We start from the raw sequence: 72,089 nt of genomic DNA, 5'->3' as shown, positions 1-72,089 counted from the left end.
TCAGAAGGAGGGAACTACAGTGGGACGGTTGGTCGAGCCGACCCACCGATAGTTAGACGAAACAATCAGGATGGAGGAAATGACGGACGTAGATGCAAGTACAAGGATTTCATGGCATCAAAACCCCCGAGTCTTTCTGGAAGCCCAACACCGGTGGAAGTTATGGACTGGATCTCCGAGATGGAGACAATGTTTGAGAGTTGCGAGTGTAGCAACAAACAGAAGACCGCTCTCGCGATCCCTCTGTTAAAGTCTGGAGTACTGAGCTGGTGGAAGCTACTAGCTAACACGATGCCCAAGGGAGAAGAAAGCAAGATGTCTTGGGAAGATTTCGTGGTGCAACTGAAAATGCAGTACTGCTCCGAGCAGGATCTCCTAGAGATCAACAATGAGTTTCAAAATCTGAAGAAGGGAAGGATGAGTGTCACTGAGTATGCTGCAAGTTTTACGGAGAAGATGAAGCTTGTTCCTTACCTAGTTCCAACTGAGCTCTCCAAGGTCAACAAGTTTGCCCATGGATTACCAGCGGACTTTGGTCCAATGGTCAAGCAAGCAACCACTTTGAAAGCCGCCATCTGGGCAGCCAGGAATGTTGAGACTCAGATTAGGGAAAAGGGTCTGGAGAAAGCTGAAGTTGGCGAGAAGAGGAAGTTTGAAGGATCTTCAAGGTCCAACAAGGAGACCAAATTCCTGAAGTCTGGAGGAGGAAGAGGAAGTGAAGCAAGATGGTGTGAGAAGTGCAAAAAGAAACACTCTGGAACATGCGGTGAAAATGTGACTTGTTTCAAGTGTGGAAAGCATGGGCATTACGCCAACGAGTGTACATTCAACAAAAGGGTATGTTACGCATGTAACGAGGAAGGTCACTTCAAGCAAGACTGCCCAAAGAGAGAAGGGGCTACAAAGCCAAATGTGCCGCCAAAGCCAAAGGCGAGAGCATTTCAAATGATCCTTGACGAAGCAGATAACAATGCAAGGATTCAGGAGTGAAGGCTTAATATCCAAAGATCGAGTTATGAAGTAACCAAGGGATAGTATCGTATAATGTAACCTGTTAGAGGCATAGTATAGGGTGAACTCGAACACCTATGTAATAGTTTCAAGAAATAATAAAGCCTTTGTTTTGTTATCTGGTTTGTTAAACTGTTATGTGATTTTCTTGTATGGTGACTTGGGGACTGCGAGACAATACTTGGGACGAGTATGAGTAGGTGTGAAAGGTAGTAGATGCATATACTACCGGAAGCATAGGACTCACGCTTGGATCAGGGAAAGTCACAAGGTTACCGAGAAGCTAGTAGTTGATTCCGTTTTGTTCAGGTATGTCATTACCATTGTTTCGGTAATGACTAAGAAGATGATTGTTATTCCGACCCTAGTGTTCATATCAAATCGAGTCTGACTATGATGAGTATGTTACGAGGTTCAGAGAACCAAGTTCGATGTAGCATCTGACTTAAGCCGGAAGATTGAAATGAAAGATAATCAAAGCGATCAGTACAGGTATCACGACAGTTGCTTGTAGCTAGAAATGCTACCTTTTAAGATGTGATAAGAACATGAAGGAAGGTATAGTCTGTTCCGGAATTTGACTCTAAAAGACCTGAGTCTAAGCATTGCAACATACGATGAGAGGTCATTAGAACATGACCTATCGGTCTATTATGATAATCGAAGGAAGAAACTTATCTCAAGTTTGTTAAATAAGGAGTCTCCAATAAAGATTAAGATCGTGACATGAAGATCATGATTGGAAGTCTAACATAAGATAGAGAGCGGCTGCAAGATCGAGCACCGCCTGTAGTCAAGGAGTCTAAGAGTTAGATACTCGTTCGAAGAAACATCAAAGTTATGACTTAGGATGAAGAGATAACGTATGGAGTCATCATGTGAGCCCTGTTTCGTTGATGATTCCGGGACGTAATCATCCTAAGGGGGAGATAATTGTAACGCCCGTAGATCCGGGCTAGTCAATTTAGAGATAATAGGGGTCGAAAACGACTTTTCGACAAAATATTATTTATAATAAATAATCTTAACCAAGTTGTAGAATAAGTCTCAAGGTTTCCGTACATATAAAGAACGCCGAAATCCGAGTTATAACGAAGAAGTTATGACCCGTCGAAGTTTTACGGCAGAACCGGCATGGCACCGGGAGACGTAAATAGTGAATATACGATAGAGCGACTTTTAGCCTTAGCGATCTAAATGAAAGTCGTAGAAAACGTTAAACCGAGAACATACAAAAAAAGTACGCCCAAATCTGACTTCGTATGAGGAAGTTATGAATTGTCTAAGATTTGGCATAGCAGTACACGACCCGAAACTCGAATTTTAGATCGAGCGGTTTTTGGCCTATGCGACCTAAAGGAGAATTGAAGATCTCATTAATAGGAACTCAACGGTAAAAAGACAGACGAAAACGGAGTCCGTATGTAGAAGTTATGAATTTTACGCGGACATTTAACAGTATAATCTCCTCGTACTGTTAAATTTAAGATCGGTCAAGAATTAGCCGACGGAGTCAAAATGAAAGTTGTAGATCTTATTTTTACCTACGCGTGGATATAAATAACACCAAAAACGGAGGTCGTATGTGAAAGTTACGAATTTTAGAAGTCGGAAGTGTGTTGTGCGAAAATGGGTGATGTGGCACAATCTTGGCCATTGCTTTCTCCCCAAGTCTTGCCACTAGATGGTGACATGTGGTACCAAGTTCAGCCATTTTTCACCCTATAAATAGAACCTCTCACACCCTCATTTTCTTCACACCTTTCCCATTCTTTCTTCTCTTTACTCTCTCTCTCTAGAACCTCTCTAGCCCCGAAACCCCCCGAAAAGCCTAGGGAACCTCCCTAGCACGAGGAGGAAGCCCCGGAGTGCTCGACGGCTCTGATAAGAAGAGCTTTTCGGCTCGGGAACGCTGCTCCAAGCAAAGCCCGGTTTTCTATAAAACCCGCTGTAAGTGAGCTACGCCTACGCTATTTTTAATATATCGTTTATTTAATTATAGTAGCGTTATTAGGAACTTATAATAAGTACTTGGGCTATTATTATGGGTTATATAAGTATTGTTTAACGCTTATAAAATAGTAATAATAGCTAGACTATTAATTAGTCTCGGCGAATAATAGACTAAACTCTAGTGGTAATAATACTAGGTTTCGTCGAAGGAAGTTATTTTTAAGAAACGAAGCGCTGTCTGAGTTCGGATTCACCACCTTTTCAAGTGAGTGCATAGTTACTTTCATCTTACACATAGATATGAACTATTTTAAATAAATTATGTGCTATGTGTGCATATTATCTGTATACATGCTATCTATGCTGGATGAACGATTTTATACATGTTTTAAATGATTTAAACTGTATATATATATATCTACGAGAATATGTTGAGTAAAACATAGGTAGATGTAATAGATGGAATATGAGTTGGATGATGAGTTGAGAGGTGTTATAGACCACGAGGTAAGTGTGAGAGGTGGACGATGTGAGAAGCCTTTCCCAAATGATGGCCCCGTCATCTAGCAGAGTATGGATGACAACTACGGACTATTCTAGACAGTCCAGTGGAACACTGGCAGACTCGCAACCTGTAGGTGTGTTGTGAACGATGTGTTCACCGGTGTACTCTAAAAACCCATTGACATGTATTGCGAGTGGACTCTCGAAAACGATACTGTCAATAAACGAGATAACCCTAGCAGTTGTGCTCGAAGGACAATATTGGTAGCTGCGCCTCACATAGAATGTCACAATTCTGGCAGCTGCGCCTAAGTGATAAAACTAGCAGCTGTGCTTGACAGCTGTGTCATTGACAACGATGGACTTCGTGCCGATTCCTTAGGATGATCCTTAGGAATAAATGAACGAGGAATAATTGATTCTTAGGGTAGATCCTTAAGAGTAAAGAAGATAATGGGGATGGGTTATTAGGTTGATTGTTTGATGTTTAAACATAATAATTATATTACTGTGGGTTGAAAACCCTATGTACTCAACCGGTTTCCCAACCTGACCCACTCAGTTTATTTGTATCATAGGTGTCGATATGAAGTTACATTATACTGAGAGATTTAAAAGAGATGTAGATCACTAGTGTAAATGAATGTAAGTTCTGTTTAGGCTTATGTTTCTGTATTAACGATGACATCCCAAATGTTTTAAAATGAATAAAAATACATTTCTTCGGAAATTCTTTGATAACGTATTTATCATGTTTTTCTGGGAACAAATTCCGCAATATGTTTATTAAAAGAAGTACTCTGATTTTTATAAAGCATAAACAAAATCGGTCTTTTCTGACCGTGAAAATGGGGATGTCACATATATATATATATATATATATATATATATATATATATATATATATATATATATATATATATATATATATATATATAGCTAAGATCGAATAGATAGTAGATTGCGTGAATCTGCTCTAAGCCCACAACCAAACAAGGAACATGAAATGAAGCGGAAAGCACACATCTTACTGCCTGTCGGATCCGATTAATATATATCCCTAATGTATCCATCAAGGAATCATAAAGTTAGCATTCTAGGCCCCCTTCTAACTGAATGTTCATGTTACTAGTAAGTTATGTGGCGTTGTTCTATTGGTTAGGAAGACTACTAGAAGTAATGAAATCCTATACTCTAAATGCCTCAGTCGATACTGTTGTGAGTTTTATATATTGCTATGTTTTATTTACTATTGTCCGGTACTTTGAAGATGTATCCTTTTTAAATAAAATCCGGTACTTTGTAGATGTACCCCATATATAACCCGGTACTTTGTAGATGTACCCCATATATAACCTGGTACTTTGTAGATGTACCCCATATATATATATATATATATATATATATATATATATATATATATATATATATATATATATCATGTTTATTATCATATTTTGTTTTAAACAATGAATTAATGATACATTCCCTTCCTAGGTTACTGGGAGTGTAAAGTATATGTACGTGAATCGTGTATTGTTCCTCTGTTATAGAATATAGTATGTACTGAACCCTAGACTATACCTATTATAGTTTACTAGTATGTTTGCTTGAACTGTTACTGATGTGCATGAAAGACTCAATTAGCTACTGAATTAAACATGTACTTTAAAAATGGAGTTTTATAAACAACAATCTAACATCTTTTAAAAGAGTTTTTGAATTGATTTAATCACTTACAAAAGCATAAGAAATTCTTTAATGTGATGGTTATCACAGGTAAATATTAACACAATATTATTGTGTTCAAGTTGTATTCCCCCCCCCCCCGCCTTAAAAGCATTTATAACATTTAAAAGATAGATTATAGGGGTATGAACTCACTTTATGTGGGCGATTCAATTTAAGATTCGAGTAAGGATGATAAGTTCCACGAATGAAGTCCCGAGGCACAAACGAGTCCAAAGAAGTGTTAGAAGCAAGTTAGGAGGCTGAAGGAGTGATCACGGCCCAACAAGGAGGGTTCACAACCTAATTTGATGAATGGTTCACGGCCCAAGTTCAATGGTTCACGGCCCAACTTGATGGTTCACGGCCCAACTTGATGTTCACGGCCCAATTGATGAGTGGTTCACGAACCACTTGATGTTCACGGCCCAAAGATGAAGAACACTTGAATATCTTTGTGTTTTGGCTAGTGTTTGAAGATCCTAGTAAGCTTCTATGGAGTATCAAAGGAAAGGGGTGTTTAATAGTGAAAGATTGAAGTTCTTGTGGATGATACTTGAGAGAATTTGAGAGGTTTACGGCCAAGGATGGAAGAAATTAGGAATAAATGAAAGAAAGGTACATATATGGAGAGGGGTTCATGGCCACACTTGGGCTCACGACCGTGAACGCCCTTTGATGGATTTTCTGGTTCGATTGCATTCCTCTAATCTTAAGCTAACACTTATCAACATCCAATCCTTAAGTGTACTAGGCTTAGAAACTCTTAAACAGACCCTTAACACAGCATAAAGGTAATAGAAACAAGTCTGACTTTTGATTGATTGGATTGACTTTCAAGGTAGAAATTTTCGGGTTGTCACAATAACAACTATGAACATAAATATAAGTTACACTTGAAATAAAATAAGTGTAGCTTAACTTACAGAAATTTTAGCGAAAATCAGGAAATTGCACGGGCGGAATCTTGACCCAAAAGCTTCTATTTCCCTAGCCCTCTAATGCACTAGAGCCCCGCTACTGATCAATAAAACCCCTAAAGTTGGATCTAGAGAAATTGGGAGGCTTCAAGAGTGTTTTGGAAGGTGTTGGTGTGAGAAATGGGCTAATGGCACGAGGTATATATAGGTTGCAGGGGGCGGACCGCGCCCAGACAGGAGGCGCGCCCGCGCCTCAGGAGTGTACTAGCCCATCAGATTCTCGCCACATGTCAAGTTCTGGTTAGTCCACATCATTTCTTCTAAAAGCCGCCACGTGGCCTGTACTCGTGGCGTTATGTGTCACATCCATATCATGCCACATCATTGTGTCTCTTGGAGGAGTCGGCTATCCGACCATGCCACGTGGCACCTCCTGGTGGTGCCACGTCATCGCGACAGGTAAATTATCGCAGATCTTTGGATGGCCATAACTTTCGCATATATGCCAAAGGAACTCAGATCTAACATTTCTAACCTCTGGAGTTGCTCAAACTCACAAGAGAGGATCCATGGACCAAAAATGGACTTATTACAAAACCCTAACTCAAACTAGCAAAAGGATTAGCAAGATATGAGCTTTTTACCTCCAAAATCTCATCAAGATGTTCTAGATGCAGGATCTAGAAGCTCTCTCACATCCAAGACTTGCTCACCTCCTCCTTCTTCTTGCAAACGCACCAAAAAGGGTTACTTTTGGCACCTTCAAGCTCAAGGATCACTCTCAAAGGTAACTAGGGTTTTAGGGACGTTTAAAGGTGGTGGAGGTTGGTAAGGAAGAGGGTCCAAGGTCATAAATGAGCTTAAATAGGGATCAAGTCCGAGAATTAGGGTTTTAGCCTTTGGCCTCGTACGCCCCGCATACGAGCCTCGGCTACCCGATGCACACACTTGTGTATGCTAAGCGTACATACATGTATGCCCATCGTACGGAGGGTCCTCTTTTTCCAACTTTAAATACATCAAGGGATTAAAATTGAAATACCTTGTTTTGGATGTTACATCTTTTGTATAGACATAACATTAGAATGTGTTGATTGATAAATTTATTGACTATTCCTATAGTTAGATTGTTAATAAGAATAGGAAAATCAATGTTAGTAGAATGGCATGGAAATAAAATCCTATTCTTTCCATTCATTTATAATTTTTTGTTATCTTTGTATTAACTTCTCAATAAAATCATTCAGTTGTTTGAAAAAAAGGTGGACCAAGTAGGCCGAAGCCCATAACAAAAAGAAGACACAATGTTTCCACCATGCTTCTTTAGCGATGGAAATCCATCGAGAAAAAGCAGATATAAAGACCAAGGATGTTTGGCTTTTTTCTTGGCCCACAGCAAGGCTCGACGCAAGTCGACGCCTTTCTCTTACTCTTTCGATGACTAACAAAGACAACATATGGACCCCACGACCATCAGCCCCACAAGACAAGTTATGCAGTGGCAAGCGAAATAAAAAATATGTATGACATTGACGGTGTTGACGTTGTTAATGATCATTATGTATGGAAACAAGTTTCTAAAATGGGCACTTAACTTAATTTAAGTTTTAAAATGTCATGTAACCTCATACTTTTGTCCGAAAATATCATTAGAGCATCTCCAATGGTTAACCTCACAATGATTTATTACTTTTATTTAATAAAAAGTTTCTAGTAAATACATTTTCCAATGGTTAACCTTTTTTCTCAATTTAACTAATTTATCTTTATATATATATATATATATATATATATATATATATATATATATATATATATATATATTAAATGTTTTATTAAGTCTCATCATATAATTTATAATTTATCATTGTTGGATATTTTTTCCGAAACTATAAAAACGATAAAATATTATGTAACCAAAATGATTTTTAATATTTCATATTTTTTAATTTTGACAATTTTAACTATTACTTATAAATTATATAATTTTTTTATAAAGTATATTCATTTTTATTTATTTTTATTAAATTAATTGATTAACTAAAAAAACAAATATAATAATTATTATAAAATATAATATTAATTAATGTAGAGATCAAATATGACAAACAAATGAAAGAAAAGAAAAAACATCATAAATGGTCCCTGTGGTTTCTCCAAATCTGAAGTTTAGTCCTCATGGTTTAAAAACATCATAGATGGTCCCTGTGCTTTCAAAACTTTTGACGATTGGTCCTTATTGCTAACTCCGTTAAGTTTTGTCCGTTAACTGAAGGGCATTTTCGTCATTTCGCTACCACAGGGACCATTTATGATGTTTTCTTATATTTTTTTTAAAAAAGAAAAAATTAAATATAATTATTTCACATATAAAAGCTCTCTCTCTCTCTCTCTCTCTCCACCGTGTCTTCTTCTCCACTAGTACACCCCTCTTCTTCTTTAGCCATCATATGCCTTCTAAATCAGTTTTCTTTGCTGAAAATTAAAGCACATCACACGTACATACATAAAAATGAATTCATCTGGTACGTACAGTCTTTTTGTCTTCTGCTCCACTAGTACACCCCCACGCACTTCTTATTCCCCAATTTGGATCTGATGAACACGCACATACACTTCCAGATCGTATGAACACATAGAGTTCTCAGATTTGATTTTCTTGTTAGCTAATTATCGAGGTTCAAAATCAGGCGAGCATCCGCCAACCCCCCGTTCACATCCTCTCATCTATAAAAAACATCGCCACATCTCATCTATATATCCGAAGACCCCAAAAAATCCTTCATTCAATCGCCGAAAACCACCCTAATTCTGATACATAGTGAAGCTTCTAGTTGAGCTTGTGGGCATTTAGTTGGGCGCTCGCATTTGGGGTTCTGATGGTGTCGTGGTGGAGAAGAAGGCTGGTTGATCTCCTCCATCGATTTCATCAGGAACAACTTACGATTTCTAGGGCCAACTGAATTCGTCAGGTTTGGATTTGCCTTCAATTTCTGATTTTGACATGAATCGTAACCACTAATGACCTCTACTTTGATAAATTTTCTTGGATGAACGCATCTTCAAAAGATAAATAATGGTGTCGGGAGGTAAGAGGTGAAATAGATGAAGAGTTTATTGGTTGAACTCTAGCACTTATAACTCCACCTTCTCTCATCTCATTTTTTCAATCACCGCAACCAAGTCGAGTGGGGGCATGGGACCTCGTCTTCATCAGATTGAAGGAGAAGAAAATAAGAGCAACGGCATGGGGTGTTTGGGGTTTGAGCTTCGACGGGAAGGGATCTGTTGGAGGTTGGGATGGAGGCAACATCCTCCTCTCTCTTATCTTCGTGTTTTCCGGCGATCGGAGGACCACCCACCTCCGGTGGATGAGTCTTGGCAGTCTAATGAAGAAGAAATGGGGACAGCAATAGCAATTATCGGGGGTGTTTGTGCGGTGCTGAACGAAGAAGAAAACAGGAGAGAGAGAGAGAGAGAGAGAGAGAGAGAGAAAAGAGAGGACCCTTTGTAAATTATTTTATTTTTTATAAAATAAGATAAAACATCATAAATGGTCCCTGTGGTAGTGAAATGACGAAAATGCCCTTCAATTTATGGACAAAACTTAACGGAGTTAGCGATAATGACCAATCGTCAAAAGTTTTGAAAGCATAGGGACCATCTATGATGTTTTTAAACCACGGGGACTAAACTTCAGATTTTGGGAAACCACAGGGACCATTTATGATGTTTTTTCGAAAGAAAATTAAAAATTAATAAATAATAAGTGTTTGGAATGATATTTACGAAAAATATTATTTTCTAATAATAAAAGACACTTAAAAATCTTTTCTTTTTTTGGAAATGACAAATAATATAATATAAAGAGCACCACGAATTAGCAAGTAACTAAAACGTCGGCAAAACAGAGTACATTACATAGAAAATGGAGATATGATCCAATCGGACCAGTTAGAGACTCATATGCTACCCATATTCTTACACCATGGGAACGATAAAGAGATGATGCTACTGCTACCATTGTGGGGGAAAGAGAGTTTTTTTTAACACCTTGTTGTTGCGTGCAACCCAAGTACTCCATATGAGACAGTAGACAATTGAGATCAGTTTCAGCATTCGTTTGGGACAATTCCCCCATCTTGTTGAGAAATCAAGAAGATACACTACATTGGAGAATTGATAAGCATCTATGTCAAACCATTTGAAAACCCAGTAGTGAGCAGTATTGGAGAATTGACAACTGATCAGAAGATGATCAATGGTTTTTGTAGAGCTGTTACACAAAGGGAAAATATTAGATTGAGTTATAATACGTCTCTGTTGCAGGTTTGCCGCCACAGGGATACCACCTTGTTTAGTTTGCCAGATGAAACACAAAACCTTAAGGGGTACCGTTCTCCCCCAGTTGATCGAAGCTTGTCGGGATCGTTTGAAAGTGTGAAAGAAGCAAGCACCGAGGTCTATTCAAAGAGTTCTAAAATGGAGTCGAGACTGTTGGGGGTGGACCGCCAAGACCAGGTAACTCCTAATGGGCTAAATCTGTCAGCTATCAAGCATGATTTTTTAGACTCCAACGAATATAATACATGAAAACGATCTTGAAGTCTCAATGATCCTAGCCAGAGATATTTCCAAAATAAGGTGGTGTTGCCTTGCCCAACCTTGATAGAAAAAGACATCATGAAATTTAATATCCATAGAGCCCATATTTGATGCTACCTTGGAAATGTTATTCCAAACTCCACTGAGAGATTTCATTGACATAGTGTCGATAGGTTTGTTGGTGAGATTGTGGGTGCTATTTATTGCTTCACTCCTTATGCCCAATTCTCTAGATTTTAATCTTCACCGCCACTTAGATAGTAAATCAATGTTTTGAGTTTTTAAGGAATCAACACCTAGACCGCCATTGCTTTTGGAGGCAGGAACTTTAGACCAAGCAATCCAATGAACTTTACCCTTGTCATCGCTTCCACTTCGTAGGAATTTCCTCTTAATATTCTCAAGTAAATTTATGATGCAACTAGGAGATTTGAATAGAGAGAAGTAGTATATGGGGAGGTTCTTGAGAACGGATTTGACCGAAATGAGACGACCCCCGAATGAGAGAGTTTGAGCCTTCCAAAGTGAGAGTTTGGATTGAAAATTTTCGACTATCGGACGTCAATGTTTTTTAAGTCCCATGTTGGCACCCACCGGGACCCCTAAATAAATGAATGGAAACGTTCCATCAATACATCCAAGGGTGCGAGCACATCTCTTGACTTCGAGGGGAGAGGTACAAATTCCAAAGACTCTTTATTTGTTGAAATTCACTTTAAGTATCGATGAGACTTAGAAGCAATTTAGAATTCTATCCAAGTTTTTTAGGTTGTCGTTGTTCCATTCACCTACAAATATGGCATCGTCCGTGTAAAAGAGATGGGAGATGTTGGGGTCGTTCTTAGGAAGTTTGATGCCATTAAAAAGTGATTTGCAAAATGCACTTTTCATGGCTGCGTTGAGTCCCTCCATGACAATTATGAAGAGGAAGGGATAAAGTGGATCGCCTTGACGAACACCTCTAGAGATAAGGATTTCAAGGGTGGGAGACTCGTTGACTAGAACCGAAGCACGCGGGGAGGCTAGACACCCATGGATTCGAGGCCTCATTTTTTTTTTACTAAAACCCATTTAATCCATAGTTAATTCGAGATAACTCTAATTTATGGAGTTAAATGCCTTTACGAAATCTACCTTGAATAAAAACATCTTTTTTTAAACTTTGTTTGCCCAGGAATGTAACTCAATGACAAGCAACGAACCCTTTGCCTTCAACATAGGCCAATTGGACCGGGTCGACAAGACTATAAATTTCAAGCTTTAGTCATGAAGCAAGAGCTTTAGTAACAATTTTGTTCAAACATCCGATGAGGCTGATGGGTCGATAATTGTTGAGGGTTAAAGGATCTTTGGTTTTTAGAACAAGCGTGATAAATGATGAGTTCCAACCCGAGGCAAAGGATATGAAGGTCTCGAAGTGGCAGATGAATGCCTTGATATCCTGTTCCATGATCTCCCAGTCAGTTTTAAGCAGTTTAAATGTGAACCCGTCAAGTCTGGGTGCTTTGTCACTACTGCAACTTAAGATTGGAGTTTTGATTTCGTGAGATTCAAAGGGAGCATCGAGGGAGGCACTTTGGCAAGAGGAAATCCTTTTAAAAAACGGACTCATGAACTTGGGTCGTATAGGACATTTTTCATAAAAATTTTCTCCAAAAAAATTCATGATTTCAGCCTTTATCATGTATGGATCCAAGGACTAAGATCCATTAATCGTAAGACCGTGTATTTGGTTATTGCACAATCTGTTGTTGATGGTGTCGTGAAAGAAACATATGTTCTCGTCCTCGTCAGTGAGCCATTTGAGTCTCGATTTTTGTTTTAGGTCAGATTTCTTTATTTGATCAAGATGGAGAATTTGGTTTTTTTTTTCTTTCTCTAAGTTCGTTGACTTCAGCCTCTAATAACCTCCTAACCTCAACAATTCCGTGTAGATCCTCCAATTTTTTTGAGATGAGTTTAGAAGCATTGATTCGGTGTTGTTGATCTCTATCCGCCACTTCTTGAGGATATTTTTTAGCTGCTTGAGTTTTGCAGAAATGATCATGTCTGGTAACCCATAACCCATAAATGAGGACCAAGCCTTGATAAGAGTATAAAGGAAATCTTCTCTGAGCAACCATAAGTTGAAGAAGCGAAAATGAGAAGGGCCGAAATTAGCAACAAAGGTTCTAAGAATGACGGGGGATTGATCTGATAGCTCTCTAGGTAAAGAAGTGATAGAAGCAAAGGGGTGTGAAGAGATGAAGTTGGAGCAGAGTAAAAATGGGTCCAATTTACTAAGCTTTATCCCATCATCGCGCATATATGTAAAACGCATGCCACCCATTCTAGGTTCTTGTAGATCTGTCAATGTAATGAATCGATTGAAATCAGTTGGTGACTTGTTGTAGTTTTGCAAACGGGAATTAATTCTCTCATCAGGGCGTCTCACTGCATTTAAATCTCCGCAGAATATCCAGGTACTATAGTTAGAGTTTTTAAGATCGACCAATTCACGCCATAGAGTTTTCTTGTCTTGAGGGGACCGTGGTGCGTACTTGTTAACTACAATAAAAGGTCCAGGGAGACATTTCCAAACGCCAATTGTTGCAAGGAAGTAGCGAGACTTAATGGATCTGGATACAGAAAAAAGATTGGCATCACATATGCTTAGAATTCTACGTGACCTACCTGTTGGATCAACTTAATCAAACGAGAAATTAACGGTACCCCAGTACCCATGGATGTCGATGGAGGAGGAGTCTAGGACATGTGTTTCCTGAAAACACATGAGACCGATTGTATACTTAGTTTTCAGTTTGTACACCCAACTTACTTTGTGAGTTTCTCCCACACCACGCACATTCAAAGATAAAATATATTTATTAAATTATATTTGAAAGAAAAACATATAAAAACAAACTAGGATTAAGTTGTAAAAACGAATTGTTAAAAAAATATATAAAAAGAATAAAAAAAAAAAAAAAGTTATAGCAATAGATTTGAAAAAAAAACATATAAAAACAAATTTAAAAAATAAAGTTGTAAAGTGAATTAAAAAAAAAAGTATAAAACGAATTAAAAATATATGAAGTTGTAAAAACAACTTGTGAAAAAAAGTATGTAAAAAAACGAAGTTCAATGACTTTCATCGATAGCGAAAAAAAAAACGGTAAAACGCGAAAACTTTTTGTTATCAATAATAATGACCATTTCCTATAAAAACGTCATGTTAAAAAGCTTTTAAAATTTAAATAAAATTAAATAGCCAAATTAGCGCATAATGATAATTAGATGAAAAATTGTGATATTTATATTAAAGTAAGCAATTACCAAAAGTTTGAAATATGTTCATATAACCAAACCTTAGTTTTAATTATAAACATATAAATAAACACTCAAATTTTGAAATACAAAATATTTCTTATTTTACACTAACTAGAAAGGTTATCCCCGCTACGCGGGGCCAGAAGCTTTCAATGTTGTTTCCGAATTGATAAATATGACAGACATAGAAAGTGCAATGATGAAAAGTCCGCGCTTTGCTCCGGACAAAAAATGTAAAAGTTTTGACTGCAATGACCAAAAGTGTGAAAATGGCTAAAGAATTAAAGGGGTAGGAATTAGCAACTTTTTAGAAAAGAGATCAAAGTTGTCAAACCGTTAAAGTTTTGTGGCCAAACTTTAAATATTAAAAGGTCCAAAAAAGTGTAAAAATATTGATTGCAATGACCAAAAATGTCAAAATGGGTAAAGAATAATGAACAAAGTTGTCAAAAAACATCTAAATTTAGTATTCCTAACTTCCAACAATAGTACAGGGACCAATTCTGCCAAAAAAATGGGAAGTTGAATGATACACAAACAAAAGACATGAATAAATTAATTAAAGAAGTACAGGGACCAGATATGTAAATCAAGGGGCCAAAGCTGGACAAAGTATGTCAACTTTACTATTCCTTTCTTCCACAATTTTAATATATATATATATATATATATAATTATTGTAAGACGACAAATACAAGTGAAAGTATTCTAGAAATTTATAGGGAAATAAATGGTTTTTCCAATGGGCCATGGCTCAACAACAAAAGTATGGGCCATTATTGGTTTTTGTTTATGTTGGAGCCACTTGATTGGTGTCAAGGTGTTGTGTGCCTGTGTGAGTGTGTGGTGGCTAGATGGTTTGGGACTTAGGCTTCGACCAAATGGGTTGGGTCCCTGAAATTGACTTCAACGGTGAGTCATGAGTGAGACTCTATTTGACAAAGTTTCCGAGTCCACATGTGATCAGGAATCCCAAAGTTTACTTGGTTCGTATAAATAAGAGTTTTTGCATGAATCACGTGACAGAAAGGGGCAGTTTGAACTTTGAACGTATTGCTTTTTAGATTGGGTTTTTAAATATGTTACATAAGTTATTATTTTTATTAATAACTGTTAACTAATTTATAATTTCTATCGAATATTTTAATTATTGATGATCAATAATTATTTAGTAATATACTAAAATAAGTATATGTATTTATAATCTAAAAAAACAAAAACTTGACGATCAATTGGTGTAAACATATCTATCGGCCATCACATATCAATAATTTTTTTATAAAAATAAACTGATATACTTTTAAGTATGTTTTTGTAAAAATGTTTTTTTGTATCTTTTATTTCAAATTTACTAAGGCATAAGGGGTTGTTTGGTAGAAACTACATCATTCCGCGTTGAAGCATTTAAAGGCATTGATGGTTCAGTGATATTTGGCAAAGTTGTTGAAGGAATTTGTTGAATGTGAAAAAAATGATCATTTTAACATTATAACCATGTCTAAAATTAAATTTGTCCAAAATTACAAAAACACTGAAATTGATAAGATGAACATATACTAGATTTCGAATGTACCCATTTCAAAATTAACACATTTTAGATTTCAGATAAACACACCACATATTTCAAAAAAAAAAAAATCTAATAAACTTAATCTCCAACTCAAAACCCACAAAAAGTTAGGAGAAAGATGTATTTTAGAAACATATTTGGTAACCACCACCTCTCCTTCATAGTTAGATGACACAATAGACCTACTCCTTTCACCTTTAATCTATCTTTTTTTTTTTTGTTCAGTAACACACATGTGGTGACGACGATGGTGGAGGTGGTGGCCAAATATATATGGTGATGTTGAGGGCGGTGACGGGTAGCATGTGTTTTTAGGGTTTATACAAAGAGGTTGAAGGAGAGTTTTGTTAAGAGAAAGAAGGGAAATTGTTGTGATTTATGGTTCGAGTCTTTGGTTTAATGGTTCAAATGTCTTTGACCAATTCAGAGGTTAGAATTAGATCAATCAAATGCTCTTAATGACATTCAAAGGTTAAAGTTAGATGAATTAAATGTTCTTAATATATGAGTCATTTAGTCTCTTAATAATTAGTTTGAACATCTTAAAATATTTAAAATACTTTGTAAGTTTTTATATTGTTTTATTTAAAAAAAATTAATTGTTGATCAAATCTTTAAAAGAAACAAAGAGGGTTGAATCAACCCAAAACTGAGAAATATTATTTCTTTATTTATAAATAAATAATACTTTTTTTGTAAATTATCAAAAATCAGATTCGTCACACAATACAAATTAAATTATTACATTTTAAAATAATTGGAGAATTTCGTATATGCCCTTGCTAAACGTCTAATTATCGTATTTACCCGAGCTAAATTGTAAATATCATATTTGCCCTTCTTAACCTTTTAAAATATCGGAATGTTTGAACATAATTACTTATCGAGCAGAATAACACGTAGTCATTTTACTAAAAGATTAAAATAAGACTTAACTATATAAGTTAACATATAATAGTCATCGAATATTCAATATAATCTTGATCAATAAGATAATACAATTGATAAATTTACAGTGACAATAATAACCAAATTAAATTGTCTGTGTTACTGTGTATTGAGTTTGTGATAATCAAAATGACTTTTAATAAGAAGAATAATATTGAATGGCATGATTTACAAATAAAAATTAGTGCTCTCTAGTACATAAGTCCAATCGGGTGAAACTAATTCACCAAAAACTATTATCAAGTATAATTGCTTACTTTAGTTACAGATTCAACTATGCCTTGTTACTGTAAGAATAAGAAGAATGTGGAGAAAAAGCATAGCATATTACAACAGCCAAAATCATTGCTCCTGAAGGCTTATTGCGAATGGAAGAAAAAGCTACATCAATGCTTTTGTTAATTCCTGTCTTATTTTGTCTTGCATTTTGAGGATTGTTTTTTTCTTTTTTTTTTGCAGTGTTGGGTAATAATGATGAAAGTAGTCAATAATTGATCACGCATTCTCAAAGATTTTGAAGACCCTCAATAGTTACAATTAATCAACTCAAATCGATTTCCTAGAGTAATACTTTCTCTTGGTTGATTATGTTGCCAAAAAAGAAGGGCAAATAAGGAAGAGCATACCTAGTGCTTATTAACGACTAAAATAAGGAATGTGGTGAGAGACAAAATGGAAGACGACGAGACTAAACAACGACGATCGTGGGGAAGAAGGGCAAGGCATAGACTGTGAAGATTTCCTGCGTTTTAGGAGTAAATGGCAAAACCGTCAATTTTGTTTTTTGTTTTTTTCAATTTTAAAAAATTTAAAATATAAAAAAGGATTATTAAATATTAAAAACTATTAAAAAAAAAGGTTTTGACAAATCCGATATTTAAAGAGATTAAGAATGACAAATATGATATTTAAAGCTTAGTTTGGACAAATACGATATTTAAACATTTAACAAAGAAATATATGAAATTCTCCCATAAATAATAATAGTCATATTTATAACACACCACACACTCAAATTATGTTGAAATAATGTATTATGTTAGAAAGTTCCATCATCCATGTTTGATGTATCATCCCATATGGACCACAAGAGAGAACATTTCTGAAATATTTGCAATCAAATTGTGTGAATGAGATTAGGGTCAAGATTTGAAATCAATTACGGGCCTCACACCATTTTCCATATAACAATAGGGACTTCAAACAAATTCCTTAAGAATATTAGTTTGGAAATAATCTCACATTCATGTGGAGCCATTCATAAAAGGTTTTTTTTTTTTTTAATCTATAGTTTCAAGCCAACAACTTTGAATTAAATTTTGTATTTAAGATAATGGCGTAGCTAAAATATATAAAAAGCCAGTTGTCACGATATTTGTCTTGTACGTAAAGATCATGTGGATATTGAAAACACAAGCTTTAACCTTACTCTTTCATAAGATTTAGGGGTTATCATAAATTATTTTAACTAGGTGTGAAACTCATGTATTACATTTATAAAAAAAATGAGAAAATATTGAATTAATAAAATTAAAATGTTTTTTTCTCTTTTAAATTTAAACAAATAATTTAGATAAATAAATAAAGAAAATTAATGAATTTTTAATTTAGTAATTTTGAAATTAGAAGGAAAGTTCATTAATGAAATTGATATGCATTTATTATTATTGCATTTAAATACTATTTGGAATTTAATTAAAGGAAAAAACCATAAAATGACATGTGAAATAAAAATTAATTTAAAATAACCACAAAATTACATGTGGCAAAATAAATGAGAATGTGACATGTGACAAAAAAAACTTTATTTATTAGAAAGGATATTGGCTCATCACTTTTTTAGAGTGTACTACTAATTTATAACCTTTTGTTACCAATCATACAATGATACACTTTTACACATGATTCATGGTGCAAATATTAATAGGTTATGATTTATGAGACATTTGAGGGTTAAACTTCAAAGGTTAATGACCATATCTTATAGCATAATTCGAATTAGGTTGAAATATTACCAAGTTTTGATAATATATTGCCTTCATTGAGAAAAAAATGTTACAAATTGACGTCGCTTGCGGGATAGTCAAGTAAGCTTTAAAAAGGTAAACAGAGAGCATTGTACACTGAATGCAAAGTTTCAATTATTGGTTATTTTTCTTTATCCCATATTGATGGGAAGAAACATTTTATGTGTTTATATTATAATCTTGATAGACCTTCAAAGGCTTTGAGTGGAGATAAGAAATGAGCCAAACACACACACATGTTCGCCTAGCATAGTCGTACCGTACATGCAAGTGCACAAAATGGCGCGATTTAGGTGTACTTGACATTTTGCACGACACATTTTTTGCGAGTTTGGGTCGAGTCGGTTGGACTGACCCGTCAATGTTGACCAGATGTTGACTTTGTGGATAAAGCTGTGGAACATTCTAGAAGCCTCCAGAAAAAAAATCTCCATCTGCTCTCCTTTCTCTCTCTCAGCCTCTACGATTTTTGCATATTGCAAAATCCAGTTCTTTCGTGTTTTCCGAGTAATCGCTTTGCGTTTATCTTCTTTTCAATAACTTTTGGAACGAATGATATTTTGCATCAAATAATCGGTTTTACGTTGAAGCTTACAACCTTAGAGCGACGTAAAAACTTTTAAGGACATGAGTTTTTCCGTGTAGTCTTACACTAGTTGACATCAGCTACTAAGTGGTTGGTTTTAACTTTACTCTTATGTTCTTAATTTCGTCTGACAACGTGACAGTCTTCCTTCTATCTTTCTTATAATAAGATATGATCACCATGATAGACCAACAAAACTAAAAAAATGACCATGAATCCATCTGAGTCAGGATCAAGGCCAAAGACAACACTATGAATGTCATATCCAGTAGGAATAACACATAACATGACGTTGTCATATTCAATGATGAGGCATGGGGTTGATCGAGTTTCTGGACAAAACTTGATAAATAATAGGGTTTTTGTCATAAAAGCCCCCAATTTTACACAAAATAGTCGGTTATGCCCAAAGTCGGATTTTTTTGCCACAGATGCCTAAAATACCGGAAATTTGGTTTGATTTTGCCCCCTAGCCGGATTTCACCTTGGATAGCCGGTCATCCCTCTGATGATTAGGCGAAGCTGCTACGTCGGACGTGACGTGGCGTTGACGTGTTGCCACATCAGCGTGAATGGTTTTAAATGGAAAAATCGCACCTAATTGAAAATTGTAGGCAGCAAGATTCGAACCTTGGTCCCTTACAAACAAAAGCAACAACTTTACCACTGAACTAGGAAGCTTTGGCTTGAAATACTTCCTCAAATATTGTACTTATTATTATTATTATTATTATTATTATTATTATTATTGCTGGAATAATTAAATAATAAATATTATTATTATTATTATTCTTTTATGAATTTATACATGCGTTTTTATACGAAAAAAATATATATTTATATATTTAAAAGTGTATTTATATCTATAAAAATATATAAAAAAATATATAAAGACACTTATAATATATATTTGTTCGTATTTATACACATAAATGATTTATACGCATTTATTCATTTTCATTTTCAAGTTGTGTGAATACATATTTGTTCGTATTTAATTTATACGCATAAATGATTTTAAAAATATATATAAAGACACTTATAAATATAAGTATATAAGTATATGCATTTATTATTATATATATATTAAAGTTGTGGAAGAAAGGAATAGTAAAGTTGGGATACTTTGTCCACGTTTGGTCCCTTTTTACATATCCGGTCCATTTTTACATATCCGGTCCCTGTACTTCTTTAATTAATTTATTCATGTCCTTTTGTTTGTGTTCCATTCAACTTCCCATTTTTTTGGCAGAATTGGTCCATGTATTATTGTTGGAAGTTAGGAATACTAAATTTGAATGTTTTTTGGCAACTTTGGTCATTATTCTTTACCCATTTTGACACTTTTGGTCCTTGCAATCAATATTTTTACACTTTTTTGGAACCTTTTAATATTTAAAGTTTGGCCACAAAACTTTAACGGTTTGACAACTTTGATCCCTTTTCTAAAAAGTTGCTAATTCCTACCCCTTTAATTCTTTAGCCATTTTCACACTTCTGGTCCTTGCAGTCAAAACTTTTACATTTTTTGTCCGGGGCAAAGCCCGAACTTTTCATCCTTGCACTTTCTATGTCTGTCATATTTATCAATTCGGAAACAACATTGAAAGCTTCTGGCCCCCGCGTAGCGGGGGTAACATTTCTAGTTCATTTTAAAGTTGTGTGAATACATATTTGTACGTATTTATTTATTTATTTATTTATACATCGAATGTTTTTATACAAAATTATACGCATAAAAACGTTATATACGTATTTATATATACAAATATGTATAAAAATGTGCTTATATAATAATAATAATAATAATAATAATAATAATAGAAGCGTTTAGATATTAAATATAAATTGTTTGGTGATTTTTCAAACAACTCGTCTTAGTTTAGTGGTAAAGCTCCTTGGTATTTAAGGAAGAGACTCGAGTTCGAATCTCTCTACCCCTGGCTCCCATTTAATTTTTAAAGATTTTTCCTTAAAAAAAGGAGCGCTGACGTGGCACTCCATGTCTGCAAAAAAGTCCTAGTCAGCGTCCAGTCAACGCCTCCTAAGTTGTGTAACCGGCTGTAGCCGGGTTAGGGGGAAAACTAAACCTATTTTCAGGTATGTTGGGGTTTTAACGCATCAAAAATCTGACTTTGGGCATAATCGACTATTTTGTGTAAAATTGGGGGCTTTTATGACAAAAACCCTAAATAATATTAGTAATTAAATTTATTATTTGCAACTAATTGACATATAATTTTCAATATTATTTTTCGGTTTGATGACTTGTTTATCTATTCTGATATATAACATAAAGTAAACAACAAAAATATAATTCCTAAATCGATTAAAGATGCAACTTTTGTCACAAATCCATCTTAGTTGATATTGTACCGAACTAAGTGCTAAAGGAATGTCATATCCAGTTGACAAATCCATCGATTAAATCGATTAAAGACAACACTATGAATGTCATATCCAGTAGGAATAACACATAACATGACGTTGTCATATTCAGTGATGAGGCAAGGGGTCGATCGAGTTTCTGGACAAAACTTGATAAATAATATTAGTAATTAAATTTATTATTTGCAACTAATTGACATATAATTCTCAATATTATTTTTCGGTTTGATGACTTGTTTATCTATTCTGATATATAACATAAAGTAAACAACAAAAATATAATTCCTAAATCGATTAAAGATGCAACTTTTGTCACAAATCCATCTTAGTTGATATTGTACCGAACTAAGTGCTAAAGGAATGAAAATGGAACTTTGAATGATTTAACTTGCAGCACCTTTGAGTTAATACAAACTAGGAAAAGGACCCATGCTCCACATGGGTCGGAAATGCATTTTGTTGGAGGCTTCGGCCTCGTCGGGGCAGCCTCTGCAAAATTTAGGGACTAGAATTAGGGCTACAAATTGTACAAACGGCGGTCGGCTTTAAAAGCAAGGCAACTCCAAAAAAAAATTTCGTGGTGCAGAAGGGAACAGAGGAGACGCAAAGAAAAACGAAGACGATGGAGAACACATTCCCCAACCACCGATAGAACATAAATGAAACGGTGGTGGAGGTGGGTGATTGGAACGTACAGACGGTGGAATTTTATGCAAAGCTTCTAGAGGATTTTGAGTCGGTGATGGACCGCCTCATACATGAAACAATATTGACCCAGTCAATGGAAGAAATTTGACAATCTATTATAAAACTTATGTGGCAAAATTAAAAAACAAATGAAACAAAGGGACCAATTTAAAAAACATGTGGCGAAAATGAGAAGTTGAAAAACTGTGAAATTTGACAATCTATTATTAAACTTATGTGGCAAAATTAAAAAACAAATGAAACAAAGGACCAATTTAAAAAACATGTGGCAAAAATGAGAAGTTGAAAACATTACTATTCATACATCCCACGGGATTTAATATATATATATATATATATATATATATATATATATATATATATATATATATATATATATATATATATATATATAATGACATTGCCCAAATCAACCAAAGTTGTTACACTTGACGTTCTTTCTGTTATAGCAATTAAGGATGTAATTGTAATTTTACAATATATTTTGTTTTTTTTAACGGACAAATCTAATCTACTTCCAAGCTAACACCTAATTTCATATATTCCTATAACGGAACTTGAATCCTTGACCTTAAAGAAGAGGACAACACATGATACCGCTAGACTAGAAACGTTTTTTTTTTTTTTTTTTTTTGATGTATATGTTCAAGTTAATGTAGCTATTGATTAATCACGAGAACAATTTCTCTTTTTTATTCGTCTCATTTCTCTCTCTAACATTGAAAGTTAACAAAAGTTGCATTTTTTTTTGAAATTCATCTTGTTTGGCATTGTTACTTCGGTTCAGGTATTGTGGATGGATTGAAGTGTGTGCAAAGAGAATGAACGTGAGTATTGATCAATGATTGGAATTATGTCATTTTTGTATTTGTCTTTGTTTTTTTGGCAAAAACCAAATTGTGCTCATCCATGCTCCTGAAATATATAGACAATACTTTTGAAAACAACCCAAAAATGAAACATCTGGGTTTTTCAGAAAAGAAAAAAAAAATCAATGTAATTAAGAAATTGAAATGGCTACAAACTCGAACCATAGTCGTGGACTCATGGTTTTATAAAACCTTGTGATTTTTAGATTTAAAACAAGTATGGCTTAGAAAAAACAATGAGTCATTGGGTGGATTGTCACTCGGAAGAAAGGCACTTGATGGAATTGAAGTGGGGGTTAAAGGCATAATAATTTAAAAATGTAATATGTTTTTCGATTTGTATATATTTTGTCACTGTGGTGTTTTTTTTTCGTCCACATTTCCTTTTTTAACTTGTTTAACTGTATACATTCAATCTTTATGAACGTCTATACATTCAGTCCTTATGACCATTTACTCCACATAAGCCTAAAAAAATAGCTTAACAGGCTAATATATTTTTTATTTTGTACACATTTAGTCCTTAATATTTTTGTGCACATTTAGTTTTTAATATTTTTTTATTGCAAAATAAGTCTTTATTGTTTTTATACACATTCAGTATTTATGAGCGGTTTCTTTAGGTTTTTCTAACAACATCATACATAGGACAATCATTAATAAGGTGTTCGGGATTGTTTATGCTTATGGCAACTGCGGCCTCGATTGTTTGGTACTTAGGTCTTGTCTTCCGAATGTCGTAACTTCTTTATACAATCTCGGGTTTTACGATCTTTTTATCCACACGTTCGTATTTGAGTCCACTACAATTTTCGTTTAGATTACTCTAAAAAATATTGTGTTTTTACTTACAATTTTATAAAAAAATGTTCATACATACATTCCTAAAGAACGCATGTAGATAAAGATAATAAGTAAAAATATATTATTTTTTAATGGAAGTAATCTAAACGAAAGTTGTAATAGATTAAATATGAACATGTGGATATAATGATCGTTAAAATTTGAGATCGCATGAAGAAATTACGACATTTAGGACACAAGACCTAAGTCAAACCACAAGACCTAAGCAACCAGGTAGCTTAGACTATTCCATTTAAAAAGTAATATATTTATACTTACGATTTTATAAAAAACGTTCATACGTATATTCATAATGAATGCATGTATATAAAGATCGCAAGTAAAAATATATTACTTTTTAACAAGAGTAATCTAAATGAATTGTAGTCGACTGAAATACGAACATGTTGATATAAAGATCGTTAAAGTCCGAGAACATATGAAGAAGTTACGACGTTCAGAAGACAAGATCTAAGCATCGAGCAATCGAGGTCGCGGTGGCCATAAGCTTAAATAATCTCGAACACCTCATTAACGCTTGTCCCATTAATAGCTTATTTTATTTCCTTATTTTTATTAGTTTATTTTAGTATTTTTAGCTCTTTTTATTAGTATTGCATTGTATATTCCTTATTTTTCTTTATCATGGATTGTATCGGGAAATTTCTATGTTGCATGAGGTATTTTGCAGGGTTTTGGAGCTTGTTGCGGTTATGGATTTGACTGGATTTGGGCTTAGTGGGCTTTCCGATGCATTATTGGGCTTGACGGATCCACCAAAGAAGATTTGGGCTTAAAAAGCTAAAGGCTTGGATGAAGTGGGCTTGTGAAGATGGATCTTGGACTTTTATTTTGGGCTTGGAGCATCCACAGGAGAATTCGACAACGTAACATTGGAAACTCCGATTTATGAAAGTTAACGGAAGCGGGGCTATGTCTTGGCAAAGACGTTAAATAAATGCATTGTGAATAAATAATCTCCACTTGAAGTTTTGATGTTTCTAGGCTTGAAGTTGGTCAAAATAAGCATCTTGAGGTTTATCAATGATCTTGGTAAAGTATGGAAGAAAACCGGAGCTTGTGGAGCGAAAAATTGCAAAAAATTTCAAAATACACAACTTGCGCGGGTACCCGCGCAAACATTGGGCGACCCAACCTACCCCGCGCAAAATCTGAGCTCAAATTACCCCCACACGAGTTGTAATCTGATGTATGCGCGCAGCTTCCCCCACCCGCGCAAAGTTTGCGAGGGTACCCGCGCAAATATGCCACTTCATAAGAAAATTTCGAGCCATTTCATATGCTTCCTTTGTGCGGCCAAACTTTCATCCATGTGTATTTATGCGGCCAAGAATTCCACTCACACATCATTGTACGACCCATGTGTTGCTTCTATACCGTCCTCGCGTGCCTCCTCCACCTTGATCCCGGTATGATCCTTCCTTACTCTCATCCTAAGCATCGAGGACAATGCTTAATTTTAAGCTTGGGGTGAGGTATTCTTATATTTTATTTTTGATTGCATTTAGTTTGTATATAGTTGCATTTAGAGTAAGTCATTTAGGTCATTCATAAAAAAATTGCATAAAAAAAATTCAAAAATATTGCATATTTTGTTTCTTTCTTTTCTAAATTTCATACTTTTTAGATGCATTCTAGTTAAGTTCATGCATTTTTGTTCTCTCTTGTCTTCTCATCCCTACAGGTACCATAGCGCCGAGTTATAAGTATTGAATCATAGATTGGTCCCGGGTCTTGATATGGAATTCTTTGCATTGGATAAATGAGACACGTTTTGAGCCTCACAGACCACTTTGAGACCGCTTGTGTGGGGGTCAGATACAGGTAGCTTGATTGGGTCTAGGTGTGGAGGGATGTGGTTGGTCAAATCAACGTGTGCGAGCAAAGATTAGCCCGATAAGGTATTTTGAAGACATTGAAGACTCGCATCTTGGTTTTGGGGGGAGTACCCCTTAGTACTCCCGAGTCTCGTCCGAGCCTTGCTTACTTAGATTCTCACCATATTTTTAGGATAGGTCATCATTTTTCTAGGGGTCTAGAATAGATAGTTAGATAGATTTTGTTTATCACACATTGCATTGAGGTGCTTGATGAACTTTGAAGTGGGTCCCCTAATTCACATCTTTTGGGACCAAGTTTTTTCGGTAACACCCATTTTTTGAGTCATATCCCACCCATTTTTAGTTGATATTGGCACATTGTCAATGATCATTAGGTGTTCATGTTAGCCTCCATCCTATGTTACATGGTGAAATTCCTTAGACCTTCCAAGAAGAAAACACAAAAAAATGAAGAAATTGGAAAAGTGGAGATAAAAAGAAATAATGAAGAAGATTAAAGAAAAGCAACAAAAACAAAGAAGAAAATGAAGAAAAAGAGCAACACAAAAAAAAAGAACAAGAATCCAAGTTCAAGACTTCTCTTCAAAAAAAAATCGAGCTACAAAGAGAGTGAAGACCAAATAACAGAAGTTCAAGATTGAAGATTTAAGTTATTAGGTTTAGATTTAGGTTAAGTAGAATTTTTATTATTTTATTTTATTTTTGATTTTTGGTGAGAAAAGACTGTGAACTGACATACATAATTTATATTTTTTTTTCTTTTATATTGTGTAACCCATTAATTATTATCAAGCGTATCGATGAGACGGTAAATTGTAAATGACAGTACAAGGGAGAAGCCTCTGAAACCGGATGTTTGCCCGGAGGCCGTGATGCAAAAACCCTATTTCGTATTAAACACTTTAGCCTGACAAATGTAGGAATCATAGTGTGTGAAGAGGCGCCTTTCCTTCATGCGATATGGTCTGCATTGGTGATTTAAAGTGCCCCCACTGTATGCATCTTTGTTTCCTTTGTCTTGAACACCGCGACTACATCCAGCTGTGATCTATTCGCCCATCAAGTGGTTGAGAATGTGGTTTATGGCTCCAAAGCGGGGAACATTTTGAAGATGCGTAGGGTCCATGAAATACTGATTCTGACCATGTTGACTGATGTTGACCAAGTTCTATGGTATCTTTCTTTTTCCTTTTTAGTTTAGCTCATCCTGAGCTCATTTTAGTCTTGTTCTAACTTGAGGACAAGTTAGGGTGAAGCTTGGGGTGATTTAATAGCTTATTTTATTTCCTTATTTTTATTAGTTTATTTTAGTATTTTTAGCTTTTTTTATTAGTATTGCATTGTATATTCCTTATTTTTTTTTATCATGGATCGTATCGGTGACTTTCTATGTTGCATGAGTATTTTTCAGGGTTTTGGAGCTTGTTGCGGTTATGGATTTTACTGGAGTTGGGCTTAGTGGGCTTTCTGATGCATTATTGGGCTTGGTGGATCCACCAAAGAAGATTTAGGCTTAAAAAGCTAAAGACTTGGATGAAGTGGGCTTGTGAAGATGGATCTTGGACTTTTATTTTGGGGTTGGAGCATCCACATTTGAAGCTAAAAGATGATTGGTTGATTTAAATCATGTGGCATATGGAGCGGACCAAGGGAATCTTTGGTAATGGAATGGTTAGTGGAGGAAAAGGAGCCAATAGCAGCCCATCAACACTTGCGCGGGTGGAATCTCCGTCGCGCGGGTACCCGCACAACTGCCCATTTTAGGGCATTTTGGTCATTTGGCTTGCCATTACCTTGGGGGGTTGGATCTATCAGCTATCACTTCGATTTTACACCATTGGAGACCAGAAGAAGGCGATTTTGGAGCTTGAGACTCATTTATTTTCATCTTTTCAAGTTATTGGTAGTTTCTTTATGCAATTAGACTTTTGTGATTGTTATTCTATTTCCATGAGTGACTAAACTCTCTATTTTGGTTAGCCTTAGCTAAAACCTTTGAATGTTTGTGGGTTTTTGAAGGATTCATGTTTATTTATCATTTATCTTATGTCTATGATTCTAGTTCATATTTCTTATGCTTGTTTAATGCTTTGATAATGAGCTTGGTACTTGAATAAGCAATTGTTGGTTTATTTCTTTGGTTTAGCATTGAATCATTGAATTTACTTAGAACAAGGGCTTTATGATGGTAGAAATCATCTCTAGCTTATGAATCATAACTCCTTTATGGATGTGTAAGCATTGACATCCTCTAGGAATTGGGGATTCCTTCATTCTTAAGGCTAATCAACTTCTTGGGTTCAATTGCTTCAATTGGATCTTTGATTTTGATTAAGAAGGTGTGTTGTGGGCTTCCCCAACCTCCATACTACCTATGAGGAATCTTGGCATATCATGTTTCATGATTGCTATAACCAATTTGGGATGAATGATAAGCTTCATGTTGAATCTTAATGATAAACACACAAATGTTCATTGTGTTGAATTGCCTTGGTTAACCAATTCTCTCCAATATTTGAGCATTTAGTCTTTCAAGTCTTTTAGTTTTCAAGCAATAACAACCCCCCCCCCCTTTAGTTTAATTGTAGATAGTTAGTTTATTTTCACTAGTTGTATTGGATTGCATTGGTGATTGAATACAACCATTTCCCCGAGGATCGATACCCCTTTTTACCATTATATTACGTTTTTTGCAAACAAAGGGTGTAATTTGCTTGGTGGACTTGACATCCCACCACCCATATAGGATGTCGTGAGAAAAAACTAAAGAAGTCGTTCATAAGTATTGAATGTGTAAAAAAACAACAAGAACTTATTTTACAAAAGAATATATATTTAGGACTAAATGTGCACAAAAATATTAAGGACTAAATGTGTATAAAATGATAAACATATTGCCCTATTAAGTCATTTTTCCGGCTTACCTGAACTAGGCGGTCATAAGGACATTAAACAAGTTGAATAGACAAATGTGGACGAGAAAAAAGCTCAGTGACCAAATGTGTACAAATCGAAAAATATATTACCCTTTAAGTCATTATCCCGGGGGTTAAATGGTATGGGTTCGACCACAAAATTGACTCCCAAATATCAACTTGTAACTCTTAGTTTTCTTCATTTTATGGGTTTGTTCATTGTTGGCGGCTAAAGTTAATTGCAAAATCGGATTTCAGGGTTTGAATATAGCATTTGAATTGTGTCATTTGATAATAACGATTCAAGATTTCATATATTATACATCCAAATTATTATTATTATTTTGCAATTTACTTAAAGAAGATATGACTTGGACTAGTTTTAATTGCAAAATTAGATATAGATAAGTGGCGGACGTTGAAAAAAAATATTAGAGGTTGTATAATTTTTTTAAGGATTGCATTAATAAAAAAACATATTTTTCGACAGCAGTTTCCGTCACAACATTTGTTACTAAAAGTGTTACGTCGACATATTTATATTAGATTTATATTTATATTAGATTTACGGTTATTAATTAGGATGAAGAGATAACGTATGGATTCGTCATGTGAGCCCTGTTTCGTTGATGATTCCGGGACATAATCATCCTAAGGAGGAGATAATTGTAACGTCCGTAGATCCGAGCTAGTCAATTTAGAGATAATAGGGGTCGAAAACGACTTTTTGACAAAGATTATTTAGAATAAATAATCTTAACCAAGTTGTAGAATACGTGTCAAGGGTTCCGTACATATAAAGAATGTTGAAATCCGAGTTATAATGAAGAAGTTATGATACGTCGAAGTTTTTATGGCAAAACCGGCACGACACCGGGAGACGTAAATAGTGAATTTACGATGGAGGACTTTTTGGCCTTATTAATCTAAACAAAAGTTGTAGTATACGTTAAACCGAGAACATACAAAAAAAGAACGCCCAAATCTGACTTCGTGTGAGGAAGTTATGAATTTTCTAAGATTTAGCTTAGCAGTGCACAGCCCGAAACTCGAATTTTAGATCAAGCGGTTTTTGGCCTACGCGACCTAAATGAGAATTGAAGATCTCATTAATAGGAACTCAACGGTAAAAAGACAGACGAAAACAAAGTCCGTATGTAGAAGTTATGAATTTTTACGCGGACATTTAACAGTATAATCTCCTCGTACTGTTAAATTTAAGATCGGTCGAGAATTAGCCGACGGAGTCAAAATGAAAATTGTAGATCTTATTTTTACCTACCCGTGGATATAAAGAACGTAAAAAATGGAGGTCGTATGTGAAATTTACGGATTTTAGAATTCGGAAGTGTGTTGTACGAAAATGGGTGATGTGGCACAATCTTGGCCATTGCTTTCTCCCCAAGTCTTGCCACTAGATGGTGACATGTGGCACAAAGTTCAGCCATTTTCACCCTATAAATAGAACCTCTCACACCCTCATTTTCTTCACACCTTTCCCATTCTTTCTTCTATTTACTCTCTCTCTAGAACCTCTCTCTAGCCCCGAAACCCCCCGAAAAAGCCTAGGGGACCTCCCTAGCACGAGGCGGAAGCCCCGAAGTGCTCGACGGCTCCGAGAAGAAGAGCTTTTCGGCTCGGGAACGCTGCTCCAAGCAAATCCCGGTTTTCTATAAAACCCGCTGTAAGTGAGCTACGCCTACGCTATTTTTAATATAGCTTTTATTTAACTATAGTAACGTTATTAGGAACTTATAATAAGTACTTGAGCTATTATTATGGGTTATATAAGTATTGTTTAACGCTTATATAATAGTAATAATAGCTAGACTATTAATTAGTCTCGGCGAATAATAGACTAAACTCTAGTGGTAATAATACTAGGTTTCGTCGAAGGAAATTATTTTTTTAAGAAGCGAAGCACTGTCTGAGTTCGGAATCACCACCTTTTCAAGTGAGTGCATAGTTACTTTCATCTTACACATAGATATGAAGTATTTTATATAAGTTACGTGCTATGTGTGCATATTATATGTATACTTGTTATCTATGTTGGAGGAACGATTTTATACAAGTTTGATATGATTTAAACTGTATATGTATTTATATCTACATAATATGTTGGGTAAAACATGGGTAGATGACATATGAGTTGGATGATGAGTTAGACCATGAGGTAAGGGTGAGGTGGACGATGTGAGAAGCCTTTTTCCCAAATGATGTCCCCGTCATCTAGCAGAGTATGGATGACAACCACGAACTATTCTAGACAGTCCAGTGGAACGCTAGCAGGCTCGCAACCTGTAGGTGTTGTGAACGATGTGTTCACCCGGTGTACTCTAAACCCTGGCGATCATGCAGACTTGGTGCCTAAACCTTGGCGATCATGCAGACTTGGTGCCAAAACCCTGGCGACTATGCGGACTTAGTGCCTGTTGTATAAACCATGGCAACTATGCAGACTTAGTGCCTAAACCCTGGTGACTATGCGGACTTAGTGCCTATTGTATAAATCCTGGCGACTATGCAGACTTAGTGCCTAAACCCCGGTGACGATGGACTTCGTGCCGATTCCTTAGGATGATCCTTAGGAATGAATGAACGAGGAATAGTTGATTCTTAGGGTAGATCCTTAAGAGTAAAGAAGATAATGAGGATGGGTAATTGGGTTGATTGTTTGATGTTTAAACATAATAATTATATTATTGTGGGTTGAAAACCCTATGTACTCACCAGGTTTCCCAACCTGACTCACTCAAGCTTATTTGTATCACAGGTGTCAATATGAAGCTACTTTACACTGATAGATTTAAAAGAGATGTAGATCACTAGTGTAAATGAATGTAAGTTCTGTTTATGCTTATGTTTCTGTATTGACGATGACATCCCAAATGTTTTAAAATGAATAAAAATACATTTCTTCGGAAATGCTTTGATAATGTATTTATCATGTTTTACTGGGAACTAATTCCGCAACATTTTTATTAAAAGAAGTACTCTGATTTTTATAAAGCATAAACAAAATCGGTCTTTTATGGCCGTGAAAATGGGGATGTCACAAGTGACCATTGACCCGTTGACCCGCATTTTAGAGTCTCACGATATGAGTGTGGCTTAACGACCCCAAACCCTAATTTTTGGGTATGTAAGGGAATGAGAGGATAGGGTTACCCATCCTCAGCCTCTCTCACCCTCTCACCCTCTGAAAACCCGAGTTTTTGTTTCATCTTGAGTTATTGAGTATTTTGCTTGTGGAAAAGAAGGAAAAGGAGAGAAGAAGTATATTGGGAAGGAAGTTACTTGGGATCATCATCATCATCATCATCATCATCAAATTTCATCTTGTTTGAACCATTGTAAGTATCAAGACTCAAGCTTTATTGCATTTCATAGCTAGATCTAGGCTTTTGGTCTATTTTCTTATGTTTTGTCTTGGTTAGAGTGGAGTAAATCCATAAAGTTAGCAACTTTATGGATTCAAATGGTCCTTTGAGTCTTATATCATTCAAATATGGGATTTAGTGGAGTATTAGAGCTTGCATGAGGACTTGAGGCCATTTTTGCACTTTTTAACCTAAGATGGTGAAGGGACATGCATGGTGCATGCATGTCCATAAAGCAAACATTTTTATGAATCATTAGGGTCCCATTTAACTTCTGGAAGTGGTAAGATTGGGGATTGAAAGGATTAAGAACTTTGGAAAGGAGGTTTTGGCTTCAGACCGTTCTCACGATGTAAGACATAAGGTCTCACGACGTGAGCATGAGTCACCGTCCCCGCTGAGTCGTCTGAGTCAGGAGTGAGCCCTAGAATCGGATCAGACACGTCTTACGATGTGACCAAGGACTGGTTACGATGTGAGGTGCTGTTTTGGGCTTTTGGGCCTTAATGGGCCACTAATTTCTGACTTTGGTCCTTAATGTGCTTGGGCCTATTTGGTACCTTGGGTGTCATTTAGGAAATTTGGCCCTCTTGGATTAGGCCCATGATAGGTTTTAGGCCTATTTAGGAAGATGGGCCACTATTGGGCTTTTTGGTGTTAATGGGCTAGGCCTTAGATTTGGACCAAATAAGGAAGAGGGTAAAAGGGTATTTTACCCTAAGCATTGAGCAAGTAATTTAAATTCTTGATTATGGATTGAGATCCAATTATTAATTAGGTATTTATTTGATGATGTTAGCGCGAGGATTGTCCGAACCGGCAGACTGAGATATTATCTGAGTGATTCTACAGCTTGAGGTGAGTTTCTTCATTGTATTTAGCGGGTCGAAGGCACCAATGCCGACACATTGTTTGTATCTTTAGGATGTTAGATGTCTGTGTGACTCTTGCAAATGTATTGTGTTGAATGTGTACTGGACAGGGCCCGATGACCATTCTGTATACTATTTATCTTTGTGATTATTGCATGTGTTATATGTTTATATGTATGCTGGGCGGGGCCTGTTATGCGAGTTAGGGAAATGCTCGTTATACTCATTGGGCGGAGCCCGTTATCTGTATATCGAGCGGGGCCCGATGACAGGTGGGGCTCATTATGTGTTTATTATGTTTTGGATGACTGCAATGCTCACACCACCTCATTTCGCATTTTATAATTACTCTGATATTTTATGGTGTAGTTGATACACTTTATTCCACCATGGTTTTATGATGATGTTTTGGATGATAGTTTTGTTAATTTAAAACGAAAATTTTTTGTGTTAGTTTTTCGGACGTTTCACATTTATGTTTAATTATGTTTTTTTTATATTTATTCATTTATGTTCGTTTAGCATGTTCGCGAACATAAACGAATGAACATAAACAATGTAATTTGTTAAACGAACGAACATGAACACAAAAACTCATTCGTATTCGGCTAACTTAAACGAACGAACATGAACAAGCCATCGTTCGTGTTTGTTTGGTTCGTTAACAACCCTAAATGACACTAAAAATTAGAATGTAGAAGTTGCTCATGGAAAGTGCCCATAAAGTGTTCGTATAAATACCGAAGAGAAAACAAGAGGTAAGTATGGGTACTACAAAACTTTCTTTATGATCTCTCTTTTTAAATAAATTTTTTCCTAGTTGCTTTTAGAGTTCTTATTTCAAGGCATTATCAGTTTTGGCTGTGCATATTGTTGCTGCTTGGTGTTGTATGTTGTTTTAGTGCTAACAGATAAGTTCATTGGTTATTTTGGACTAACAATATTTGCTATATTGGTTTAATTCTATTGTCGAACCATAACAAATTGCTATTAATGGATGTTTATTGGTTATTTGGTGATTCAATTGGTTTCACCATGTTTTTAATGCTACCTCGTGTTTTTGATTGAATTGAGTAGTCGACTAAGCATGCTTAACTAAAGGATTGTCGTCGTCAGTGGCGTACGCAGAAAGTTTGAGGAGTGGTGACACCAAATAATTTTTTTTCAAATAGATCTAAAATAGTAGTGACACTCATATTTCAAGACGTTGCACCTAATAGAAAAACAAGAAAAAAATAACACTAACGGTCGCAATCGGAGTGGTGGCCCGCGATCCCCTAGGCACCACATAAGTCCGCCAATGGTCGTCGTCATTGGAACGAGGCATTGTTACTTCTCACCTACTTGACCCGTGAAGCACAAATATCATTTGATTGCATAAAGTGTTTGATTTAAAGTTTAAACAACTCGACTACCTTAAATTTGACTATAAGGAATACATACGCCACCGTCGGCTTTTCTATCGGACCCCATAGTTAGCCCATATGTCATTTTGAGTTCATTTAGCCCACAATCAGTTTGTTAAGGCCCAACACAAATAAGAGTATTATTCTGGTACGTGAACAAGCATTTCTGATTTCTTTTTCTTTTTCAAAACAATCCTTCGAGGATGTTTGGGATTGCTTTTAAAATAACTTCTCAATTTTTTGTTTTTTCAAAAAGTTAAAAAAATTTAAAAGATGTTTGGGAATTAGAAAAGAACTTTTTAAAATAACTTTTTGTCAAGAGGAAAAAAGAGGGTTTTTCAAAAATTATGAAATTGTATCTTTTTGTGACTTTTGACATTTTAAAAGGTAAAAGGCATTCAACAGTCAAGAAATATGATCTAAACATTTTTTAAAAACAACTTTTAACTTTTACCTCTTAAAAAATCTTGTAAGAAAAGAACATTTTATTAACTTTTGGGTTTAAAAAGTAATCCCAAATAATATTTTCTATCTTTTAAGAATACAACTAATTATGGTTAAGTGTTTAAGCAAAAAAAAAAAAAAAAAAAAAAAAAAAAAAAAAAAACCTACAACTTTTTAGATTACCTATGGTCGAACTGGCAAGGATTTCAGCTAGTATACAACATCGGACTACCAATAAATTAAAAGCAAATAATAAAAATTAATAAGTATTTAAAAAAAAGTATTTAAAATAAGTATAAAATAGTAATCTTAGATTACATATAAAATAAAATGAAACTACAATATACAACTAATGTAATCATTCTCAGCCACACATTTATTTTGCCGCAAAACATTTAGGCGTACCGTCGGAAATGGATAACGGATAAACATATGTTTTCCAACCAAACATGTATCCTTAAACTATGCTAATAATTACCTTAATATACACAAAAACATATTTTTTTTCGTTTTTTTTTATTTTTAGAAAGCCATTATTATCGAAAAATTATTTTAAATATATCAAAATTCATAATTTTTTATTCTCTATAAATAGACATCCATATTGATATACTTTTAAGATAAAATAAAATTTTTATTTTTTTTAGAGTTTCAGCTCTCGTTATTAATAAGTGAATAAAATCTATCAAAATTTTATTACAGTATATTCGTTATTCACTTATGAATAAAACGTATGCGTAACTTTTTTTATAGTTTAAGTATCGTTCTTATATGAATATGACACGCAATAAAGTTTTCTTACTTAAAATATATTTTTTACATCATCTTTCATCATATATTATATTTATATATGAATAAAACGTGTATTAGTTGTCGTCATATTTTATATTCATATATGAATAAAACATCTATCAGATTTTTGTTACAGTTAATTTGTTATTCATATATGAATAAGTAGTATAAATGATACTTAAACTGTAAAAAAAAATTAATTATATATTTTTATTCATAAGTGAATAACGAATGTACTGTAGCAAAAATCTGATGCATTTTTATTCACTTATTAATAACGATAGCTGAAAATATAAAAAAAATAAATTTTTTGTTTTATCTTAAAAGTATATCAATATGGATGTCTATTTGTAGAGAATAAAAAATCATAAATTTTGGTATATTTAAAATCATTTTTCGATATAAATAACTTCTTAAAAATTAAAAAAACAAAAAAAAAACTATGTTTTTGTATATATTAAGGTAATGATTAGCATAGTTTAAGGAAACATGTTTTGTTGGAAACACATGTGTATTCCTTATCCATTTCCGCTGGTACAACAAAGGCTTTTGCGGCAAAAATAAATGAGTGGCTGAGAACGATTCCCTCATTCTCAACCTTTTTTTATTTTCTCAATTGAACTTATATATATATATATATATATATATATATATATATATATATATATATATATATATATATATATATATAATGAAAGTCATAATTATATTAAAACGGTAACTTTTATAAAATAAAAGAAGATGTTTGTGTGCTTTTGTCTTGTCATTTATTTTCGGGAAAATGACTTATCAAGGTAATTAACTTTTCGGTATGTTCACATCTGGGTAACTATCCATTTTTTGTACACATCTAAGTAACAAACTTGTTGAAAGTGTTTACATATGACCATTATGACCTGCTGTAGCAGGTTACATCCTAGATGTGAACACTTTCAACAAGTTCGTTACCTAGATGTGTACAAAAAAAGTAGTTACCAAAATATGAACAAAACGAAAAGTAAGAGTAAACTACACGAATGGTCCCTGTAGTTTGGAGGAATTTGTGTTTTTGGTCCCTAACTTATTTTTTTAACTTGGATGGTACCTACCATTTATTTTTGTTGCACGTTCGGTCTCTGTCTTACCTAAAAAGACTATTGTGCCCTTATTAATTTATTTTTTAATTAATTTTCTTATTTATGTATTTATTTTTTATATATTAAAAAAAAATTAATAGACCCCAGATATCTGTATCTCCTCACCGTAAACCTGAAACCACATTTGAGAAATTTAATTTGGGTCTCACCGGTCACCATCCTATTTCTCATCCTCCTCAACTTTTATTTCTTTTCCATCTTTAGTGACATTGACGTCTTCACCATGCTTCTTTTTTTGGTCCTTCAACTCTGGCGAACCAACACCATAACTCGATGGAGTTGAAGGACCGAAAAAAGAAGGGATGGTGAAGACGTCGATATCACTAAATAAACAGTAGGGATCATCTGAATTAAAATAAATAAATTAATTAAAAAATAAACAGTAGGGATCATCCGAGGAGATACAGATATGTGGGGTCTATTAATTTTTTTAAATATATTAAAAATAAATACATAAATAAGAAAATTAATTAAAAAATAAATTAATAAGGACACAATAGTCTTTTTAGGTAAGACAGGGACCAAACGCGCAACAAAAATAAATGGTAGGTACCATCCGAGTTAAAAAAATAAGTTAGGGACCAAAAACACAAATTCCTCCAAACTACAGGGACCATTCGTGTAGTTTACTCTTACTTTTCGTTTTGTTCATATTTGGGTAACTACTTTGTTTGTACACATCTAGGTAACGAACTTGTTGAAAGTGTTCACATCTAGAATGTAACCTGCTACAGCAGGTCATAATGGTCATATGTGAACACTTCCAACAAGTTTTGTTACCTAGATGTGTACAAAAAAAAGATAGTTACCCAGATGTGAACATACCAAAAAGTTAATTACCTTGATAAGTCCCTTTATTTTCAGTATTATTAATCAAAAGTTTAGTCTTGTCGAAAAAGAAAAAGTAAAAAGAGAATAGCTCTTTTTGTTCTTCAATAAAAAAATTCAAAAGTTAAAGATATTTGTTGATTAAAAAGTATTATGATTGCTAATTATGATCATTATGAAATCCTTCCACACTTGGTAAACTTTTTATGTGTTTTTAAGTTGTCTAAATTAAAAATTAAAAATAATATATATATATATATATATATATATATATATATATATATATATATATATATATATATATATATATATATATATATATATAGGGTTAGCTTCATGTAAGACGTCCTAATTTTGTGAGACTGTGAGACGCAATCCTAGTCACTCATTTTGTAGATAAAAAAAACATTTTTAAAATGCAAAATAAATGAAATTTTTTGAAATTTTTTGTTTCAAATATTATTTTCGTCAGTTATATTTTCCAAAAAAAATTAAAAAAAATAAAAAAAATAAAAAAATAAAAAAAATACCAATTTTTTTACATATTGCAGCAGAATATTAGAATATTCTAGTAGAATATTAGAATATTTTATATATCGGACAAATCTAGTAAAATATTCTAACATTCTAAAAATCACATTAGAATATTTACAGTATAATATTCTATTAGAATATTTTACGCATTTTAAAAAAAAAACGGTAATTTGTTTTTATTTTTTTAGGTAAAAAATGATGAAAATAATAGTTAAAAAAAGAATTTTCGGGTCTTTCCTTTTATTTTGCATTTTAAAATTATTTTTAAATTGTATCTCACGGTCTCACAAATTTAATATGGTCTCAAATAAACCTGAACCTATATATATATATATATATATATATATATATATATATATATATATATATATATATATATATATATAGAGAGAGAGAGAGAGAGAGAGAGAGCTAGGTTCAAATGTTTTAATTAATTATTGTGTTATTGTATGCATAAATGTGAGCCAATCAAAATTTAAAATAAAAATAAATAAATAAATAAGGGTAAATAGGTAATTTGATAATTAGTTTCTACAAATAATAGCCTATAATTATGGTAACCATTGACTTAGCTACCTAGGTTTTTTTCATCCCTTTTTAAAACCACAGACATCGCCTTTCCGTTCACAAGATCCGCAGGACGGAGTGAACCACACTAACTCCAATCCCTCCCTTATGTCGTTGTTTGACCTGATCGACACCATTATCGTCTTCATAACCTTACAAATCGAAGGCATAGAAAGATAATCGATCCACGTAGCAAATACAGAGTAATTTTCGCTGCTCAAGCAAGGGAACGGCACACCGGGGTACATGAAACTGGAGTTCTGTAAGGAGCAGTTGTAAAAAGTGTAGCTCTTCATCCATAAGATACTGTAACTGAATGGTGTGTCGGTTACATTGACGTTGATTATTCGATTGGGTCGGCAGAATTTCGGATCTATGTAGATGATTTGTGAATCGTTTACAGGTCTCTGATTAGAGACGTGATTTAAACTACTTTTTGGGTAATGTCTTGGTCACCGAAACAAGAAGCGACAGGGGTGGAATGGTGGTAGGGTGGTAACCGTGCAAGGTGGTAGGGTGGTGACCGTGCAAGGTGGTGTTGGGGGAGGCAGCAACTGCGGTTGCTCCTGTGTTTCCCGGTGAGCAGGTCAGAAACGAGAGAGAGGAAGGAGACATTTGAAGGAATTCAGCAAAGGATAGATATTTGATCAGGTTTCTCTATGTTTTATTTATTTATTTAATTTTGTGTATTTTCTTACATCTGAAAATCTTTGATATATATTCCAAAATTGTGCAGGAATGTATTACATAGAATACACACTTCAGAATCCAGGGGTTTGTTTGAATGTTAGATAGAAATCATTGGGGTGTTTAGGTTTGTTTCATTTGATAGAAAACAATGGGTGTTTGGATTGGGTGTTTGACAGGGAAGGGAAGGAAATAAAAAGCAGTTTTTTTGGCTAATATACATATCAGAATGAGCAGTTTTTTGGCTAATATCTATTGGAATGGAATCAATAATTCCAATTCTGTTGGAATGGAATGACGAATTCCAATTCTTTTGGAATCACAGAAGTTGATGCTTGAAGAACGGACCACAAAACGGACCTCATTATTCTTTTAGAATGTATTAGTCGTTGTTAGATTTTGATGTAATTATTAACAATTGTTACCCGTATTCTATAAGAAATAATGTATTTGTTGTTTTTATTCTTCAATTGATTGTTCAAGAATTTGTTATTCTATAAGAAGTTTTTAAATTCATGATAAAGAAATAGGTTCAAGAATATTTTTATTATTTATGGTTCAAGAATATTTTTATTTTTGAATATACTCATAAACATATTCTGTCAGAATGTCCGAATTAAAAAAATTATAATTCGTAAAATCGGATTTTTAAATTTTAATAGAATCTATGATCCCTTAAAAATGCAATTTTCCTTTATTAAATCTATATTAATTGACTAAATTACCCTTGTAATTAATTAAGATGATTTTTTCACTTATATTTAATTCAATAATATATATTAATCACTTTCTTAAAATAAGTAAATTTGATTGGCCCACATTTATGAATACAATAACATAATAATTACTTTAAACAAAATAACCTAAGCATATATATATATATATATATATATATATATATATATATATATATATATATATATATATATATATATATATATATATATATATATATATATAATAAATGAAAGTTTTTTTGCCAAATGTCAATCTCTCATGAGTTTTGACACTTGTCATTTTGTGGTATTTTTGAAATAAATATTATCCACTTGTCAATTTTTGGTTTGTTTCAATTTTTAAAATTAAAATCATATACTTATATATGTAAAATATTAAATATCATATATATCATATTAAATTGCAATAAATACGTTTCTTTCTTTTTTATTTTAAAGTTGTACATTAAAAAATATTTTTTGTTTACATTTTAATGTTTAGAGTAAATTACACGAATGATCCATGTGGTTTAGGCTAATTTGCGTGTTTGGTCCCTAACTTATTTTTTTAACTCGGAAGGTCCCTAATGTTTGTTTTTGTTACGCGTTTGGTCCCTGTCTTACCTAAAAAAACTATTTTACCATTGATTTTTTAATTTATTTAAATAAACACACTCTCAACCCCACCCCCATCACCTTATCTTAATTTCCGCACCATTTTTTCTTATTTAAATAATAGTCTTTTTAGGTAAGGGAGGGACCAAGCACGTAATAAAAACAAACAGTAGGGACCAAACGCGTAACAAAAACAAACATTAGGGACTTTCCGAGTTAAAAAAATAAGTTAGGGACCAAGCGCACAAATTACCCCAAACCATAGGGACCATTCGTGTAATTTACTCTAATGTTTAATTTTTTTTAAAAGTTTAATACTTTATAACAATATATAAAAAGTAAAATTTGAATTTCCAAATTACTTCACACCCTACTCAAAGGGATTCCTGATATTTTGGCATTTTCCTGTTGGCACACCTTGATACGCCATAATGATAATGGCATCATGGGCTGGTCTTGCTTTATTCATTTTCGTAACAAATAGATTTGACAAAGTTAACCCATTTATTTAAACATAGATTGATTTTGAGTTGTATTATTTTTAAATTTTTAAAGGTTCATAAATGAAAGATTTATAATCTTCAACAAGAATAAATGGATCATCAACTATGTACTCGGATGCTTACATTTAGAGATGAACAAAATTAGAACAACATGAATTAAGATGGCCCTGATGTAGTTTTTCCATTAAAATTTTATTAAAAGAATTGTAATCATAATTTAATGGAATTTTAACTGCTCGGTAAATTCTAGACAAAAATATAAGGAATTTTATAACATTTTTCCAAAACCTCTAAACATAGTCATCTTTTAGAGTTCCTTCAAATCACTTTTCAAATATTTGAGTAGAGTTTGTACAAATCAACAAAAAATTTCTCCATCCACACGACTAATTGCTAAAGCAACATTACAACCGTATTTCCAAACAATGTGATAAATACTATAGGGAAAATGACTCTTGAGGGTAATTAACTTTTGCGTTTGTACTCATTTGGTCCCTTTCCTTTTTCTGTATTCAATATACCATCGAACTTATTGTTTGTGTTCATCATAACCCTTTTGACCGGATTTTGACCTGTGATAGCCGGTCAAAAGGTTATGGTGAACACAAACAACAAGTTCGATGATATATTGAGTACAAAAAAAAGGAAAAAGACCAAATGATAACAAATGCAACAGTTGTTTACTCTCCTGAGTCATTTTCCCCGAAAAATTAAATGAAATTAAAGTTGCAAAATTATCAAAGACTGCAACCTTCTTTGGCTATAACGTATATGAAGAGCGTTTCAGAGGGGTAACTTCGTTATGACATGGTCTATGCTATGCTTACTGTGGTTAGCTGTCAACATCTCTCTACAAAAGGATATGATTGTGTATGAGAGGTATATTTATCAGCATAAACGTTTACCTTAAGGTATATTATGGTGATGTGTCTACAAAAGCAGCATGATATTGTATATATTGATGTTGTATCTTATCCCATGAATTCGATCTTAAAGCTAAGTAAACTCAAATATTCACAACACTTGTGATTCCACTCGTTTGTAGACTTGTCTAGAATCCATGATACGATAAATCATTTGATTGAAAATGTAAATGTAGTCATGAAATGCGCCTGCCTAGTCAAGATTCCCCTAATAAATATTCAAGTGCATTACAAAGTTGTACATGTATGAATAATGTTCTTTCATGAGTTATGTTTTGAAGAGAAGCAAGAATGAATCTCATAAAGTCATTAATATCAGTAGCAGATGACGTGGGATTTGCTGTAAATGAGTAGAGGAAAAATGAATCAGGAGGGCAACCAACTGTTGCATTTGTTCTCATTTGGTCCATTTCCTTTTTTTGTACTCAATATACCATCGAAATTGTTGTTTGTGTTCACCATAACCCTTTGACCGGCTATCACAGGTCAAAAGCCGGTCAAAAGGGTTATGGTGAACACAAACAACAAGTTCGATGGTATATTGAATACAAAAAAAGGAAAGGGACCAAATGAGTACAAACGCAAAAGTTAATTACCCTCAAGAGTCATTTTCCCAATACTATATTCCTTCAACGAAACCAGTCCTATAATTTACTATTGGTTACCAACGACCAACAACAAATATATTTCCAAGCCTTTAACGACCGTTTATATATATATATATATATATATATATATATATATATATATATATATATATATATAGAGAGAGAGAGAGAGAGAGAGAGGAGGGTTCAATTGAGAAAAAAAGTTGAGAATGGAGGAATCATTCTCAGCCACACATTTATTTGCCGCAAAACACTTAGGCGTACCGGCGGAAATGGATAACGGATAAACATGTGTTTTCCAACCAAACATGTTTCCTTAAACTATGCTAATCATTACCTTAATATACACAAAAACATATTTTTTTTTGTTTTTTTTTATTTTTAGAAAGCCATTTTTATCGAAAAATTATTTTTAATATATCAAAATTTATAATTTTTTATTATCTATAAATAAACATCCATATTGATATAGTTTTAAGATAAAATAAAAAATTTATTTTTTTTAGAGTTTCAACTCTTGTTATTCATAAGTGAATAAAAATCTATCAAATTTTTATTAAAGTAAATTCGTTATTCACTTATGAATAAAACGTATGCTTAACTTTTTTTTTTATATAGTTTAAGTGTCGTTCATATATGAATATGACACTTAATAAAGTTTTCTTACTTAAAATATATTTTTTACATTATCTTTCGTCATATATTATACTTATATATGAATAAAACATTTATCAGATTTTTGTTACAGTTAATTTGTTATTCATATATGAATAAGTAGTATAAATGATACTTAAATTGTAAAAAAAAATTAATTATATATTTTTATTCATAAGTGAATAACGAATGTACTGTAGCAAAAATCTGATACATTTTTATTCACTTATTAATAACGATATCTGAAAATATAAAAAAAAATATTTTATATTAAAAGTATACCAATATGGATGTCTATTTGTAGAGATTAAAAAACCATGAATTTTGGTATATTTAAAATCATTTTTCGATAAAAATAGCTTCTTAAAAATTAAAAAAACGAAAAAAACTATGTTTTTGTATATATTAAGGTAATAATTAGTATAATTTACGGATACATGTTTTGTTGAAAACACATATGTATTCCTTATATATGATTACACTTTAGGTTTGATATTTATTTAACCTTATTAACCAACACATAATCATTATTATAAAGAAATTGAAAAGTCATGGGAGTTTCAAATGAATGTGGTGAAAGGAAAAATGTTTTCTTTATAGTATAGTATGATATATATATATATATATATATATATATATATATATATATATATATATATAGTAGAAATACGTGATATTTATTGTAGTATTCTAACAAAACTCAACAAAAAATATTTATTGTAGTATTCTAACAAAACTCAACAAAAAGGAAATCAATGACATTGGTTCTATCATATATATATATATATATATATATATATGATAGAAAAAGTTAAGCATATGTTTTATTCGTTTTATTCATAAAGTGAATAACGAATGTACTTTAATAAAATTAAAGTCATATACTTATATATGTAAAATATTAAATATAATATATATGGTATTAAATTGCAATAAATATGTTTCTTCTTTTCTTATTTTAAAATTATACATTAAAAATTATTTTCTAATGTTTAATTTTTTTTTAAATCAACTCGTATAATAAACGGGTCTCACACCTAGTATATATATATATATATATATATATATATATATATATATATATATATATATATATATATATATATATATATATATATATATATATCATACTAATATTAAAGATTTTATAAACTCCATTGAACATGTATCTCATTTTCCGGCGACTTTCATCAAATTAAATTGTCGGCTCGATTTCCATGTTGTAGCTAACAGCTCGTTTACTCGTTTCGCCGGAGCTCTACACCGTAACCGCCGATTCCAACTCCGCTGCATCTCCTTTCGTGCTCATCCATGTACGACGTTTTGTACCGTTTCTAAAATCCGTTAGCATTGAACTATGTATATGCGTAGTTAGGAACTTATAAGGTGATTATTTCAACTGTTTCTATTACAATTTTAATATGATGTTTTTTTCGTTGAAATTGTGTTTTTATCGCCTAGGAGAATTTCAATTGCAATTAATCATCTCTTTTTCTAACAATTGTAGTCATTTGACGGAGAGTTGAGCGTTTTGGTGATTTCTACTGTTCTCGGATCTCTCTCTAACTATACAATTGTTGCTTGATTTGCGTCTAAAATGTAAGTGCGTTTTACTCAATTTCTAGAATTCCTTGTGATTAAACTATCCATGTATGTCTATTGCAAATTACCTGTATATGAGGATTCTATTCGCTGATGATATCATTTTTTAATCTCGCTGCTTGGAACGAGTATTTAGGTCTTGTTATTGATTACAATTGTGGTATGGTTTTTTGCTAAATTTCTTTTATTTATCACATCTCAGTAGGGGAATTTCCATTGTTTCTAATGGTCGAATACATTTAATTGTACTAATAATCATCAATGACATCATGGAAAGTTGGTAATACCACTTTAGTGCTCGACTTTTCCTACTTAAATATATGTGCTGATAGAAAATTGTCCCCTGATTTGTGTGGAAGTAGCTATAGCCTATAGTAGCTTTATCTTTGACAGATTGCATCTTTCATTTTCTGTGGATGTTAATGGAGATGGTTGGTTATCATAGTAGTAATGAGAACCTAATTTTTTAAATTTGATTCTGTTAGGTGATTACACAAACTAATACTTGTACTTCTTAAACTATTTGTGATTCCATGTAGCTATCAAATCAGTGGAGATAGAAACTTTGAATGTTGCAAGCCTTGTGGGAAAGATGAAAAGAGTGACAAAGAAGGTTGGAAAATATGAGATTGGTAGAACCATTGGTGAAGGTACATTTGCAAAGGTTAAATTTGCAAAAAATACAGAGACTGATGAGGCAGTTGCCATTAAAGTTCTTGCTAAAAGCACAATACTCAAGCACAAAATGGTGGATCAGGTTTTCCTTTGTATCTTTTACATATTTAGTAACAATTTAAAGTGTCCTTCACTTATCTATATAAATATTATAGCTTTATTTTGTTATTCACTTAATGCTGACTTATATTGCTTTTGTAGTTATTTCTTGTTGTATTTGCAAATATTCTCATTTCTCTCACCTGACTTGCAGATTAAAAGAGAGATCTCTATAACAAAGATGATGAGGCATCCTAATATTGTGAGACTCCATGAGGTATATATTTAAAACTTATGCAATATATTTGATCCTATATTACATTTCTTTATAGAAGAATTTTCCAATGATGCCATGATTTTCCTTTGGTTAGGTTTTATCAAGCCACACAAAGATATATATAATACTGGAATTCATCAATGGAGGAGAGCTTTTTGATAGAATTGTAAGGTCCATTACTCCATTTGATAGAACACTAATATGTGTTAATCAATAGACATCATTCATGAAACCAATTTTTGTCCCTCTTCCCTTTATACCCTTGGTTGCAGGTGCACAAAGGAAAGCTTTCTGAGAAGGAAGCTAGAGAGTACTTTCAACAGCTGATTGATGCTGTTGCATATTGCCATGAAAAGGGTGTGTATCATAGAGATTTAAAGGTGAGAAAAAAGGTTTAGACTTTAGAGTTTAGAGTTTAGACTAGAATTCTTTTATGGTGAAAAGATTTATTATTATTATTATTATTATTATTATTATTATTATTCCTAATTTCTGCTAACAGTCTTTTTTGTAATATGTAGCCTGAAAATCTTCTTCTTGATTCTGAAGGAAAGCTGAAGGTTTCTGATTTTGGACTCAGTGCATTGCCACAACAAGTAAGCAGAATTAGGTAGTTGGTATATGGTAATTGAAGAGGGAATGGAATCACCCATTCCCATTACTTTGTTCATTCCATTCCATCAAAGCATCTCTTGATGTGATTTTGTCTTTAAATTCTTTTTCAGGGTGTTGAACTTCTTTATACCACTTGTGGAACCCCAAATTATATTGCACCTGAGGTACATCATATTATTATTGTTATTACTTATTAATTTTTTGGGTAAATTTTATATATGCAAAATTTGGGTTCAGGTTTTAAGAAACAATGGATATGATGGTGGTGCTGCTGATATCTGGTCATGTGGAGTCATTCTTTATGTCATTTTGGCTGGATACCTTCCATTTGAGGAATCAGACTTGCCAAGTTTGTATAAAAAGGTTAACACTCAATCATCAAATAATTATAGTTTTATCAATTGTTCATAAAAAAGTGAGGTTTATTGCATCTGCACTTTGTTATAAATTATAATCAACTCAATTAAATAAATAATCTTTTTTATTTGGACTAATAACTCCAGGTTAATGCTGCTGAGTTTTCATATCCTTTTTGGTTCCCAGATAATGCAAAGTCATTAATAAATAGGATACTGGATCCAAACCCTAAAACTGTAAGCATAAATTTATACTACTATATGTTATAATGGAGTTGATTTAATTATATTCATTTTACATGTAAAATGACCATTTTGCCCATGCAGCGAATTGGGATTGATGGGGTAAAGAAACACCCATGGTTCCAAATAAACTACACATCTATCAGCCATGGAGAAGACAGTGATGTCAGTTTAGACGATGTTCATGCAGTTTTTAATGGGATCGAGGTTTAATCATAATCCAGAAATTGTTTTTAAATTCTATTAAAACAAATTATTAAAAATTTTCTTAATTGGCAGGATCAATATGTAACTGAAAAATCCGAAGAAAAAACGGGACCTTTACTAATGAATGCATTTGAAATGATCACCCTGGCTCAAGGCCTAAACCTGTCTGCCTTATTTGACAGACATCAGGTACATCAGTCTCAGTCTCAGTCCAATGTCAGATACCTGATTGTTTTGTCTCAAATGTAAATTTATGTTTTTTTTATTTTTTTAAAGGATCGTGTAAAGAGACAAACTCGATTTGTGTCACGTAAGCCAGCTAAAGATATAATTTCAACAATTGAAGTGGTTGCGGAATTATTGGGTTTCAAGATCCAAACACATGGCTACAAGGTTATACAAATTTTAAATTTCCCTCTTTTTTTTTTTAATAATATTTATTTTATAACTTAATTTCCACAAATTAATCTACAGACGCGCCTCGAAGGAGCTTCTGTGAATCGAGTGGGGCAATTTGCTGTTGTCTTAGAGGTAAAAGTTAAAACTTTTGCATTTCATCTTTTTAAGAAACTTGTTTTACAAAGAATTGATTATATTAATTTAATAATCTTTTTATTAAGGTATTTGAAGTTGCAGCATCTCTTTTTATGGTGGATGTTCGAAAAGCTGCTGGAGATACCCTTGAATACCACAAGGCAAGCAACATCTATCTTTCTTCCATTCTAAAAATACATAAATAATATTATAAATAATTATTGGGTTAAATATGATGCAGTTTTACAAGAACTTTTGTAACAAATTGGACCATATTATTTGGAAACCAAAACAAGGTATGGAGAATTCTTCTCTACTTAGAACTATGACTTGTTAAGTCAAAAATCTTCCATTTTCCTTTATATTAAGTCGAGAAAATGGAAAAAGAAAACAACTTAGAGTTGGTGTGTTAAAATTTTAAAACAAAATTATATGTTCCCATGTAAATAGTTATAATATAGTAGATATGACGAAATAGGCTTGGTGGATTTCTTAAATGGGTGTGTTAGCGTGACTCTTGTTGATGTTCTTGATCCATTATTTGAATGTATTATATGGTTGCAAAACTATACTATTAAAATAATAATCTATTTTTGTAAGAAAAGATTGAAGTCATTTAAATACATTTTTGGTGATTAAATTAAATATAATTTAAGGGCTTTTTGGTAGAAACCGAACCATTCGGTGTTGAAACAGTAGGGACGTGAATGATTTAGTGAAACTTAAATAAACCAATAGACAATTAGAAATGCGATAGAAATCATTATTCATCTTTTGATAAAATGAATCAAGTGAAACATAAAGTAGAAATACAATGTACAAGATTCAAAACTATAACTCCTCATGAAACCCAACTAAGGATAAACGACAATATAACCGTCACCACACCGGAGTAACTCAAATCTTGCAATCTCCACCCTAGTGCCGCCACAGACGTCACCGGATTCCGCGGCTTTTCATGCTTCCCAAGATCAATCATAATCTCATATTTACAATCCAACATCCCTGTCGTTGGCTGAATTTTCGTAACAATGGATAAATTATGAAAATCACATGATCCTTTTTGCTGATTAAACGTTTGAAAATACTGATTAAATGCATATGACGCATTACCCCGCGCATCCAAACCATTACACGAAGAACCATAACATAAACTCGTACAATCCGCATAAGTACATGCATAATTCACACTGTCAGCTAAATTAGGGTCCGATTCACTTGCCCCTTCTGCCATAACGCACCACTGTCGGGATAAGTATCGGACCCCTTTAGCTGACACAGCGTCCTATTGTTACTTCCTAGGTCAAGTCTATATTTGACTATGCCATCGTAATTAAAAACCCCCTAATGTCGTTCAAAATTACCAGGGTCTATATTTTTCTGATCCTCATCGATAAGCCCGAAAATGTAAGCATCCGGTGGTGTTTTCCTTTTCGGTGTCCCTTGTCCTAGAATTATCCGACTTACTAACCATTGGTTAAATTTCCGGGCATACCCTAAATTTGCTTTCTGGTCACCGTGTGTTGGTCCATATCTTCATATTTCATAGCGGTTTTGGTCCCTGTACCATGTAACATAACTATTTTGCCATTTTATCTAATTTTTATTGTTTATTTAGCACTTATATTATTATCCCTCGGTGGGGGGTAGTGGGCCACTTGATATAATATAATAAATAAATAAGATGTAAAATAATCAAATGAAAATGGAAAAATAGTCATTTTACACGGGGTCGAGGAACCAAGCCTTGTGAAACCCTAAACTAGGAACCAAAATTGATAAAAAAAAAAAGTAAATCTTTTTTTCGATAAAAAAACAAATAAAATTACATACCACAGTGGTACCAAATTTATATTTTAATCAAGATGCTAAGATATATAAAAGGGTAGGTGTCATTACATGTTCAAAGTGAGTTTTATATGTGCAAAAGGGAAATACTTCCAAAAAAAAGGGAATAAGTTCACTTTCAAGTTTCAACAAATCAATTGTGTATTAGAAAATAATATTTCATTCACGCATTGTATTTTGCTTATTTTTGCACAAATATAATATTATAACTAATATCAAACTCCATTTTAACATATAGTTGTGTAAATTTATGCTTACAGTTTTAGAGTTTGGTTCTTTTTTTCTTCTCTTATTTAAGAGTTTCTTCTCTTGTATTAGAGTATAGAAAGTATTTGTTAACACTTTGATAAAGTGTGAATATTTTTGGGGAGACTTGAGAGATTAGTCTATGTGATTATAACAATTTATCATATAATGGATCGTTCTCTCTGGAGGCCCGTGGTTTTTCTCTGGTTTTGGAGTTTCCACGCATATTCTTGTGTCCATTTATTTTTCTCTATTATTGTTATTAGGAAGTTGTTGGGAACCTTGAGGCCCTTTTCCCAACAAGTGGTATTTGAGCTCCAGGTTTTGGAGGAGATCTCAGTTTTAGAGATTGGTATTATGCTCTGTGGCTATAGCTTTGTTTGATCTTCCACATCCAAAAACAAATCTCTATTGGTCGTATTGGAAGGTGTCTCAGTACTCTTCATCTTAAGCTATGTGGTTGTACTCTAATCTTCCACATCAGAAACGAAGATTCGGTTTGAAGATACATATACGATGTTAAAATATAGTCCCATAAGGTTCGATGTAGAGAAATACGATGGAAGAGTCAACTTTGGTTTGTGGCAAGTTCAATTCAAGGATGTGTTGATTCAATCTGGGTTACACAAGGCATTGAAGGGGAAACCAGTCCCCGTTCCAAGCAAGGATTCAAGCGGAACCAGTAAAATCGATGATGAAGAATGGGAAGATTTGGATTTGAGGGCGGCAAGTGCAATTTGTTTGTCTGTAGCAAAGAATGTTCTTGCAAATGTGCATGGGATATCAATGGCAAAGGATCTTTGGGAGAAACTTGAGCAGTTGTATCAAGGCAAAGGCATCTCGAATCAGTTGTATCTCAAGGAACAATTTCATACTCCTTGTATGAATGGAGATACAAAAATTTTAGATCATCTAAGTGTTCTTAATAACATCGTGTCAGAATTGAGGTTATCGGTGTGAAGGTTGAAGATCAAGATAAAGCAGTGAGGCTCATATTATCTTTGTCATCTTCTTATGAGCATATGAAGCACATTCTAATGTATGAGAAAGAGACTCTGAATTATACAGATGTTACTGGAAAACTCCTGTCCGAGGAGAAAAGACTAGATAATAGCAGTCATGCTCAGTTAGAAGGAACGGTTATGATATGCAGGGACGATAAGAAGAAGAAGTCACAGAGGATTTTGGTATGTTGGAAGTGTGGACAGTCTGTACATGTCAAGAGTAATTGTCCAGGCGGAGCAGATTCGATAAAAGACTCCAATACATGCGTATCCCTCATTACTGACAATGATGACTTCCTTTGAAGCCATGTCATCCCCATGGTATGCCCGTTCTACCATGAAAAGTGATGTAGTATTTGTTAACGGGGTTCACGAGTTACACATGTGCATTGGATTGACATAAATGCAGGATGTGTGGTGAAGATGATGTTAATGGCTGATGAACTTCCGGGTATGCCAAGCGGGGAAGTTGCACCATAATTTTTCAGCAAGTTTTTCAACATGGGTCGAGGTGAAATTCTTATAATGGTTTATTGTAAGTGGCGATTCTCTTTTATGGTGGAGTATGAGAATTTTATGGCTTTAGAATTATGATTGTCAGTTGAAGACAATGTTTCCTTTTATGTGGTTACTGTTGTGTTTTTCATTCATTTATCCAAGGTGGAGATTGTTGATTTTTGGCTAAAGAATGAATAGTGGTTCCCATCCCATATTGCTAGAAGGATGAAAGCCTGGGAGGTCTCAATGCTTATAAAATAAGATCAAGGCTTTGGTTTCAAAGCACCCCAACCAAAATACATTTGAAGTGTTTGGTTCTTTCTTTCTTCTCTTATTTTATAGTTTCTTCTCTTGTATTAGAGTATAGAAAGTCTTTGTTAACACTTTGATAAAGTGTGAGTATTTTTGGGGAGGCTTGAGAGATTAGTCTATGTGATTGTAACAATTTATCATATAGTGGATCGTTCTCTCTAGAGACCCGTGGATTTTCTCTAGTTTTGGAGTTTCCACGTATATTCTTGTGTCCGATTATTTTTCTTTATTATTGTTATTAGGAGGTTGTTGGGAACCTTGAGGCCGTTTTCCCAACAAGAGGTATGTGTAAATGTGTGTCGTTCTTGATCCTTTGAAGAGTTTGGCTTGTGGTATGTTCGAGAAGTTGAAATATTTGTGCAATTTATTTCTTCAGATTTCAGTTTCACCTGATAAAAAATTTAGGCTAAATTCAAGCCTTATAATTATAGGGTTACTTTTCTTAAGGTTATTAAAGCGATAACTGACGTAAGGAGAGAAGAGAATTTAGACATTGTCAACATATTTCAAATTCTTCGGGGTAAGTATTTTTCTCTATTAGTTTTGTGTTGTTTCGCATAATGAGTAATTGAGTTTCCAATTGGTCAAAGCCTTCTGTTCATTGAATTTTACTAATTTTGATGAGATTCAAAAGTAATATTGGGATTGTTTTCCAGAAGAAACCCCAAAATCGGTGTTGAGATTGATGTGATTTAAGGGGTTGACATTGTACCATTTGAAGAGCCCTTTACTGGTAGACTTTCTGTAAGTCCCTAAAATTGCTTGATGTATCAATCCGATCCACTTGATGGTACGGAATCCCAATCAAGTGGATGATGCAAGATGAAATGGCGAAGAAGAAGAAATTGATGAATCTTCAATGTATTGATGATATGAATGATGATCCAACACAAGATTCACACACACATACTTCTTCTCTCTAACTTTCTCTCTCTAGAACATATGAATGCCACAACAATGATTGCTTCTCTAGAACGCCCCTTTCTCTCTAATACTCTAGCGTCACCCACTAAACACTCCCCTAATGACTATTTATACATATGGACCGAAAACCCAAGCCCACAACTCAAAGGCTAGACCGAAAACACATGAGTTTTCGGTCCAAGCTACAAATAAACCCAAGATGGTTTTCAGCCCAAGACCGAAAACTACAAAAGCCTAGAAAAGCAAAGTATAAACCAAATTTTAGACCCAACAATCCCCCCCTTGGTTTATAGCTTTCTTTTCTTATGACCTAACAAACTCCCCCTAAATTTGTAGCTTGCATTTCTTGTCAATCTTCACTTTGTGCTTGGCTTCAGCGTTAATCTTCTATTTCTTCACAACTTTCAAGATGAACATATAAATCTTCTGAGTGAATGACTTCATCTTGAACAGTTGGGTTTTTCTTCAAAATTTGACTTTGAACGCACGTTGGGTGTGGAGGCTTCTTGAAAAGATTCTTGAAAAACAACACTTTCAGCTTGAGAATCTTCAGAGAGAATAATAGAGAGAACGAATCTTCTGGATCACTTAAGCAGGTACATAGATAGCAGCAAATTGATTGAGGAGGCTTCAATGCAATCTGTCACATAATCTTAAAATACAGCTTCACCTTGCTTCTGGGGTTGAAAGATTGAATGTTGAAAGACTAATCTTCATTTCTTGTTCCTTCGAATGAATATTCTTCGACAATCACGGATGAAGCGTTGGCTCAGAAAATCTCGATACAGTCTCCATGAGTCTCATCTACATCTGAGTTCACTTTTCAAGACAAAGAAAATTTGAGATAAAAACAAAACTAAAAGAAAACTTAGCACACAATATTTTTGGATTTTTCATATTTTCTGAAAAAATAAAATAGAAACAAAAATATTTTTGGATTTTTGAATTTTCTGAAAAAGAAAATAAAACAGAATTAACACTATTTTTGGATTTTTAATTTTTCTGATTTTTGTTTGATTTTAAAAAATTTTAATTCTCCCCCTAAATTTGTGCATAGAGGAAAACTATGAACAAATTTAACATAAACAAAAATGATAACTAAATTTAAGACTGATTTGGGATCAAAGTTTTCAGGCAATTCAATATCGTTTATCAGCACAAACCTGCATGCTTAGATCTGGTCAATCACCGATATTGTGATCCACTTAAACACAAAGAATATTGACAAATTGGACAGATTATAAGGGACAAGACATTTCACCTATATTCCTAAATGGACCATTTAGCTGACGACGACCAAGGATATTGTTGTCCACTTAAATTCAGCAGCGAGATCTGCAGACAACCTATTAAATGGTTCAATTTTAGATGTACTAGAACGTGTTTCTCCACTTCCCGATATACCCCGGTAATCAAGAACTTCCAAAGAACTCTTTACTTTAGGTGAGTATACAATCATTAAGAAAGAAGTCAGATATAGAAGTGCATATGTTGTATCCCAGGTCGGATGTGTTCCAATCACGCAAAGGGAACAACATATGACTAACATAGATAGAGGGTTAAAGATATAGAAAGGTGCATATGCTGTGTCCCAAGTCGGATCTTCCGATCACGCAGAGGGGACAGCATATGACTAACAAATAGAAAGAATTGCATAGATAAGAAGATGCATAGAGATAGAGTTGCATATGTTGCATTCCGGGTCGGATATGTTCCAATCACGCAGAGGAGGCAACATATGACTGACAGATAGAAAGCAAGAAAATAATTTCCTACAGACCTACTTTATCAGAACCCCCCAGTTGCCCTATCAGTACCAGAATTAAGGTCATGAGACCATACATCAAGGAAATGTTAACCCACAGTTCTAGATACATATGAATTTTAGTGTATCCAACAGGTTCCCATGTTTATCTCACTGCTCAATCTACCCGAGCGTCGTATTGTCAGTCCAAATAAAACTATCTAAGCCTATATTGTCAAGTCCTTGCATTGCCAATCTAAGTCTAGTCCTTTTGAACCCTTCGTGCCTACCAGCACATTGAACACAGAGTCTAGACAATTCAGCTTTAGTGCCTTACACTTGTTTAAACTGCCCGTTATCACTCAATCTGATATCACTTCCCGAATAATACCTACGAAAGAAAAACCATAAGAACATATTTTTGGATTTTTTTTGTTTTTCTAATTTTTTCTAATTTTTTTTTTTGTGTTTTGATTTCTCCCCCTTAAATTGTGCATGGGGAAGAAAGAAAATAAAATAAATGTGCAAAACTAAAAAATTGTCTTTGAAACGAATCATTTTAATAAAAACTCAGGAGTATCGAGAAGAAAACTCAAACCGTAATTCACCAATTGAAGTTGCAACCAGATGATCTGAGAACAACACGCATATTTCAATCTCAGAACAGATCCAAAAATTCTTCACATCGTTAAGTACAATCCCCATTTGTGATCCTCTCCTTTCTTCCTTTCCCGCAAAGGACACATACTCTCACTTAAAGTTCTGAGTATTGTAAAGTTGAGAGATGTCTCCTATCATGTCCCAGGAACAACCACTATCAACAAACCGAAGTCTGATGATATGCCTCCATGGCTGCTCCAGCACATAAAGCGAGATCAGTTGGTCTTTGGAACCCAGTCCATTTTGAAACTGGGTTGACCTTTGTCATCAACGCAAGGTACTCTCTCCCATGACATATCCGGCTTATCACAAACAAAATATGAAGAAATGTTAGAATCATTTGAATATTTGGGAGTTTGAACCTTTGGTACCCATCTGTAGTTGGGTTTAACCCATTTCTTGTTCAATCGGTTGGGTGCCTTAGCACTTGATTTTGAACTTGAAGCCGATTGCTGAGATGACTTTGACCTAACCGGTCTTGGTTTCACTGGAGCATCTCTTGAATTGGACTTCTTGGCAGACATTCCCTTCTTGTCCTTGGGATTTTGATTCTTGGCCTTTGGATTTGGATTCTTGCCCTTCTGCGCGTTCCAGTCACCATTGCGTGATTGTGACCTCGAAGGATTTCTTTTGGAGTATCTCCTTCTTGGCGCGTTCTGCCATCCTTGAGCGTAGTAGGGAACATATTCACGATTTGGACAATTTATGGCAATGTGTCCAGGTGTTCCACAATGAAAACATGTCTGTTTCTTCACGTATGAGTTGTTTCTTCCTGCCCCTGGTGGCGTGCTCTTGCCTTGTCTCTGATTGTTCCCACAAGCACACTTGCAGCAAGTAGTCTACTTCGCTTATTTTGGTGGCCTGTATATACCAACAACATGTTGATTAGAAGTAACTGAGTTAGAAGCAACAGATTCAGAGTTCAAGGAGACATTGGTTTGCCAGTCAGTAGAATTAACAGAACTATAACTAATTATGCTCTCCTTGTCCTCATCTTCCACTACTTTACCTGCACAGGAAGTAGAAACATTAGTATCCTTCACCTCAACACTCTCAGTTGGCCCATATTGTTCAGTTTTAACTGAAGCTGGTACAGGGGATTGGCCAAACTGAGTAGGTATCTCTTCCTTGTTGGTCTCAAGAGGTGGGTTATAGTTGTCATTTAGAGGAGGTGGAACACTATGATACCCTAGACCCTTGTTTTGATTATCTTTAAATGTTAGTTGTTTTTCTATCATCGATGCAACTACCTCACTTGACACATCAAAATTCTTAATGGTAAAATCTACATCTTTATATTTAGCTTTTAATGTATCAAGTTCGGCAGTCAAGTTAGCAAGCTTTTCCTTAACATATGTATAATTTGCACATTTGTTGCTGTATTCCTCATGAAGTGTTCTAAAGTCCTTGGTTTTGGCCTCTAGTTGTGCTTTTAAGGGTTTTGGCCCTTCCTAAGTGTATATCCTTCATATTTAAGGTCCTCATTTTCTCTTTTTAATATATCGATTTGATCACGAAGAAACTTAATTGTAGCTTCACAAGATTGAGAGCATGAAACTTCATTGACTGGGGTGTTTGAGGAACTTATTGTTTATCAAAAATGCCCTTTGACTATAAACCTCAAAAGTCAACCTTAAAAGTCAAATTAAAAAAAGTCAAACTTGAAAAGTCAAACCGAAAAGCCAGACGTGAAAACTTGAAAATTAAACGAGAAAGTCAAAGGTCAAACTTCAAAGTCAAAGTCAACTTTTAAGGTCAAAAGTCAAACTAGTAAGTCAAAAATCAAAAGTCAAAGCTTTGAGCAGAAAACGAAAATTTTAAATTCAAAAAATTGATTTTTTTGGGCCAAAAATGTCAAAAATCCGAAACTTGGACCGAAAACGCGAGGCTTCTTGGAATGGCCGAAATCGCGAAGCTTCTTGAACCTTATCGAGAAGATTCACTGCTGACCGCAAAAGGGCTGTTGACCGCAAACGAGGACTACAAACTTGCGAGGATTGAACACGTGCGAAACTGTAAACTGTCCGAAGCCGAAAACGTCCGAGGCCCGCTCCACCGCAAACTCGGACACGCTCCACCGAAAACCCTCGTTTTCGGCTGTAAACGACCTTCTGACCGCAAACGCTTCGGAAAAGCTAGCTACTGTGCGAAAATGGCCGCCTCGCCCTCGCTGATTACGTCAAAAAAACACATTTTTTCACTTTTTTAAGCCCTTAACTCGATCAAAAAGTCATTTTTATGAAGAACACGGAGAACAAACCCCCAATATTTTGTCCAAAACCATCCAAAATGCCAAATCCTTCAAGAAAAAAAATCCAAAAACGTTCAATATCTTGCCAATTTAATTGATACGATCCAAGCTTTGACACCAACTGTAAGTCCCTAAAACTGCTTGATGTATCAATCTGATCCACTTGATGGTGCGGAATCCCAATCAAGTGGATGATGCAAGATGAAATGGAGAAGAAGAAGAAGAACTTGATGAATCTTCAATGTATTGATGATATGAATGATGATCCAACACAAGATTCACACACATACACTTCTTCTCTCTAACTTTCTCTCTCTAGAACATATGAATGTGACAACAATGATTGCTCCTCTAGAACGCCCCTTTCTCTCTAATACTCTATGTCACCCACTGAACACTCCCCTAATGACTATTTATACATATGGACAGAAAACCCAAGCCCACAACTCAAAGGCTAGACTAAATACACATGAGTTTTCGGTCCAAGCTACAAATAAACCCAAGATGGTTTTCGGCCCAAGACCGAAAACTACAAAATCCTAGAAAAGCAAAGTATAAACCAAATTTTAGACCCAACACTTTCTCACTCTTCATCCATCCCAAGAACTTCAAGTTATTGGCTTCTAGAAAGTCAAATCTTGAATAACACAAGTTCAAATTTGACATGGATTCTAATCTTTTTCTATTTTTATATGATTCAAGTCCAACACTCTTTACATAATAAGATTTCAATCACTAGCTGTTTCTACAACAACACACCAATTCTTATGGATTTTGAAGATGAAAGCCAGCTCGTTTGACACTCAAAAAGTCAAGTATGAACTTAATTTCATTAAGTTTGATTTGTTGTTTAAACCCTGTAGAGTCTTGTTTTATGTGTATAGAAGTATATACTTGGACAACAAGCAAAGAAGCAAAACAATGGTGATCCTAACAATGAGAACAATGTTGCACATCAATCACATTTTAATATTTCATCAATTTCAATAGTTTTTTTTTCCAGTATTTCTCATGGTTATTTGATATTTGATCAAACCAACGATTACAAACAAACTTCAAATTCAAATTCATGTTTCAGATGAGTCATTCGCCGCCGGAAAACGGCGAAGAAACCGGCGATATGGGTCCGGAATGTCCTTCACTTGTCAACTTGTTGGCGGTGGTGATATCGCTGCCAACAGGTCGACAAGTGAAGGACATTCCAGATCTATATCGCCGGTTTCTTAGTTGTTTTCCGGCCGCGAATGACCCATTTGAAATTTGAATATGAATTTGAATTTGAAGTTTGTTTGTGATCGTTGTTTTGATCAAATATCAAATAACCATAAGAAATACTGAAAAAAACTATTGAAATTGATGAAATATCAAAATGTGATTGATGTGCACCACTGTTATCATTGTTGGGATCACCATTGTTTTGCTTCTGTGCTTGTTGTCCAAATCTGTACTTCTATACACATAAAACAAGACTCTAAAGTCAAAAGGTTTAAACAACAAATCAAACTTAATGAAATTAAGTTCATGTTTGACTTTTTGAGTGTCAAACGAGCTGACTTTCATCTTCAAAATCCACAAGAACTGGTTTGTTGTTGTAGAAACAACTAGTGATTTAAATCTTATTATGTAAAGAGTGTTGGACTTGAATCATATAAAAATATAAAACGATTTGTGACATCCCGAAATTTAGGGCTAATATTATAGACAACCAATTTGTGACTAAACAATCAGAAGAAAAAAACCAACCCTTTACTAGTGAACGCATTTGAAATGATCACCCTGTCTCAAGGCCTAAACCTATCTCCCTTATTTGACAGACATCAGGTACATCAGTCACTGTCTCAGTCCAATGCATGTCAAATAGTTGATTGTTTTGTCTCAAATGTAAATTTATGTTATTTTATTTTATTTTATTTAAGGATCATGTAAAGAGACAAACTCGTTTTGTGTCACGCAAGGCAGCTAAAGATATAATTTCAACAGTTGAAGTGATTGCAGAATTATTGGGTTTCCAGGTCCAAACACATGGCTACAAGTTAAACTTGGTAATCAATATTGTATATCTTATGTGAATAAATTACAATAGTATATATATATATATATATATATATATATATATATATATATATATATATATACACTTTACAATGTTACACTTTGATACCTTCTAATATAATATAAAGCCTAGTCTAATATTCCCCCGCAAGCTAAGGCTGGGAAGCCACTTGTAACTTGTTTCTCAAATCTAGAAATCATTGAGTGGAAGATGGTTGAGCATGTGTATACTGGTCACAGGCGGAAGAAGTGGAGGGAGTGTTAGGGTGTATGTTTGTTCGACGGGAGTATGTTTGGCTAGGGAAAGGAGCAGGTTGAGGTGAAGCATGTGATTGCATGGTTGGGGATGGTTGTGGTGGTTCAGTTTGAGGTGGTGTGTCATTTTGGTGGTTAGGTAAATTTGGAACAGGTTGAGAAGTTAGATAAGATGAGTAATATGGTTTGTTGAATGGAGAAGGATCAGGAGGATTTGGAGACATGGCAAATGGAAATAATTGTTCATTGAAGCGGACATGGTGTGCAATATAGATGCAGTTGGTTTGTGGATCGAAGCAGCGATAGCCATGGTGGGAGGTACTATAACCGAGAAACAAACATGGTGTAGAGCGGAAGTCCATTTTATGTTTGTTGTAAGGGTGTATGTGAGGAAAACATTGACACCCAAACACTCGTAGGAATAAGTAATCAGGTTGATGGCGAAAGTCAAGTTCAAAATGAGAGGTATTGGAATTTGTCTGTGAGGGCATTCGATTAATAAGATAAGTGGCGGTGTCAAAGGAAAAATGCCAAAAACGTCGTGAAACATTAGATTTGACTAATAATATGAGGCCAGTTGCGACAACGTGTCGGTGACGGCGTTCAACATAGCCATTTTGTTCACTTGTGTGTGGAGAAGAAAGGCGATGTAAGATGCCAAGAGTGGAAAAGGAGGAAAAGTTACAGAATTAACCCCCCCCCCCACACCCCAATCGGTTTGAACAGATTTAAGTTTAGTGTCAAATTGGCTTTCAACAGTGAGAATAAATTGTTTGAAGGTAGTGTAAACATCAGATTTTTCTGTAAAGGAAATATCCACATGAATCTAGTAAAATGATCTACACACAATAAAAAATAATGGTGGCCACCGAAGGATGTAACCGGAGCGGGACCCCAAACATCACAAAAAACAAGATCCAACATATGATTGCTTTTAATATTAGATGGTAATAAATGAAGTTTTGAGGACTTGCCAATAGAACATGAATCACAAGAAATACTAGAACAATTGTTAGTCAAAGGTAAATGAAACTTAGAAAACATAGACTTCAAAAGTTGAGGGTGAGGGTGGCCCAATCTTTGATGCCATGTAGTTGGAGAAGCACGAGTTGCAAAGAAGGACACTATAGATTGCACTCTCCCGTTACTTGGACCCATGTGGAGGATATTATGTGTAAACATGTCCTTCACAAGAAAAAAGGTAGAATGAAATTCAAAATAAACATTATTATCTTGACAAAATTGTTAAACAGAGAGGATATTTTATGGAATGGTTGGGACATGTAGGACATGTTTAAGATTGAATGTTTTGGTGGGTGAATGAAAGCTTGAAGAACCAATATGTAAGATAGGCAAACCTTTACCTTTGCCAACATGAAGATTATCCTCGCCATAGTAGGCTTCAGAGTTTTCAAAACTAGAAAGATTCGATGCAGCATGATGACTCAATCCTGTATCTGGAAGTCATGTACTTGAATCTTGTGAGCGATAATCAACATAGTTGGCAGATGGTGCTTATCTCGATCCAAGTGAGTGTATTGGGGTCACAGATTGGACATTGAGACAATACATGCCCTATACCACACCTGTTACATGTACCAAAAACATTATTTTGATTAGATGCCCAACTAAATTGATTACGAGTACCTCTTCCTTGAGTGCGATTGTTGTAGTTCCTACGTCCACGATTGTTGTTGGAGTTGCCTGATCGACTGTTTTGAGCCCGATCACGGTTGTTCTGAGATCTATTTGTGTAGTGTGCTTGAGGTTGCAACTGAAAACCTAACTGAGCAGCAAGTTGTTGAATGGCTTGAACTGCCTCTGTAGAGCCTTGTAGAGGCCTGGGACGAGATAGTTGTAGGGACCGATTTACGAATAGATGTTGCTGCAGTGAAGGCTTGCGCTGGGGTAACCTCAATGGAGGTTTTTGAGATCATATAATCATGATCTAGCAGTAGAGCATGAAGATCAACGAAGTGAATGGGAACTTGACGGGCAAGGATGGTTGACTTGAGACCATTTTATTCTTCACGCAACCCAGATAGAACGAGCATGACCAAATCTTTTTCTTTCATGGGTTCGTCTACGTTGGCTAAGGCATCCAAGTATTCTTGAGCCCTAGTAAGATAGGCGGATGACGACTCATTAGGTTTCATTTGTATCTTCAATAGTTGAGTCTTCAAGGTGTATTCCCTTGAAGAGGTATGAGGCGCAAAAGCACGTTCCAGAGCAAGCCATAATTCTCGAGAAGTGTTTCCTTGAGCATGTTGAAAAGCAGTTTCAGAGATTGTGGACAGAATTATCATCCTTACGTGAGTGTCATTCAAAACCCAGATTGTAAACTCTAGGTTGACTTGTGTTGCAGCAGTCGGTTCTTTGTCTTTATCAGAAGAAGATGTAGCCAGATGTAGCCATTGAGATGGTAGAAGAGGGACAAGGAATGGTACCATCGATATAGCCGAATAGATTGTTTGTTACAAGAAAGGGCTGAATCATCGTTTTCCAGTACATTTGAAACAAACTTGTGTGAGTTGTCATCTTGTTTTGTGATTACCAGAGAACAGAAAACAGAAGAATACAACAATTGACGACTTCTGGACGGAGAACGGCGGTTGTGGCTGCCGATTAGGTTTAGGGTTAATTGGCTCTGATACCAAGTTAAACTTTGTAATCAATATTGTATATCTTACGTGAATACATTACAAGAGTATATATATACTTTATAATGTTACACTTTGATACATTCTAATATAATATAAATCCTAGTCTAATACTACAAGGTATACAAAATTTCCCTCATTTTCTTTTTCCTAATATTTTTCTATAACTTAAATTCCACAAATTAATTTGCAGACACGTCTCGAAGGAGCTTCTGTGAATCGATGAATCGAGTGGGGCAATTTGCCGTTGTTTTAGAGGTAAAAGTTAAAACTTTTGCATTTCATTTTTTATTACACTTGCAATATTGTTTTTTAAGAAACTTATTTTATAAAGAATTAATTATATTGATTATGACTAATAGTATTTTCATTTAAGGTATTTGAAGTTGCAGCATCTCTTTTTATGGTGGATGTTCGAAAAGCTGTTGGAGATACTCTTGAATACCACAAGGCAAGCAACATATATCTTTCTTCCATTCTGAAAATAAATAAATAATATTATAAATAATTATTGGGTTAAATATGATAAAATTATAGTCATCTACTTTTTACTTGCAGTTTTACATGAACTTTTGTAACATATTGGACCACATTATTTGGAAACCAAAAGAAGGTATGGAGAATTCTTCTCTACTCAGAACTATGACTTGTTAAGTCAAAATCTTCCATTTCCTTTATATTAAGTCGAGGGAAAAAAAACTTTAAATTTGGTGTGTAAATTTTAAAACAAAATTATATGTTCCCATGTAACTAGTTATATGTTTCAATTATTTGAATGTATTATATGGTTGCTGGTTGCAAATTTATACTATTAAAATAATAATCTATTTTTGTAAGAAAAGGTTGCAGTCATTTAAATACATTTTTGGTGATTAAATATAATTTAGGGGCTTTTTGGTAGAAACCATTCAGTGTTGAAGCAGTAAGAGACGTGAATGATTTAGTGAAACGCAAAATAAACCAATAAACAATTAGAAATGCGACAGAAATCATTATTCATCTTTTGATAAAATAAATCACGCGAAACTTAAAGCAGAAATACAATGTACAAGATTCAAAACTAAATCTCCTCACGAAACCCAACTAATGATAAACGACAACATAACCACCACCACACCGGAGTAGCTCAAATCTTGCAATCTCCACCCAAATGCCGCCACAGACGTCACCGGATTCCGCGACTTCTCATGCTTCCCAAGATCAATCATAATCTCATATTTACAATCCGACATCCCTGTTGTTGGCTGAATTTTCGTAACAACAGATAAATTATGAAAATCACACGTTCCTTTTTGCTGATTAAACGTTTGAAAATATTGATTAAACGCATACGACGCATTACCCCGCGCATCCAAACCATTACACGAAGAACCATAACCTAAACTCGTACAATCCGCATAAGTACACGCATACTTCACACTATCAGCTAAATTAGGGTCTGATTCACTTGCCCCTTCTGCCATAACGCACCACTGTCGGGATAAGTACCGGACCCCTTTAGCTGACACCAGCGTCCTATTATTACTTCCTAGGTCAAGTCTATACTTGACTGTGCCATCATAATTAAAAACCCCCCAATGTCGTTCAAAATTACCAGGGTCTATACTTTTCTGATCCTCATCGATAAGCCCGAAAATGTAAACATCCGGTGGTGTTTTCCTTTTCGGTGTCCCTTGTCCTTGAATTATCCGGCTTATCAACCCTTGGTTAAACTTCCGTGCATACCCTAAATTCGCATTTTGGTCACCGTCAGTTGGCCACCCGATCTCTCCAACGATCACCGGCATCGCCGGAAAACCGTTCTTTTCAAGGGCCCACACAAGGGTATCGTAATTAGCATCAAATACATTTGTGTATGAAATTGTTCCATCAACCACCGGAGCATTTGTTCCGGCGAAGAATGCAAAGTCAATTGGAAAATGTGGGTCGGCGTAGAGGCTGAGGAAAGGGTAGATGTTGATGGTGAGTGGTGCTGCGTTGTCGCTTAGGAATTGGACGATGGAGATCATGAGGCTGTGGATGTCTGACCGGAAATTTCCTTCTGATGGGACGCCGGAGTTGCTTTCGTAAACGTCAGCGTTTAGTGGGACTGTTATTTTGACTTGACTGCCTAGACCGGCTTTTATTAAGGCGGCTTGGATGTTTTGGAGAGCCGGAAGAGTTGCGTTTGTGAACATGTTTTTGTAGGTCTTGAGAAACGGTTCGTTCCCAACCGCTACATACCTAACAAAAATCAAAAATCAATATTTTTAAATTAGAAACAATTTTTATTTTAGAATCTTATTTTATTTTTTATTTAATCACCTTATTATTAGATTAATCCAAGAAATAGTAATGTATTCCATTCGACTATTTTCATCATTTGTTTATTTATTTTAGACTCTTCTTTTTATTTGTTTTATTCATCTTATTATATCATAACAATATTTTCAAAATAGAAAACAATTTTTATTGTTATTCAAAAACTAGATACGACCTTGTCTACTATGATTGGATTATTGTTATTCACCTTTAATAGTTAAAAATGATTTCATATAAATAAGTAATTATATGAGTAATTAGTTAAATATCAAGAAACATCATATATAAAGTTCTATAATGTAATAGAAAAGTTATACATTTGTTTCTAATTCCATTTAGTCATAAAATACAAGTGTTCTGATCATCATATAGAAAATAATAAGTAAAAGGTCAAAGAAATTTATCCGTAATTTTAATATTTTTTAATCAACGGACAGACTGCTGAAAGTGGTTGATCATTAAAATATTGATTTGATCGATGTATTCGATACAACAATGCAAGTCCAACTTTTAAACGCTAATAAATAAAAAATAAAATTTTCGTACTTTAACATATAACTAACCTTATATCAACTCCACGTGAAACATAAGCAGATACATTTTTTGCCACCCAATCCTCAGCAACCCTAACACCACTAGCCAATGGAGCTAAGAAATCATTAGGAATCCCGAGCATAACCTGAAGTCCTGAATTTCTAAGCGCGTCCAAAACCCTAGGCTCGGCTTCAAAGAGTTTAACTTTATCGAACCCATTGTCCTTCATTAACTTCACCACAATATTAGGTGACAAAGGATGTGATGCACGCGTACCCCAATTAACCCCAAGCCCTCGAACTGATAAAGTTTTGGAATGTAATATGAAAACGATCATAGAAACCCACAAAAATAAAGATTTGTGGGATTCCATGTTTGTGGGTATGGAAAGTGGCAAAGGTATGTTGATATAAGGTTAGGAGAACTTTGTGAAAAGGCAAGGAATTGGACAAAAGTTGATAAAGGGATTAGATGCCCAAATGGATCAATCTTTGTGGTAACTTGTTCTAGAGATTATTTGGAACAAAGGTTAAGTTGGAATTAGTTTCTTTAACATTGTAAATATGTAAAAATGACATTCTAATGTATTTTAGACATGTCCTACGACTTTTATAACTATACGTGTTTCTTTTTTACTTAAAAATATATTTTATTTATTTGAATCGTTGATATTCTTTTACTTCAAAATTAAATGTCTTTATTTATTTGAATTGTTGATGATTTATTGGAATGTGTACTTTAATTCTTTGCGAATTGCGATAACAATATCGAAAAATACAATAAGTATTATAAATAAATATATAATTAATATAAAGTGTGACACAAAAAATGGGAAATAAGAACTTAAATCCAATTAAACAACATGGGGTTTTACCTAACCAAAATCAACCCCAATTGTTTCTTTGACTTTGACCGTACAAAAAGTCAACCATCTCACGTTTGACCAACCCCAAAATGAGCCATAAACAAAAAAAACCGGACCATAACCCCAACCGGTTCACTTAAGAAAGTATATCACATCTCCAAAGATTAACCACAAGTGACTCAATCGCACTCCTACTAATTAAATTACACATTTGGAGGTTCAACCCAACAAGGGTCTCTCCCATTTTCTCAAAAGACAACATACTTTCATTCGAAACCATACAACCCGATAAAGCAAGAACCCGCAACCTCATATTCCCTTCACAACACAGCCAAGAAACACCGGAATCCGTGATTCCGCTCTTCGAAACATCAAGATCTTTGAGAAGCCCGCAATTTCTTCCGATTGCCGCCATGCTTTCGTCGGTGATTTTCCGGCACCCGCCAAGATTGAGTAGTTCTAGGGTTCCGCCATGGATCTTGACCAAATCCACCACCACTTTGTCGGTCAAGTTTATGCAATCGGTAAGGTTGATTTTTTTAAGTCCGGCGGTGCGGGTTTTGAGAAAGTCGAAAAGGCCGGAATCGGTGATTCCGGAAAGCCCGGTTAGATCAAGATTATGTAAATTTGGAGATAACTTCCCGATCATTTCCAAGTTCTTGTTTCCGAACCCAATGCAATTCTTGATTGTTAAAGAATGTAAAGATTGATTTTTTTCGAAAAAGTCGATGGCTTTTTCGTCTAAATCTATAACCCCCATACATTTTACAACCGAAAAAGATTTCATCTTTGAGTTTTGATTCGATAAAGTACCCAAAATCCCTTGTTGGGTTACCCGATTACACTCTTCTAACTGCAAGCTTTCAAGAAACCGGGCAGCTCGGGCAAACGAAACCAACCCTTTATCGGATAAAAACCAACACTTTTTAAGAACCAAATGTTTCAAAACATGACAACCTTTTCCAATCACTTTAAGGCTCAAATCCGTGATCCCACAACACGAAATTACCGTTAAGGACATCAAAGATTCAAGATTTCCCGCATTACCCATCGCCCAAAAACCTTTTTGGCTCACGTTTCGAAGGTTTGTGAGGGCAAGATTGGTAATTGACTTCCCGTATCGCCCGATCACCGCTAGTGATAAGTCCGTTATATCTAAAGATTGAAGCTTTACCTTTGTAAGAACCAATGATGATGAAAAAAGAGTAGCAACACCTTGGTCACCAACATTCGGGCAGTCTTTGATGGTGAGTGATTGTAGATTCGGGCAGCACCGGGCAATGGTTTGAAGGCTTTTGTTTCCAATGTTTTTACAAGATTCGATGGTCAAAGAAGACAGATTTGGGCAGTTCTTGGCTATTGAAATTAAACCAATGTTGGAAATTAAAGGGCAATGACAAAGATCAAGACTTTCTAAAAATTGGCATTTGGAGATTTCGATTAAAGATTCATCTCCAATCATGGGAACATTCCATAAAGAAAGAACCCTAAGATTCGGGCAGCCTCGGGCAATCGCTGAAAATCCGATACTTGTCACTTTATCACTTCCCCTGACCGAAAGCTTGCCCAATCCACCTCGGGCAGATGTTCCAACTGCAATGGCAGCAAGTCTTGTATCGGTTGCTTTCTTTCCTTCTAAAGACCTTGTGAGATACCCATCGTTCTCTTGTTCATCATCATATGAAAACTCGTTGTTGACTTTGACTTTGACCTTATTGGAAACGATAATTTCTGAGGCTTTGAGGTTACTTATGAGGGTAAGCCACCGGAGTGAGACACAGGCGGCGACACTCCTCCCTTTGCCGCCAGATAACCGCCGGAAGATCTCGTAAAGACATTCATCCGGGAGGATTTCGATTGATGGATTGTTTTTGTTATTGGAAAAAAGGCTATATGAATCATTGATTCGTGAACGTTTGCAAGGGTGGTTATAAACATCAAGAATGGAAAATAAACGGTTTGAATTCATGGAACATAATGATCCTCCCGTATGATGTTTATCATCACCTATAAATGCAAACATCAGATCATCAGAAACTAGATTCAGACAAAGGGTAAAATGGTCGTTCGGTGCACAAAATAAACATTATACTTTATCCGGACAGACATTATTTATCTATACAGCCATCAGATTCCAGAATCCAGACAAAGGGTAAAATGGTCATTCAGACGGTTCGGTGCAAAAAAGAGTCTTTGTTCATCCAATCGGAAATCAGCCCTAAATAGAATCAGTCCTTCCATATAGATCCTCATGATAACATTTAGTGTACCAAATTTCATATTCAACGATTATGCTACTCATTATAGCGAATTACAAGATTTACATGTATTTATAGTTGAAGAATGAAGAATGCTCCCTAAAAGGTTAATGCTTTGTACTAACTAACTACAATCTAGGGTTACAAATAGATAATCACAAAACCCTACAGAATAGTTTATTAAATCTTTTATGTCTATTCTACTACGATAAACCCTAAAAACTGCTTCAAAGTTCAAAAATATTTAGGTTCATCATGTCAATTCTCAATTCACCCATTCAATTTTAACCAACATAAACAAAAATGGATGAAAAAACACATAATTCAGAAATTTACGAAATACCCAGAAATGAAAACCATCCCAATTAAAAAAAAACCATCAAGATCTAACTAAAAATTTCAATCTTTGACCTAGAAATCAAGAAACCCCCAATTGGAAAATTTTAAGAACAAGAAATTTAGGGGAACTTACCACAGTAATTAACCAAAGTAGGCATTTTTGTAACTTCTGGGAATAACCCACCAAGAGAGTCTGATATTCCACGGAAAAGCACAAAGAAATTATCAAAAAAGTGTAGTACTTGATTGATTTTTTTTCAAGATTTTATTGCGTGTAACCTAAATTGTGAATTTGTTGAAGAGCATATACTTATTTGTGTAACAGGTTTTCTGGGCTATATATATGTACATATATATGGGGGTGCATGTATGTAAAAGTGAGGTTTAGTCTACAAATACATTGCCTGCATCTCCCCCTAAACCATCGCAGAAGATGTTAAATGCATGTTGCATATACATTCATTGAATCTTTAAAGAATTCATATTGTTTCCCGTTGTTTCTGTGGCATTACAACTTGTACCAACACTAGGAGCCCAATGATTTTATTTTATTTTCCGTAGTGTTCCCATTTGTAGGTTTGAAATAATTATGTTTCATGATTAGGATGAAACGTTGTATCCAAAAAAATAATAACACAACATTAACAAAACTTACCATCACGAAAAAAGAGTAACAAAAATGATCTAGCTTTTCTCATATTCATAAAATGACCATTTACACTAAAACATCGTTACTTGAGTATTAATGTACGTTCTGGAGTTGAAAAGAGGTTGGTGAGATGTGACATAAACACATTTTGAAACCACCACAAAGAAGGGATGGAATGTTCGGGACTGACTTCGTACAATTTACGCATACAGATTATCAACCACGAACAACTAAAAATGAGTTAATTATATCGAGTTCACGAAAAAAAAACTCTTTGTCAACCTCCTCTTTACTATCATAATCTTGAAAGAACCAATCTGGGAATTATTTCCCACGTCAAGAGAGATGTGACCAATCATTTTTAGTTTTTCTTGGTCGCTATAGTATGTGTGGTAGGATAAATTTGTACTACAAGCTAAAAATGAATTCATTAAATCGAGTTCCCGAAAAAAAAAAAAAAAAAACTTTGTCAACCTCTTCTTTACTATCACAATCTTGAAAGAACTAATGTGAGAATTATTTCCCATATGTGACCAATCATTTTTAGTTTTTCTTTGTCACTATGGTATGTGTGGTAGGATAAATTTGTACTACAACATTTGTTTGCTTCTAGTAACAATTTCATTAATATTGTTATGATTATTGGTCTGATAATTTATAGATTCAGTGATAGTAATATGATAGAAGCATACAATCAACAATGAAATATATAATCGAAACAAACGAAATTAAAATAAATGTATTACAAGAATCACAATTAAAAAAAACATACTTGAATGCTGATTAAAACAAATTACAATCACGAATTTGTTTAGATATTGAGGTATATTATGTAGTGTTCTAAAACATAAATTTACCTTGTAGGGATCTATCTAAAGGATACAACAATCAAGTTTTAGAGTCATACTCTTGTTACTCCAAGTTGTACCTTGAGTAACATGTTCTAAGTAGGTTTATAACACCTCATGAAATGTGGAGTAGAAATGTTTCTTACTCTTGCACATTTGAAATTGCTAGTTGTGATGTTTTGGATAAAACAAAGATCAACTAAGACCAATTATATGAAGTGTTTCTTGATAAGAACCCACGCTAACTCTTGAAAATTTGTTTGTCAATGAATGCTCCTTGACAGAGAATCCTATATGTCAAGAGGTCAGTGGGAGTCTTAATGGTCTTGATTAGTTTCGAGAGCTAATCAAGAATAAACCTATTAGTAATCACTAGCACACGACTTGAGGTTGATAACCTATCGTGTTGACATATTCTTGTTTTTGTGCCCGTTCCAGTTAAGTTGACTATGCATGTGAGTTCTATGAGTTCTCATTTGATTGCATAAGGAAAAGTCCCTTGATCACTGAAAGTACATTGATTTGTATGGGTGAGCTGCTCAATAACTTGGAAGCACTGGTAGGCCCTTGTGCTACCGGATGGCAAGAAATTAAGATTAAGCAAGTTCAGTCCATATGAGTTTGAATTTGTCATAAACCTTGTCTTATGATAATGGTTGGAAATGACAAATTAACATGGATAAGAACACATACACTATAAAATCTAAGTGGTAAGAGGTTTCTCACTACTTCATGAAAATGATTGTGAGGAAACGCTTTCACTAGTAGATTTTAAAGGACTAAAGTAAGCAGTTGTGATAATTGAGTTCTCTGTAACACCCTGTTTGAAAGTACTTGGTTGGGTCTCGAGGACCAAAGGGTAGGGGCGATTCGGTCTTTTATGGGTCTCGGGTTTTATCCGAAAGGTTTTAGACTTGGAGGTGTCGATGGGAGTGTAGGGCTTCCCGCCACCTTTCTGTGGATATAAAGTTCGTCGAAAACGGACTTAGAATGAATGAGTTATGACACTTTGAAGCTATTGTCAATTCTAGCCCCTAATGGAAATTGGTGACAAGAAGATCCCATGCATGCAAGGTGGCTGGCACAAGAGTACGCCCAACGTAGGTGTAGTAAGTGGTCGCGGGTGATTGGAGACGTACGCCCAGCGTACGCCCAGAGTCAGTAAACCCTAAATTTTTAGGGTGTGACACTATATAAAGAAAATTACACCCTCCAGGATCAGCCTCCTTCTCATCCTTCAACCCCTCTTCGAAACCCTAACCCTAATTGTGAGAGTGTGTGCTTGTAAGGCCATCTTGGAGTGCATCTTAGTGTTCTTGAAGAGGAGTGATCATCTTGGAGTCTCACTGATCAGGGAAGAGCTTTTGGATCCAGGTTCTCCAGCTCATTTACAAGTCTCAGAAGGTATAAAGTTCCTACCTTGTTATCTTATAGCTTGAGATCTAGATTAGGGCTTGTTTGGTGTTTCTTATGAGCTTATGGACTATCTCTTGGGAGCTGAGCAACTCCAGAGCTTAAAAAGAGTAGATCTGAGGTCCTTTGGTCCATTTACTTCATAAAAATGTAATCTTGATGAGTATTCTAACCTCATGCATGGATCAAGACCCTTGGAAAGGTCTTAATGGGTTGTTGGGAGCATATGGAGAATGCAAAGGCATAAAGTTGCCAACTTTATGCCTTAAGACGTCTTAATGGACTTAGATCTGAAGTTTGATGTTGAAATCCCAAGTATTAAGCACTTAATGGAAAAAGTTGCTTAACAGAGGAGTACGTTGGGCGTACATGCAGGTACGCACAACGTACACCACCTTTAGCCAGTACGCTTAGCGTACATAGGGTACGCCCTGCGTACTCATCAGTTATGGGCTTGTGACGTTTT

The 72,089-nt window shown here is 34.4% G+C and overlaps 3 protein-coding genes across 4 annotated transcripts; 1 reads left to right on the top strand and 2 right to left on the bottom strand.

Annotated features, from left to right (window-relative positions):
- The first annotated feature begins 44,558 nt into the window (after positions 1-44,558).
- LOC145125039 (CBL-interacting serine/threonine-protein kinase 24-like) lies at positions 44,559-48,528 on the top strand. Of its 2 annotated transcripts, none has more exons than XM_079060531.1 (16): positions 44,559-44,800; positions 44,922-45,013; positions 45,556-45,773; positions 45,945-46,007; positions 46,102-46,173; positions 46,280-46,387; positions 46,529-46,603; positions 46,733-46,786; positions 46,860-46,985; positions 47,126-47,215; positions 47,306-47,428; positions 47,501-47,617; positions 47,705-47,821; positions 47,903-47,959; positions 48,049-48,123; positions 48,204-48,528. In XM_079060531.1, exons 3-16 carry the CDS (start codon positions 45,609-45,611, stop codon positions 48,297-48,299), a joined length of 1,338 nt encoding a protein of 445 aa, XP_078916657.1. In that variant the 5' UTR covers positions 44,559-44,800; positions 44,922-45,013; positions 45,556-45,608; the 3' UTR covers positions 48,300-48,528. The 2 variants fall into 2 exon arrangements, with proteins under 2 accessions (XP_078916657.1, XP_078916658.1); XM_079060532.1 differs by having other exon boundaries at positions 44,922-45,017.
- Positions 48,529-63,401: 14,873 nt separating this feature from the next.
- On the bottom strand, positions 63,402-65,624 carry LOC145123334 (O-Glycosyl hydrolases family 17 protein). The gene is made up of 2 exons (XM_079058545.1): positions 65,281-65,624; positions 63,402-64,639 (listed from the first exon to the last, which is right to left on the bottom strand). The coding sequence occupies exons 1-2, from the start codon at positions 65,622-65,624 to the stop codon at positions 63,487-63,489; spliced, it is 1,497 nt and encodes a 498-aa protein (XP_078914671.1). The 3' UTR covers positions 63,402-63,486.
- A 594-nt stretch (positions 65,625-66,218) lies between these two features.
- Positions 66,219-69,140, bottom strand: LOC145126223 (EIN3-binding F-box protein 1-like). The gene is made up of 2 exons (XM_079061625.1): positions 68,847-69,140; positions 66,219-68,123 (listed from the first exon to the last, which is right to left on the bottom strand). Exons 1-2 carry the CDS (start codon positions 68,869-68,871, stop codon positions 66,253-66,255), a joined length of 1,896 nt encoding a protein of 631 aa, XP_078917751.1. The 5' UTR covers positions 68,872-69,140; the 3' UTR covers positions 66,219-66,252.
- Positions 69,141-72,089: the final 2,949 nt, after the last annotated feature.

Source organism: Lactuca virosa, chromosome 7 (assembly GCF_052849685.1).
Source record: "Lactuca virosa cultivar CGN04683 chromosome 7, Lactuca_virosa_CGN04683_v6, whole genome shotgun sequence".
In the NCBI taxonomy this organism is placed as follows: Eukaryota; Viridiplantae; Streptophyta; class Magnoliopsida; order Asterales; family Asteraceae; genus Lactuca; species Lactuca virosa.
Note: the sequence above shows the minus strand (reverse complement) of the source record. Positions and strands in the feature narration are given on the sequence as shown.

Coding starts and splice junctions, on each gene's coding strand:
- LOC145123334 (XM_079058545.1), bottom strand. CDS start 65,624: ATGGAATCCCACAAATCTTTATTTTTGTGGGTTTCTATGATCGTTTTC. Junction 64,640..65,280: donor TCACGTGGAGTTGATATAAG/GTTAGTTATATG, acceptor GATTTTTGTTAG/GTATGTAGCGGTTGGGAACG.
- LOC145125039 (XM_079060531.1), top strand. CDS start 45,609: ATGAAAAGAGTGACAAAGAAGGTTGGAAAATATGAGATTGGTAGAACC. Junction 46,008..46,101: donor ATATTGTGAGACTCCATGAG/GTATATATTTAA, acceptor TCCTTTGGTTAG/GTTTTATCAAGCCACACAAA. Junction 47,429..47,500: donor CAGTTTTTAATGGGATCGAG/GTTTAATCATAA, acceptor CTTAATTGGCAG/GATCAATATGTAACTGAAAA.
- LOC145126223 (XM_079061625.1), bottom strand. CDS start 68,871: ATGCCTACTTTGGTTAATTACTGTG. Junction 68,124..68,846: donor TACTTTGGTTAATTACTGTG/GTAAGTTCCCCT, acceptor TTGCATTTATAG/GTGATGATAAACATCATACG.